This window comes from Liolophura sinensis, chromosome 10 (genome assembly GCF_032854445.1).
Source record: "Liolophura sinensis isolate JHLJ2023 chromosome 10, CUHK_Ljap_v2, whole genome shotgun sequence".
Lineage (NCBI taxonomy): Eukaryota > Metazoa > Mollusca > Polyplacophora > Chitonida > Chitonidae > Liolophura > Liolophura sinensis.
The window spans coordinates 32,216,162-32,277,109 of NC_088304.1; the positions used below are offsets into that span (position 1 = coordinate 32,216,162).

Consider the following 60,948-nt stretch of genomic DNA (forward strand, 5'->3'; position numbering starts at 1 on the left):
TTTAAAATCTTGCCATATCTGAGTATTCTTCTACACATGTAACATATTGTTGCTATACATATTGTCCCTATATTTACATTATTCATCTACACATATACGTTACAATGTTGCCTTATGTAATTATTCCTCTATACATGTACGTTATAATGTTGCTATACCTGATTGTTTGTCTACACATGCACGTTATAATGTTGCCATATCTGATTATTCCTCTCCACATGTGTGTTATAATGTTGCCATATATCTGATTGTTCCTATCCACATGTGTGTTATAATGTTGCCATATATCTGATTGTTCGTCTACACATGTACCTTATAATGTTGCCATATCTGATTGCTCATCTACATTTCCATCTGTCTAGTTTTCTGTCCATAAGAATGTGGCTAAAATAAATCAGACAGCTATGCCTAATAAGGCTGCAAATTCGGCTTAGTCGTCTGTACGCCTGAATGTTCCCATGCGTATCCAATAGTGGCCCAGGATCACAAAGCAATCTCAGACTTAAGTCAAAATTTCAATCAATAAAATTTGGGATGTTCCATTCCGTTTTTTTAGCTGAAATTTGTTTTACAATAACTTACCCAGAATTTACATTCTCAAGCAATATTTTGACCTTGTTACGTAAGAAATAGCAATTTTAAAATGATTTGAAATTTTGGCATAAGTCTAAAATCGCTTCGTGATACTGGAACCTGGTGTAAGGTAAGTGATTTTTTAACGAACTTAAAAAGCGAATATCTATGGCAGATGTAACATTATTGATTGACGAACCAGTGGAGGTAACAAAGTCTCGGGTGACCCCATAGTAACGCAATTGCGCGATCGCTAAATACAGACTCCATTTGTCGTTACACACTTCAACAGCCGAATGATGCTTAGCGCCGTGTTGGCCTCCACTCACCTTATCTATGTACATCATCAAGCGCTGCCATGGTCATGCATACCCAGCCTCATCAAAATCATACGACTTTCGGACCGAATTTCTAATGAGTGAGTAATTAGACAAACCATCTAAATTATTGCATATTTTTAATCGTCCGGCATAAATCTCGCGCTGTCTTCGTCATTATAGCTGATTTGCCTACTAAAGGCATCATTGGTATTGCTGCCAGTTTTTACCTCCCAGTCACACGACTAATGTGTTCTGTAGAAAGACAAGATTGGTCAGCTTATGAGGCGCTCTCCATCCACCAGTCTTATTGCCATTTTCCATTTACCAGTAATCTCTCTATTTAGATGGTAACGTTGATATTCCCGCCAGGCCACTCCGTCCCATGTTGTCCAGGTTAGCCCCGCTGTAAACCCAGGCGCCGTCTCTATATATGCATTTAATACTTCCCCGAGACAGCAGACTTTTTTAGCCGGAAACTGGCCACTAGGTTAATAGATGGGGTCAAAGGTCACATCAACGTTTCAGCTGGACTTCTGAAGTCCTAATGAACAATTCCGTGCATAGCACTGAGTTCGTGTAAGGTTATTTACTGTAGAATATACATTTTGCTGACCTGCTATATGGCCTTACACTATGTTTGTGGTTTCCTATAATTTACACAGTGTGTTGCTGGCCTGCTATATGGTCTCCTATAAGATCTTACACAATGTGTTGCTGGCCTGCTATATGGTCTTACACTATGTTTGTGGTTTCCTATAAAATCCTACACTGTGTGTTGCTGGCCTGCTGAATAGTTTCTTATAAGATGTCACACTGTGTTGCTGACCTGCTATATGGTCTCTCATTATGTTTGTGGTTTATTATAAGATCTTACACTGTGTGTTGCTGGCCTGCTATATGGTCTCCTATAAGATCTTACACTGTGTGTTACTCACCTGCTATATGGTCTCGCATTATGTTTGTGGTTTATTATACGATCTCACACTGTGTGTTGCAGACCTGCTATATAGTGTCACATTATGTTTGTGGCTTCTATAAGATCTTATACTGTGTGTTGCTGGCCTGCTATATGGTCTCACATTATGTTTGTGACTTCTATAAGAGCTCACACTGTGTGTTGCTGACCTGGTATATGGTCTCACATTATGTTTGTGGTTTATTATAAGATCTCACACTGTTTGTTGATGACCTGCTATATGGTCTCCTATAAGATCCTACACTGTGTGTTGCTGGCCTGCTATATGGCATCACATTATGTTTGTGGTTTATTATAAGATCTTACACTGTGCGTTGCTGGCCCGATATATGGTCTCCTGTAAGATCTTACACTGTGTGTTGGTGACGTGCTATATGGTCTCCTTTAAGATTTTACACTGTGTGTTGGTGACCTGCTATATGGTCTCCTATAAGATCTTACACTGTTTGTTCCTGGCCTGCTATATGGTCTCACATTATGTTTGTGGCTTCTATAAGGTCTAGCGCAGCTAGAGGAGTCTCTCAGCAATGCGGTCGCTGTGAGTTCCAGCTCATGCTGGCTTCCTCTCCGGTAATACGTGGGCAGGTCTCTCAGCAACCGGCGGATGGTCGTGGGTTTCCCCCGGGCTGTGCCCGGTTTTCACCCACCATAATGCTCTCCGCCGTTGTATAAGTGAAATATTCTTGAGTACGGCGTAAAACACCAATCAAATTAAAGTCAAATCAAATCTATAAGATCTCACACTGTGTGTTGCTGACCTGCTATATGGCCTCACATTATGTTTGTGGTTTATTATAAGATCTTACACTGTGTGTTGCTGACCTGCTATATGGTCCCACATTATATTTGTGGCTTCTATAAGATCTCACACTGTGTCTTGGTGACCTGCTATATGGTCTCACATTATCTTTGTGGTTTATTATAAGATCTAACACTGTGTGTTGCTGGCCTGCTATATGGTCTCCTATAAGATCCTACACTGTGTGTTGCTGACCTGTTATATAGCCTCACATTATGTTTGTGGTTTATTATAAGATCTTACACGGTGTGTTGCTGGCCTGCTATATGATCTCACATTATGTTTGTGGTTTCTATAAGATCTCACACTGTGTGTTGCTGACCTGGTATATGGTCTCACATTATGTTTGTGGTTTATTATAAGATCTTACACTGTGTGTTAGTGGCCTGATACATGGTCTCCTATAAGAACTTGCACCGTGTGTTGCTGACCAGCTATATGGTCTCCAAAAAGATCTTACATTGTGTGTTGCTGGCCTGCTATATGGTTTCCTATAAGATCTCATACTGTGTGTTGCTGACGTGCTATATGGCCTCACATTATGTTTGTGGTTTATTATAAGATCTTACACTGTGTGTTAGTGACCTGATATATGGTCTCCTATAAGATCTTGCACTGTGTGTTGCTGACCTGCTATATGGTCTCCTATAAGATCCTACACTGTGTGTTGCTGGCCTGCTATATGGTCTTACATTATGTTTGTGGCTTCTATAAGATTTTACACTGTGTGTTAGTGACCTGATATATGGTCTCCTATAAGAGCTTGCACTGTGTGTTGCTGACCTGCTATATGGCCTCACATTATGTTGGTGGTTTATTACAAGATCTTACACTGTGTGTTTGTGACGTGCTATATGGTCTCCTATAAGATTTTACACTGTGTGTTGCTGGCCTACTATATGGTCTCACATTATGTTTGTGGCTTTCTATAAGATCTACCGGTCCGGATAGCACAGTTGATAGGGTTAGATCCAGAATCAATCCTGGGTCGAGTCACATCTAAGACTTTAAAAGAAGAAGTTGTGACTCCCTAGCTTGGCGTTCAGCATGAAGATGGTGCAACGACTGGTTGACCCTTATTCAGTATAATGGCTCGGGCGGGGCGACTAACTTGCCTTCGGCAATTCGTCTCAGTGAAGCAGCACTAGAGAAAAGAGCGGTGGAAATCCGTCTTGCGACAAGGAGACACATTACATACACCCTAAGGATTCCTTCGTCGTCATATGACTGAAAAATTGTTGAGTACGATGTTAAACCCCACTCACTCACTCACTCACTCCTATAAGATCTTACACTGTGTGTTGCTGGCTTGCTATATGGTCTCCTATAAGATCTTACACTGTGTGTTGCTGGCCATCTAAATGTTAAGTAGTCCCTACTAGTGCATATGGATACAGGTCTCTGTAGCTATAGGCCCGCAGTGCACATGCAACCACGTACGCTTAAAGACCTTTTAACCTCGTGCTCCAGTTTTCTTTACTACGATCGAATAACATATAATCCCGTTCCACTATTAGTCATTTCTTGATAGTTATTTAAAAGTTCAACTACAAAGCTGATCTCGCTGCATGGCTAGTCCTTTGGTGCCTTATCAGTGACTCGAAGGGGAAAGGTTCAAATCCAGCTCTTGCTGGTTTGGTTGTGTTGTTTTCAGGGACAGGTTTGACATGGTTAGGCGTTTGTTATCTTGACGTGCATACTCTAAAAAAAAACAATCTGTAAATTTTAAGAGAAAGTCTGTTGTGTTGAGTGATGCTAGAATGCAGTCTGTTACACGTTATTTTGTTAACAATATCACACATACTCTATTAATTCAACCTAAAGATTCTATTAGACTAACAGGATATACTGTTGAATATGACAAAGCATATTATGTTGTAATAACAGAATACATTCTAGTATCACTCAGACAACAGACTTTCTGTTAAAATTAACAGGGTGTATATAGACTTTCTTTGCCTTACTCCCAATTAACTCTACCGACATCGCCGCAATATAAGTGAAAAATTCTTGAGAAATATAGGCTGGAAACTCAAATCAAATAACTGTAAATAAAATTGGTTGCTAAAATTATGCCTTTTCCGCCTTCAGGCAGCGAAAGTAGGCTACTATTCTAACCAGATATAGGGTCAAGAAAAAAAAATAACATATTCAGGCATGTTTTTGTGACTTTTAACTGTTGTTAATCAGTTGTAAACCCTTCAAATGTCAGATATTTGTCGTAACAGTTCACTGTGCAAAGTGTTCAAAACTACATGTATATATTTTATATGCCATCCATACATGTATATGTATATGGTTACTATACACACCCATGTAGGTCTCTTAGGCTTATATGGAGTAGCTGCTGTTACAAATAAAGGCCTAGTTCAGCAGTCGTATACGTATATACAGTGACTAAATAGCCGTTGATGTCGCAATTATATTTTACTGACGTCACAGAAACTTCAAACACGTGCGGTACGTGACATGAATACCTTTCGTCATTTTTACTAGTCTGATATTTCAATACACCCTGACGACAGAAGTGAAAGAAGAAAAAGAAATGGGCTAACCCGACCAACGGATTATTTTCCGGTTATTTTCTTATATATCGGGTAAGAATAGTTGTGCGAGTGATTATCTCAATTTCTACTGTAGATTTCATGGCATTAATAACGTCAACGATCGTTTAAGCCGTAGCTCTTTTCCGGGTTGTTGGTGTCACAACAACAACAACAACATGAGTGTTACGGGAGTTGACGTGTGTTATTGAGCACCACGACGACAAGCCACATCAGGTGATTAAACATTTCAAAATGACATATGAAGGGCTTACTATTTAGTAAATGAGTAAATCATCTCTAGCCATGTATAAGGAAATATATAAAACTGTGTTGAAGGCGGTGGCTATGATCGTATAAATTAGGCCTCTGAGAAAACAAAACAAAAAAAAAGGAAGACAGTTCTGTCATTGGAATGAGGGTGTGAATCATGAGATAGTGGATCACATGATAGCCTTTCCAAAACATGAAATATGATATGATCCAGCAAGCAGTCTTATAATTCGACAAGAAGTGACCAAATTTACTTGGTTTTGATTGTAACAGATTACACTGCGTACAATGGGATCATGTCAAAATGCCCTCTAGCAAGAACACTCTCTACTTAGACACCCTCTACCTAAATGCCAGGTGCCCAACGTGTGGGCAGTTGACAGTCTACAATAACAACATTGGTCAGTCACAGAGTGCCATGTACGTGTCCCTGTATTGCCCTGTAAGCCTAGGTATTTTTGGAAGTGTGTGACAAATATCAGTAGTCCTGTCTGTGTAACCTTTGTCAGAAATATCATGTCCACAACAGATCACCATGTTCATTTCTCTATACGACAACAGTCATATTCACAGGCAGTCAGTTTACCAACTTTAAAGTCCAGAAATTATTTATATTTTACAATAGTAAAATTAGCAACATTTATATGCCATGTATACATAGAACACATATTAAATCCATGCAATATGATCAAAGGCATACATCGAATCCCATGTGGCTAGCTTGAACATGCATTATCTGTAGAGGGCATTTAGGTAGAGGTGTTCTGACTAGAGGGTGCTCTAACTGTAATTCCATACAATCGTGCAGTGCCCAGCGCTGGTTATATATACTTCCGCGAGGATAATTTCACTGAAATAACGGCTCAAACCCTACCCTACATTTGGTATTTACTGATTCCCGAAGTGTACACGTATCACAGACAGTATCAGTAAACCATCTGTTAACAACAATCCAGCCATTTGAACTTTCGAATCAAGTTACACCAGCATTCACCATGTTTTGAATTCAAACTTCCACCTATCCCGGGGCATGACATCAGTTGGCCGTTCAAGAATTCTTTCCAACATGACTTTTCATTATGAATTTATTTGTTTTTATTATTATTATTATTATTATTTTGATTGCCTTCAGATGTAAGGGTACTGTAGACATTGGCATGGCGGAATATTTCCATTCAAAACATGGTGGAAGAACACGTCCAAAAAGAAAGATTGCCTTCATGAATGAATACATGTATGAATAATTTTATGAAACTGCTGTTTTTGATTCATTATGAAGGGCCTAAGTTCGGCCTCTTGACAAGCCCTACATACAGATGAAATCCTAAGGTATATGCTTAAGTACCACACTGGGAATGTCCATGGATGAGGAACCCACTTGAAGCCCTATCTATACAAAATTTATTTGTATCAAAGTTATCACACTGTAATATATTAAAAACTATAGCACTGAGTTTGGTACCAGGTACAATAACAGTCTATGTGTACGTGCATGTGTTAATGGATAGAAGGTTAAACAAAAACTTTTTGGTGTCCTTAAAATAAATAGTAAATACAGAAATGAATGATAAACTGTACATATATTTTCTCACTGCTCTGTTATTGTTTTTTCCAGGTCATCTTGTACATGATTGTCCAAAGGGCTTGATATACGTTAATGTAGAGCAAAAGACAAGAAACAAAGACAAGAAGACAGAGTGTACTGCCTGAGTGCATGTTAAGACTGTTATGTACCATCCACCTGGTAGCTACTATGGGTATGGGGCAGGCCCACCCCGACCATTGCCCTATGAGCCAGCACCCCCAAGCGAAACTCCAGCTAGTTCAGCTAGACAGTCGCTGCCCCCAACGGACGAGGTAGCAGCGACAGCTTTACTCAAGCATCTGGATAAGCAGGAGCTGCAGGGACTGCTAGATGATGAGTCCAAACTACAGGACCTTGTTGATGATCTCTCTCAGGTATGCATGTTGTGGAGAACAGGTGAAGCTGAAGGGAGTGAGTGTTTTTTCATCATTTGAATACCAGGCTGAAATGCTCCAAATAGCCTGCATGTAACATAACATGGTTATATGGATGACAACTCCACTTTATTCTGTGACTGATGTAAACTTGCACTACACTGGTATCAATACAAGAACATTGCTCACAGAATAAATAGTGGTTGTCATTCAATTCACATAACCTTGTTATATTATCCACTTTTCCAGGGTCCCCATTTTTGGTCAAATGGTTAGAGCATTCGCCTCGCAGTTGAGAGATCTGGGATCAACCCCTGGTGTGGTCATACCAAAGACTTTAAAAATGCTATTCGTTACTGCCTTGCTTGGCACTCAGCACTGAGAGGTTAGGCTAGGGAACAGGGCTGGTTGGCCCTGTGTCGTTATAATATGACTGGGGGGTGTCATGTATGGTGTCTTCAGCATGATACTTGAATGGTGGCAGCACTTTGGTGGCATGAACTAAGAAGCCTAATGGCTTGCCGACGTCATATGCCTGAAAATTGTTAATTAAGACGTAAACTAATACCTCAAGCTTACACACATTCATACATACTTTTTTTCCATCTTTCTGAAACAGAGGTAAGTGGCCTGCTTTTAGGTGCAGGATGACATAGCAGATAAGCAAAAATTTATTTGAAAGAATAATTCTTGAATTCTACATTACCAGTAAAGCCACTTACTTTGCCTGATTCTGAGGGCTTTCCTGTTCTGTGAGAGGTGTTTACTGATTCATTTTGCGCGTGCATGTATTTTCACAGCAAAAGCTGCCATAGCCATAAATATCATAGCAGGTTCCACAAGCCTGCCATGCTTTATGTAATCATGAAAAGACAACAATGTTTAAAAAGTTACAAGCTGTTCAGTTCAGCTTTCATGCTGTTGTTAGGTTTGAGAATTTTCCTTTTCAAAAGAAATTTTTAACTTTCAGTCTTTATAAGTAGTTGCGTTGGTCCGAATGTAAACCTGATCACATACAGTGTAGGTATATGGTATATAGACTGACGAATGACACAAACGCTAAGGTTAATTCATTCTAAATGGTATTCCAATTTTAGTATGATGAATTTTATGTTAATATAGGTAAGAAATATCCAAATGGAGAGGGAGACATTGCTGGCATTCAACAAAAGTGCAGCAGAGCACAACCTAACGTATCAGCCTCAGCTGGAGAAGCTGAAGGGAGAGGTGGCCTCGGGTCATGAGGAAGTCAGAAGGTTACAAGGGGTGTTAGAAGAGGACCGTGCCCAACTCTGTAAGTCCGCAAGATAGTTTTTAATTATGTGTTTGATTGATTGGTGTTTGGTGCCCATACTGAAGAATGTTTTACTTTTACCACAACGACCAACGTTATGGTGGGAGGAAGCCGGGCAGAACCAGGGATTAACCCACGACCATCCACGGGCTGCTGACAGACTTACGAGCCTGCTTATTAGCCAGCATGAACTGGACTTGGACTCTCAGCGACCGCGTGGATAAGAGGCTGTTGGGTGTGTGTTAGCACTGGCATGCTAACCACCTCAGCCACAAGATACTTATATGTCATCATAAAATACAGCCTCAGGGTTTTGACCCTGGTCAAAAATGGTAAGAGAGAGAGAGAAACTCCGGAGAAATCTTATTTGGATATGATGACTAGTTTAGTGGGGTACAAGATAAGTATTAGACTATTTCTGTTTTTTGGTTAAATCATGAACTACTTGACTCTGTAAGGGTTTCATTCTTTTTAAGGGCAATACCAATTTAAATTGTCGTTTTGTTGGCAAGCCAACACTAAAAAATCCAAAAGTGGAATAAAATAAAATGAAAAATTCATGTTTTTTTATTGTTTGATATTGATAATTTGAAATTCTTTTTTAAGTGGTTTTCTATCATGTAAAGAGGTCTTCAGTAACAAAAATTGCTGGCCCAGTCCACATTTCCCACAAATTTGGTGATTTTTAAGGTTTAGTTTTATGTTTAAACTCTCCTCCGACAGTAAAATATGATTCTGCTTGTAAAACAACAATTTAAATTAATGTGGCCTAAATTACTGAATTTATCTGTATTTCTGTTATCTTCATTTGTGAAACAAAATATTGTAGGAATATAAATTAATTGATATGTTTAAGGAGTTAAATGAAAAGTGAAATTTTCGTTAAAAAATATAAATAAACATGTATGTAGAAATACAAATACACAAACTATACTTCAGTGTTCTGAAGTTCAAATCCACCTTAATGAAACAAGTCAAACAGCATACTTTAAGTTCTTGCCGTGGATATGTTGATATATGACTGTGTCTGGGAGTGTTTTCTACATCACATAAACACTTGTGTGTAGAAACACATTCTTAGAGTGGAAATGACAGATGTCTATAAAACATTAATGCAACACTGTGTGCACAGCTAAATATTCATTCATTACTGAACTGGACTCCTAAAGGTTGCATACTAAATTGTTTTCCAAGCGCCCTTCATATCACTCCCATATTTGTGACCAGACTTTAAAGAGTGTACTACTGGTGCTTTCTGGACACAGAAAGTGGAGGATTTGTCTGGGTTTACATATGTCTGGGAAGTACAGTAGAGTGATCTTAAGCTTCTTAAAAAAGCTTATAAAAATAAATTGATTGTTGTTTACAGCATACTCAGAAATATTTGACTTATACGAACAAAACCCATGAGCGTCAGCATATTGCTGGAAATTGTTTTGATTGGTGTTTTACGGTGTAGTGAAGAATAGTTCACTTACACAACATCGGCCAGCATTATGATGGGAGGAAACCGGGCAGAGCCCGGTGAAAAACCACGACCATATGCAGGTTGCTGGCAGACCTTTCCACGTATAGCCAGTGATGGAGCCAGCATGAACTGGAATTGAACATACAGCAATCAGTGAGAGGCTGGAGAGGTCATTGTGCCAGCAACCTGTGGATGGTCGTGCGTTTCCCCTGGGCTTTGCCCAGTTTCCTCCCCCCATAATACTGAAACATTCTTGAGTACGGCATAAAACACCAATGAAATAATCAGTAAGTCATTGTGCTGCGCTGACACAAGGCCCCGGAGGACCCCCCCCCCCCCCCCCTTTTTTTGAAGCTTCTGTACAGTCCACATACTGCAGTTGAGCAAGCCATCTTTCAAGGACATCTAACGAAAAGTCAGCAGTAGCAACAATTACTTTGTACTAAAGGCTTTTGGACTGAAGTTTGGATGCTTACAGTGCTTACCTAGGCATATCATGAGCGAGATGAATGTCCTGAAGTCTTTTCAGTATTCCCCCATAAACATCAGCTGTCCTTGAGGTCTTGGTGGCAATAAGGGGTTGACAATTCTCTGTGGTGTTGCCTGGCATGAATTTCTGTGGAGGCCACTCTTGCAAAACCACTCTCTGGGGGCCACTCTCTGGAGGTCACTCATGCAAAACCACTCTTTGGAGGCCACTCTCTGGAGACCACCCTTCAAAGCCACACTCTGGAGGCCACACTCATGAGGCCACTCTCTGGGGCCACTTGTGCAAAACCACTCATTGGAGGCCACTCTCAGGAGACCACTCTTGCAAAACCACTCTCTGGAAGCCACTATTGAGAGACCACTCTCTGAAGACGATTCTTGCAAAACCACTTGTGCAAAACCAATCTCTGGACACCACTCATGCAAAACCGCTCTCTGGAGGCCACTCTTGAGAGACCACTCTCTGGAGGTCACTCTCTGAAGACCACTCTTGCAAAACCACTCTCTGGAGGCCACTCTCTGAAGACCACTTGTGCAAAACCAATCTGTGGAGGTCATTCTCGAGAGACCGCTCTCTGGAGGCCACTGTCTGAAGACCACCCTTGCAAAACCACTCTCTGAAGACTACTCGTGCAAAACCACTCTCTGGAGGCCACTCTCTGAAGACCACTCGTGCAAACCACTTGTGCAAACCACTCTCTGGAGGCCACTCTCTGAAAACTGCTCTAGCAAAACCACTCAGTGAAGACCACTCGTGCAAAACCACTGTCTGGAGGCCACTCTCTAAAGGCCACTCTTATGATGCCACTCTCTGAAGACCACTCGTGCTAAACCACTCTCTGGAGGCCATTCTCTAAAGACCACTTGTGCAAAACCACTGTGAGGCCACTCTGGAGAGACCACTCTCTGGAGGCCACTCTCTGAAGACCACTCTCTGGAGGCCATTCTCTGCAAAACCACTCTCTGGAGGCCACTCTCTAAAGACCACTCTTGTAAAACCACTCTCTGGAGGCCACTCTCTGAAGACCACTCGTGCGAAACCACTCTCTGGAGGCCACTGTCTGAAGGCTACTCTCTGGAGGCCACTCCTGCAAAACCACTCTCTGAAGACCACTCTCTGAAAACCACTCTCTGAAAACCACTTGTACAAAACAACTCTCTGGACGCTGCTCTCTGAAGGCTACTCTCTGGAGACCGCTCTCTGGAGGCCACTGTCTGAAGACCACCCTTGCAAAACCACTCTCTGAAGACCACTCCTGCAAAACCACTCTCTGGAGGCCACTCACTGGAGGCCGCTCTATGAAAACTACTCATACAAAACAACTCTCTGGAGGCCGCTCTCTGAAGGCTGCTCTCTGAGGGCCACTCTCTGGAGGCCACCAGATTCTGCTGCAATCAACATTGAACCTAGACGGGTCTAAAATCAGAGACGAACACTTCCGAACATACTTGCGTCACACCATTCAACTTTGGACGACTTCATTTCAAAGTAGGGGGATCCTCTTAGGTGTTCATCCTACCTCTCAATCAAATTCATTAGCATGTAACGATAAAGCTATAAAGTTACCCAAATAAATAAACAGGACAACATGGCCACATATACAGAGAGGTCTATGGGAAAACTAATAAGAAATCCGTGAACAAGTAAACAAAATTGATTTGCTGTAAACATGCTTCAACCCCCTGCAGGCAGACAAGCAAATGTAATGACAAAGGGGAAAGAGGTTGTTTAATTAATGCTTCACTTGTTCAGTTTTCCTGCTTGATAAATATGTAAAAGTTTAAAGTAGGCCTATAAGAGTAGAAATAACAATTCTTGATCTAGTCCTACTTGTAAAATTTCAACTCTTACACATTTACTGGTCTAAAATGAACAGAAATGAGTAGATAAAGAGTCAGTATTTCTTTACCAACTACTACTTGTGAGGAAGGTGAAAATTGATTGTGTTTTTTGTTGCAGTGTTACGCAGCAATGATCAGAGCCTGGACATGCTGTTAGCTTTACTACAGACAGAGTGTGCCAAGACAGAAGAAGAGTCCGAGGTAAGCATTTCCCTTATAAAAGTCCAGTCGTACTAATGTCAGACCTATCCAAGGCATTCCTATCTACCATAGATTTTAAAGTGGAGTCTGCTCCTTTGCAAGTGGTGCCCTGTGAGAAACGATGGTGGGTGGGACTTTGGAATAATGGAGATTTGTCCGTGATGCAGTTGTTGTGTCTTCTTGTGAAGATCCTTGTAGCTTACAAGTTTTGCAGGACACATATCTAACATGAGCATAGTATGTGGGTATTGCACACAGAAGCCAGTGTATCTGTTTATTTCCATATATTTAACTTTGACCAATGTTACTCTTTGTATAAGATGCATTTCTGTGTAATAAATGAAGTGTGACTCAACGAGAGGTTCTGAAACAGTGGGTAACCTGTGGGGTAACCTGTGTTCTATGGTTTGTGTAATGGCTGCTCACCGTTTGGTTTTGGAATGAATGAATGAGTGAGTGAATGATGATGGCTTAACACCACATCTGCATTGTTTCACCCATATCGTAGCCTTATCGTTCAACAATAAAGTAAAAACCTGAGGTGATGAATGGCTTTCAATATGGTAATGATCAAAAATGAAACAAAAATATTCCCATGAAACAAATGTTTCGTTTTGTTGTGATGTTTGCTTGATAATTGCCATCTCACCTGTTCATACCATTTGCTCTGTGTACAGCAACTGGCAGAGAATTTCTGTGATAAGAAGCTGGAGGTGGACAGGTTTGTGGAAGAGTTCATGCAGTCTCGGACGCTGGCCCACTTACGGCGGATCAAGTGTGACAAAATGGCCGAGCTCATGGTCAGCCAACCGCCCGTGCCTCCGCCACGGACTCAGCCAAGTAAAGGATGGTTTAACAACAACAGCAGCAGCAGTAGTAGCAACGTGCCGACATCATTGGGGGCTCCCTACCCTGCTAACAACCTGTACATGATGATGCCAGAGCCATTTACGCGTCCATAACTCAGCTCAGCCTAACACACCTGTACATATATGTACCTGAGAAGAAAACTCTCTTCTGTGTCACTGTGAGGTGGTGTGATTGTAGACACACCCTGTTTGTCTTTATCCCTTTCGTTTGTGCATTTGTGTTTATCCTGACAGAGTCTGAGAGCCGTGCTGAAGTTAGGGTTTTCAGGAGATCTGAAGTTGATCAGGTCAACGTAGTGATAGGTGGCATCAAAATACATCATGTGTGTGTACGTGTATTACTCTGAAGGGGCTACTTCCACCCCTTTTTGCAGGGAATGTGGGTGAAATTTATACAATGTCCAAGGCTAAACCAGGTTTTGCACAAAACCTCTGTTTTTTCTCACACCTTTTCTTGTCAATATTTTATGTTCTGTACATCCAAACATCATTGATGGATAAAGCTAACACAGAATTTAATGAACTGGGCTGTATTAAACATGATCCAAGATCATCAGATGCTAAGCGTAGTGGTCATAAATGTGTCATTATTAACATCAGTGGAATAGAAATAATTTTTGGTTATATTACAACTTCTTTGATGCAGCTGGCAAAATTTTGACAAATTCATGTAAGTCTGATTGTAGGTTGGATCAAAGAATGGTACAGTCAACTGCACCCTCTAGCATGGCCAATGTTGAGTTTATGTGAAGGAGGATATTGGGACATCCATATTTGCTCATTCATTCGGCATTGTCATGTCTTTAATTTGCCTGTTTTAATTGTTGGTCTGTGAATTAGAAGAAATCTACCTATATAGTTTTATGTTATAGACTTGACAAACTTTCTACTGAAAAAAAAAAATTGTAAATGGATGTGTATATGTGTTACTGGCTGGTTAATAAGGCTAGAGTTGTCTAACACCCCCCCCTCCCCCTCTCTCTTGTCTCAGTATACATATTTGGTACCCTTACAACAAGGCTGGTGATTCAGTCTGTCACCCTGACGTAGTCTGCATACATTGACAGCGACGACAGGTACATTACAAAGCTAATACATTCGCAGTGTGAGAAGCCGGGCAACAAAAATATGGCAACAAAGGGTTGTGGTCAACACTGACATCTGTGGCATTACAAGTTACATACTGGTAAAAATTGAACTGTAGAACTGAACCCCTGGGTTAGTTTGGTCCTGTGCGGTGGATTTATCCTGCGCTGGCCTCTTTGGCTGAAGTTTATTAACTGGGGTTGGTGGGGAACAAACCAGCCAGCATGCTACATGACACTAAGTGTATGGCATCCATGGCTAATCATGAACTGGCTACATTTGTTCCCTCGAAAATCACATCTTTTCAAGGGTAAAATTCAACGTCTGCACAATTACCTTTGCACAGAATGTCAGGGATGAAATTAGGCAGTAGAGAATAATACCCTGTTCAAAAGGCCACCATTTAATCTGAATTAAATCTAAAGCGGTTTAAATCATAGCCATTTATGCTACTACGGTCAAACCAGTTTTAAGCCAGTTCTGGGATTTATCCATTCACGCGGTCGTATATAAGCCAGTTCAGAAATAACCACAGCATGGATAAAGTTAAAGCCACATTGCTTGGTGGCATCAAGCTGGCTCAAAGCCACCTCTGCACTTAAACCTGCTTGGCTCAAAGCCACCTCTGCACTTAAACCTGCTTAACCTGTGTGAATAGTGTACAAGATATATTGGAGAGGGGCATAGTACTGTTGGTAGAGTGTCCGCTTTAGGGGCGGTAGATCCTGGGTCGAGTCACACCTAAAACCTTGACATAGAGAAAGGAATAGTGCAAGGACTGCTTGACCCGTATCTGTATAAATGCCTTCAAGTCTTCTCAGTGAAGCAACACTAGATAAAAGAGCGGTGGAAATCCTCCCTGCAACAAGGCGGCACAATAAAAACACTCTAAGGGCTCCTTTGTCGTCATATGACTGATAAATTGTTAATTACGACATAAAACCCCAAGCACTCACTCACTCACCTATACTAAATGTAAGAGCCTGTGCCAAAATTTAAGACTGAAGTGAACTGAAGTAAATGAGAGCTAGAAAATAACATTCTGTATGTATGAATTATATTTTAGGGTTAAGCGCTGTGTACTGATTTCATTACTTACATGTTTTATTAATAGTGAATTTCATGATCTTTAGTCAGCTCATACTAGTTTCCTCTTCGGTTGTACATGTACGTGGGAAGGTCTGTCACCAACCTGCAGATGGTTGTGGGTTTCCCATGGGCCCTGCCCGGTTTCCTACCACCATAATACTGATCTTGAGTGTAAATAAATATTAGTTTCTTATCTGTCTGGTTAATTTGATTATTGTTCTTGGTTGTCAGTTAATGAATGTTCTTCTATACAGTATTTTGGGATACAGGCTGTTAAATAACAGCTGTTAATTTGTCAATGATCAATGCAAAGAATGAATTTAGATAATGGTAAACACTGAATTTGATGTTTTCTAAACTAAATTTTTCCACGTGGAACTGTACTGAATTCTACCAAAAAATATGACTTCGCACAATTATCACAGTTATCTTCTTCATTAATTTTCTGTCATAGGTTGTGTATTTTACCCTCTCTCAAAGGGACATAACTTTGTAATAGTTCTGCGGTAAAGATGGTAAATGGCCTAACATTTCACCTGTGACACAGTTTTACTTTTTGCAGGATTCTGAGTTTAAAAATTTCTTTTGAGGTTTGTTTGCAGGCAGAATAATATCCTACTAGGAGAATGTCAATTCCAGTACCAAAAGGAATGTTTTAAGACATTTTTTACCTGATAAATTCTTTTTTTTACTGGTGAAAGTTAAGTCATTTACTATGTATAGTCCTAGAGAAAACCATTTCCTGGATATAATTTAACCAGGTTACATATCCATGTAGATACAGTTGTAACTTGATAAGTACTGTGCCCCAGAAAATGAAAAATGAATGTGCAGTAATGATAATACTTCGCTTGTTTATGTCTTATCTGGAAGACTTTCAAGAATTTTTTCCCCTCTTTTTGTTACATCTGTAAATTGTTTAAATATTACTAGAATATCATGTGACTGACCAAATTTCCTTATCAGAGGACAGATAATTCATGACTCAATATACGATAACGTGACTTGCGCAATGACTCACTTTATGACTTGTTATTTGATAATCTGTGACTCACACAATGACTCACTACATGATAGTACATCGCTCACAGTATGATCATATGTAATTCACTCTGTGATAAGGTGACTCACTGCATGATAATGTATGCCTCATTATATGTTAAAATGTAACTCAGAGAATTATTCACTACATGATACTATATGACTCACTGAATGACAGTATATGAACCAGTAGATGATTATATATGACTCACTACGTTATAATATGACTCACTGAATGACAATACATGAACCAGTAGATGATAATATATGACTCACTGAAAAACAGTACACAAACCAGTACATGATTATACATGACTCACTGAATCACTCACTACATGATAATATATGACTCCTTGAATGACAATACACGAACCAGTAGATGATTCATCACTCATTGGGTGTCCCAATAATTAGAAGAATTAGAGTATGTAAACTCAAATCAAATAGTTGCTCCATTTACCATGCACGTTTACTGACTTTTTACCATTAACAACATGAGATAAAACCTACATATATTCCCCGCTAGTTTGTCAGATGTATAGATAGCAACAAAAATTCATTCCGAGACTGCAAACCTCAGCAAGATTCCCTCCCTACAGCCTAAACTGTGAAAATATGCATGTGCAAGCCAGCGATTTATAGGGAGTGACTACCAGATTGAATGACCAACTTTATAACTCCTTACATGCCAGCTGATCTTTCATATGGATAGGTCGTGACCTTCATCTGTCGTGGTATCACTTATAGGCTCTAACTCTTTTAACACCGTCAAGAATTCGAGTCATCGAGAATGGCTTGAAACACCAACCAATAAGTAAACCTATACAGTATTTGATCTAATTATGTGGCCCCAAAATATAACTTCTGATTATAAAATATACATTTTCCAAGTAGGATATCCTCATATCACAAATTAAGCTCAGAACACCTTTCTTAGATCAACTGAACTCTCAGGTAAAATAAAAAAAAAACGTAGTCATGGATAAAAATCTAAGTCAAGTACAGTAAAATAAAACGGTGTGGAAACGAGTGGAGTTAAAATGAGGACTGTTAATCTCCAACCTTTTCAATCACTAAAGCTCTTTTATTAATGGAATTTATGCATACATTTCTTATGAAAATGACACTAAAAGCAATTTGTTTCTGTCACTTAAGATGCAAACTTCAGAGAACTGTGCAACATATTTCTCTACACCCCATGGTTGTCTCAAACTGACACTGAGGTGGTTGAAAAGGTTGAAGAATTAGCATACGACTAACTTGTGACAGACAGGCTTTTGATCTACAAAAGTGTGTTAAGGCTTATGCACTGTCTCTTTATTTTATGAAGATAGACTAATTGTGTACAATGCAAAAATGTAAAAGACATTTCTAAAACTCTACTAGTCTGCTTCGATTTAATACCTTTCTGAAATGCTACATGTTTTTCTATTTATATCAAGGGATGTTGAAAAAATGACAGGAATATTTTTTGCCAAACTGTATGTAGGCCCTGCTTGTTTTTTTTTTTCTTGCTGAAATTGATTTACAAACAAGATTTCTTCTGATGTCAAAATTACATGTACATTGCATAATTGGTGTTAATATCCCTAAAGAAATCTAGATACAATTAAGGTTTTAGTTTAGTAAACCTTAAGAGAAAACTGTTCATTAGATCAGCGATGTACAGTCTGATTACCTTCCATTATAAGGAAGCCATGGCATACTGCACTGGTATAAACAGTGTTGAACTTCTTACTTTACGTATGTATACCTGTGTCTCTGTAGAGTGTAAATATATTAATGAGTGAAACAGATAAATAAATGTACTCTTGTGCGCTACTGCAAGTTAATCGTGTTATTAGTTGTTTGTATCTGGGGCCGCCGTGGCTCAGTTGGTTAATGCACTAGTGCAGCATAATGACCCACAAGTCTCTCACCAATGCGATCACTGTGAGTTCAAGTCCAGCTCATGCTGGCTTCCTCTCCATTTGTAAGTGGGAAGGTCTTTCAGCAACCTGCGGATGGCTGTGGGTTTTCCCCGGGCTCTGCCCGGTTTCCTCCCGCCATAATACTGGCCGCCGTTGTGTGAGTGAAATATTCTTAAGTACGGCATAAAAAAACAATCAAATAAATCAGTAAATGTTTGTATCCCACTTTGATTGAAGCTGATCAAGTCAGCTTTGATTGAAGCTTATTATGATTGTCATCCTGTTTTAAGTGGCATTTATTCAAATAATTATGAAAATGACGATAAAATTTATTTGTTTGTGTCACTTAAGATGTAAGCTTCATTATTTCTCTACACCCGATCAGACAGTTTCAAAATATTGGTTGCAGAGGCGATTGAAAAGTTTGGAGGATTAGGGCATGTACGTGCATCAATTACCAAAATATCTTGAAAAGTAATTCATGAATCATCATAGAAGTTGTTTGACATATTCACCTCCAGTACAAATCAAAAAGGAACAATCAGGCTATGTTTTGTCAAACTGTGGCCTACGGTAATTCCTTGTGGTGAGAATTCACATTTGTCTTGACTGAAGTGGGAACATTAATTGCCTGCTTTTTCTCTACGCTTTCTTTGTTCTTTTCTCTAACACGTTTTCTGTTTTAAAGTGAAGCGGTAGTTCACAAGCTACATGCATATATCATATATCCAAAATCATTAATTTATCGAATGTTTGTGTTTAGGTTACACTATTATGAAGAGCTGCAGAGCTGAAGGTCTTCAGTGATCAATTTTATACATGAGAATGTGTGGACAAATGCTCTTTAATTAAATTAAATATTTAAGAGAGTAAAATTGCATGCCATACTGGTTGAAGATTCATCAACTGCACCATCAATCATGTCTTGCCCAAGAACAATGTGACTTAGGCAATGGAAAATTCCTAGTCCAAGACTGGGATTGCTTTATAAATTTATTCATTTGATTGGTGTTTTACGGCATACTCAAGAATATTTCACTTATATGATGGTGGCCAGCATTATGCAGGGAGGAAACCAAGCAGGGCCTGGGGGAAACACATGATCATCCACAGGTTGTTGACAGACCTTCCCATGTAAGGCCCAAGAAGAAGCCAGCATGAGCTGCATTGGTGAGAGGCTCCTGGGTCACTGCGCCGCGCTGGCAGACTAACCCATTTGGCCACGGAGGCTCCTGGGTCTCGGACATCTTCCAGACTTGGATTGAAAATGCACTTGGAGTGTCAGTCATTTGTTGTTCACCTCACCAATGAGCTACATCCTGTTCACCTTACAATCTGCATACCGTCATTTGAGGAATGGGGCTTTGATTGTCTTGAATGCTCAAATGTCACACTGATGGTTAGGTAGTTTGGCCAGATAAGCAGGAGACCCTGTGAACAACCATGTCAGCATCACTGCCCGGATATGGTTATCAGCGGCCATCAAGCAATGAAGCAGGGGGATGTAAAAATTCCTCGTCCAAAGCCACTTTTGAAACCACACCTTGTGGCAAAGTACTTGTGGACAGATAAGACTTCCTGTCTAAACAAGTCAAGTGCTTTGATGTGGCAATGGAAACATTTTCATTAACCCTGGCACAAGTAAAGACACAGAGAAGTCCTCAGTTTGCAATTCCACACTTTCATAAAACATTTGTATGCTATACAATTATCAACCTTCACACAATGGCCTAAACACACACTAAATGCTGTACACATTTCACATTTCTCTCTTTGTATCACAGTGTTTAAAAATTTACATTAAGCTCATGACACACCTATTTCTTCCCACACGTCTTTTTCAACCTCTCACTCTGAAGGCACTCTGCTCATCAGCCTTCCTTGTCCTTAAATTGTCTCTCTGTTATGCCTGTATTAAAGCACTAACACTTCGTGTGAATGTTCCTGTGCATGGAAAATGTTGTCTGTCTGTTACAACATATGTACCACACTATATCTTGTAACAATGTATGTACTGTAACAACTGGTCTTCTGTTATATATAATGTATGTTAACACATTGTGTGTCTGTTACACTGTAAATAGCAAACTGTAAATAAGCTACGATATATGTTGACACATTGTGTCTGTTACACTGTAAACAAGTTACAATGTCTGCATAAACACACCCCATGTCTAATACAATGTCAGCCAATCACTGTACTAAATGTCTGTTCAAATGATTCATGTTGTATGTCTAATACAATTCCTGTAACACACTGTATGTGTAAAAACCGTATGTGTAAAAAACCGCATGAGGTGGTTACCCAGTACATGTAACTATCATATTTCCAGTAACACTAAATTCATGACCTGAGAGAGAAAATGGCTTGAACAGAAGTATAAGTATAGAAACAACTGTTGGGCACAAGCCCATTCCAAATTCAAATACAGAAACATCTATTTTCCTGAGTATCACAGTGGCAATTCTAAATTTTTATCGTCTTGGCCCAGTTGTTAAAAAGTGCATTAGCCGTTAAAGCATGGTATTAACTTTAGTCTGGACCATGTAGTACAGCACTACACAAAGATGTGTTAGACTTTAAAACATTAACCCACCAACTTACCACATACATCTCTCAATTAAACAACTTTATCATTAAGTATATCAGATATATGAGGTAAAATATACACAGAGCAAACCTGTCAACTCACAGTTGTGAATGACCCTTAACCATGCTGAACTGTTCCGAAATGTCAAAAGCTAACAAAATACGCATAATCTTTATCACACAGGTACTAGTAGTGCATGTATTAGTACTGTTATGGCCATTGTAGCACACGAACATCAACCTGTAATACTCAGCAGGTGAAGACAGTATTTTGAGGAAGCTGCTTATTCATATGCAGATGTGTACTACATGGTATTTTGTCACAACTGTAGGTTACCATATTGTTTGTTCTACATGTGAGAACTTAACACAGTTGACATGTGACATAGTACCTTAACATGAACTAACAGGAAGAAATCTTCACCCAGATAATTCTGTTTCTTTTCATGGGGTTTAAATGATGGAATAACGTTATGGACCAACCATTTCCTGTGTACTGACATATATATTTACTGAGCTGTAAATATATGTATGGGCCATAAAGTGAAATGAAACCCACCTTGGATTTCAGATATTTGAATAGGTTTAATTCTGTTCATGAAAAGTTAAAAAAGATATCCAAGTATTCAGTGGTATAAAAGATTTGCAATGGCTGCCATCTTTGAGGTCAGTTTGACCACATTTCCCATTGTATACCATTACCAGCCAAGGGCCTCCGCCCAGATTATGGCACCACTAACAACAGACGCCCAGCGGGCGATACCCAAACTTGCCTCAAAGATGGCAACCATTGCAAACCATCTATACCTGATGACAATGAATTCAATGCTGGTATATGAAGGCCTCTTTTGACATATAGATTCAGTTCATAAACCATACTACCTTTTGAACTGAACTACTTTAGCTGGTTTGTGAGATTTGTAATGTTATGGACCAAAATTTTATGTGCAGCAAAATATACAAAATAAAATACGCCCTATATACCAAACATCACCTGTCACCTTTTGACCGTCTTTCACTGCTTGCAAATGGCCATAATGCCAGAATGAAACCTATTGAAATACCAAGGATTAGAAAACCCCTTGCTTTATCCCCTTCTGCACTGACTTTCTCAATATTTGCCCTGCGAAACATTTCCTTGTCATGCTCTTTTTGTTGCATACTTTCTTCATAATGGCGTCTGTAAAATTCATCAAAGTTATAAATGTTAGTTTTGCCCCTTGGGGGAGTTTTTGTGCGCTCTCGAAATCCATGAACATCTCTAAATGGAGCAGGTCCAGAGCTGTCATCTTTGTAATGCCCTTGGGTGCCAGAAGGGTTGAAAAAGCCTCGGTCATACAGCTTCCTCTTTTGAACATTACCAAGAGTTTCATACGCCTCGGAAATTGCAGCAAATCTGGTAGATGCCTCCCTTGACTTGTTCACATCTGGATGGTACATTTTTGAAAGTTCGTAATATGAAGCTTTGATCTGAGACTGTGTCGCTTTGGGTGTCAACGAAAGAGTGTCGTAGAAATTCTCCCTCTTTTTGGAGTCTCGGCGACTTGCGAGCCCTCTGGAAGGAAATGTAGCACTTCCCAACAGGTAAGTCGTTTTTGAATTTACTACACTTTGCCCATGCCTACAGAGGTGAGCAGCTTTCCTATGTATACTTTGCATCCTGTATAGAATCAGTGTGGATCAGTCGAACAGGGTTACCTAGTGGTAAAAGAAGGAAGAGGACAGTGAAGTCTCACTTGTAACATGTACAGCATGCAAAGGTAATGGTGTCTATCCCTGCCTCATTCCTGAGGCTACCATGTTGTTGTTGTCACCATGGCCAATCAAGCCCTGATCAGTGAGGTATCCCAACATTATATCTACTCTCCTCATGCAGAGGCCTGCAGCCTTCTGTCTGCTACCTCCCCTGAACAATTTATTTATTTATTTGATTGGTGTTTTATGCCATACTCAAGAATATTTTACTTATTCGACAGCAACCAGAATTATGGTGGGAGGAAACCGGGCTCCCCTGAAGGAGCATACAAATCTAATACAAATAGCTAATTAACATAATCAATAATAACCAATGGAAATGGTCATATCATCGTTTAGTTATTTATGTATCTGATTGGTGTTTTACTCAAACCATCTTAAGCCACAATATGATGTTGTTTTAGAGTTACTGTGACTGGACAATGCGGCAAGATGTTAGTTGATGGAAGACGGGTTTTCAGTATGGAGGCTATTTATGGTATTGCTGAACAGCTGAAGTGAGCCTTTTTTTTCTGTCGGAAATGCAAGACTGAGTAGTCGACATCCTGCCTCTCAGTAAGTTGTGTGAATATTAATGACGACACACCTCCACTTCGACCATCGACCATCTGTACTCATCTGTGTCAGAATGATGGTAAAGAACATTTACTGCATCTTAACACGTGCATTAAAATTTCCCTACCGTAAATCAATGTCCACCGAGTGGTCCCCACAATCAACTAACCTGTTTTGAGTCTCGCCAAACCAAAACAATCGATGACAACTGCACACATTCACATTTTCAGATACTAACCCTGTGAGACTGAGAATAGCCTAGCAGACTGTGTACACCACTCGGTTCACATCGACTTATGCTAGGAAAGTTTTAATGCACGTGTGAAGAAGACGTGCTAAATGTTCCGTACCGTCTTACACATCTGAGACTCCACAACTAACCATGGCATCAACATGAACTTTACAACTCCCCCTAGTCACAGCTTCGAGCCGCCACTGAGTCCAGATGGAATGCTTGGGACTGGGAGCTAGAAGTCCTAGCAGTGTTTTGGGGCAAAACTCGGAACAATATCCACGCTAGCTAATCTGCCGACGTTTCAGCTCTTACAATAATGCTAAATGTAGACAACCGTTCGTTCCACAACGCAACATTACGCAGTAGGCCTACGCTACACTCTATACCGTTACACTTTTACAAATTACAACTACAACAGCCATTTTATTTTATTAGCAGTTACATAAACTGGGTCTGAAATCTTACCAAAGCAACCAGTATCACCTAATGCTCATCGCCTGTTGCAGACAAGTCATTGTGTCGGACACTCAATGAAGCGGACATCTCATCAAAACCTGTTGTCGATTAGCGCATTGCTTGTGATTTACAAAGTCCCCAACAAGTGAAGGTCGAACCACCAGTACTATCCACCATTACTACTGGTACATTGCCAACGATAAATATACAAGAAGAACAAAGTACGAGTCTATAATCATGACAGTATTTACAGCCGAAGTTGCGTACTAATCCAGCATGGCATCAAGTCGACCAGAAAGGCAAGCTCCGCCAGAAATTGTACGTAATATCCGCCAGAAATGCGACAGCATGTCTTTAAAAAGCTGTTGTTCATTTATGCTAACTGTCAAGTAAGCCGTCATTACGATACATTGGGATATATTAGTCAATTTCCAAGTGAAGTCAGTGACGAAAACTGAGCTTTCATTAGTTCAGACACGTTACAATTGTAAACATATTCATGGTACCTACATGTAGTTCTGTTTCATGTGTTTTTGTTTTAATTACAGTATTACAATGAAGAAGAAGCCAAGAAATACACGTCAAAGTAAGTGCTTTAAGACGTATGTAGTGCTCTGTTGTGTTGAAAATGACAAGACTAATGTTTGTCTAAGTCAAACCACAGGTTGGAAGCTCTCATCTACTCACACCCCAATTAGGTCTCTCAACACTTACTAAATGCCATATAGTATGTGTTCAGAGACCTAATTAGAGTACACTTGGATGAGACGTCCTGTTAGTCAATGGGGAACTTAAAAAAATTCTTCCAGCTTGTAACAAGATGGTCCAAAGTTATAAACTCTTTTGTTCTTTCCTTTATTACGTCACAGTTATCTGTGTATGTGTGCTCATAAAGCACATATGTAGTACACAGGCACTGAAGTGTCTGAGAACAAGACGATACATTCTACACTCATTTGGACCTTCTGTGTAATTTGGCCGCATGTCTCCTATTATCTCAATTTTGCTGTAGGGGAGTAGTAAACTGGGGCTGCTGGGTAGATCATGTGGAAGAGAGTAAGGCATCATTCCATTGAAATGAAGAAACTAAAATTTTACAATGAACATGTAGGAAGTGGGTCTGCGGAAACAATGGACAACAGTCCATGTAGCCCATAAATCTAGAAGAACTTGGTGTGTTATTTTTAGACAAGTCAATCTAGCTGGACTAATCTTTGCTATAACACGTTCTGATGATGGGCCCAATGCCGGGCCTTGGGACAGGGAATTTGTGAATTCCCCAGCTCTCACTGCTCATTTGTGCATCACACATGATAAAATTTGCCAGTAACTTGCCAAACGTCAGAGGTTTTCAACGGGTACTCTGGTTTCCTCCACTCGTAAAATTTTGGCTTTGTCACTGTTCTATGCTTGCTTTTGACTTGACATCCCTTGTGGCACCACCTTACCACTCATTAGAGGTTTTTAAATTTTTATATAATATGATATACCAGCTCATATAATTGCTCATTGAAACTACTCTTAGCTTGATAACACTTCTTAACACTATACCCCTGTACACTATGACACTGTACCCCACATTACACCATCCGAACATAACACGGTACGGTACCTCACATAACACCGTACTCCATGTAACACCGTACCCCACATAACACCGTACTCCATATAACACCGTACCCCACATAACACCTTACACCACATAACACCATACCCCACATAACACTGTACTCCACATAACACCATACCCCACTAAACACGGTGCCCCACGTAACACTGTACTCCGCCTAACACTGTAAGCCTCATAACACCATACACCACATAACACCATACCCCACATAACACTGTACTCCACATAACACCATACCCCACTAAACACGGTGCCCCATGTAACACTGTACTCCGCCTAACACTGTAAGCCTCATAACACCATACCCCAAATAACACCGTACTCCACATAAAACCGTACTCCACATAACACTCTACTCCACATAACACTGTATTCTACATAACACCATACCCCACATAACACTGTACTCCGCCTAACACTGTACGCCTCATAACACTGTACCTCGCATAACACCATACCCCACATAACACTGTACCCAACAGGACACTGTACCCCACATAACACCGTATGCCACATAACACCGTACCCCACATAACACTGTACCCCACATAACACCATACCCCACATAACACCGTACCCAACAGGACACTGTACCTCACATAACACCATACCCTACATAACACCGTACCCAACAGGACACTGTACCCCACTTTACACTGTACCCCACATAACGAGGTACCCACATAACACCGTGCCGTGCATAACACTGTACCTAACATAACACCGTACCCCACATAATACCGTACCCCACATAAGACTGTACCCCACATAACACTGTACCTCACTTAACACTGTACTCCACATAACAACATACCCCTACATAACACTGTACCCTATATAACACAGTATCCCCACACAACAAGGTACCCCACATAACACCATGCCCTACATAACACTGTACCTCACATAACACCGTACACCACATAACACTGTTCCTCATGTAACACTGTACCCCCACCTAACACTGTACCCCACTTAACACTGTACTCCAAATAACACTGTACCCCACGTAACACCATACCCCACATAACACCATACCCCAAATAACACTGTACCATACATAACACCATACCCCATGTAACACCATACCTGACATAACACTGTACCTCACTTAACACTGTACTCCACATAACACCGTACCCCTACATAACACCGTACCTCACATAACACTGTACCCTACCTAATACTGTACCTCACATAACACTGTACCCCACTTAACACTTTTCTCCACATAACACCGTACCCCACATAACACCATACCCCAAATAACACCTAGGAGTGTACCCCACTTAACACTGTACTCCACATAACACCATACCCCACATAACACCGTACCCCACGTTACACCCTACCCCACATAACACTGTACTCCACATAACACCATACCCCACATAACACCGTACCCCAAATAACACCCTACCAAACGTTACACCCTACCCCACATAACACCATACCCCACATAACACCGTACCCCACGTTACACCCTACCCCACTTAACACTGTACTCCACATAACACCATACCCCACATAACACCGTACCCCAAATAACACCCTACCCCACGTTACACCCTACCCCACATAACACTGTACTCCACATAACACTGTACCTCACTTAACACTGTCCTCCACATAACACCATACCGCTACATAACACCATGCCCTACATAACACCGTACCCCCCATAACACCCTACCCCATGTTACACCCTACCCCATGTTACACCCTACCCCACATAACACTGTACTCCACATAACACTGTACCTCACTTAACACTGTACTCCACATAACACCATACCGCTACATAACACCGTGCCCTACATAACACCGTACCCCCCATAACACCGTACCCCATGTTACACCCTACCCCACATAACACTGTACTCCACATAACACTGTACCTCACATAACACTGTACCCCACCTAACCTCACATAACACCATACCCTACCTTAACACTGTACCCCACCTAACAATCTACCCCACTTAACAATGTATTCCACACAACACTACCTCACATAACACTGTACCCCACTTAACACTGTACCCCACCTAACAATCTACCCCACTTAACAATGTATTCCACATAACACTGTACCTCACATAACACCGTACCCCACTTAACACTGCACCCCACCTAACAATGTACCTCACATAACACCGTACTGTACATGACACTGTACCCCACCTAACAATGTACCCTACTTAACACCATACCTCACATAACACCGTACCCTACTTAACATTGTACCCCACCTAACAATGTACCCCACTTAACACTTTACTCCACATAACACCGTACCCCACATAAGACTGTACCTCTCATATGACCGTACCTCACTTAACACTGTACCCCACCTAACACTGTACTCCACATAACACTGTACCATACCTTATAATGTACCCCATTTAACACTGTACTCCACATAACACCATGCCCCACATAACACTGTACCTCACATAATACCGTACCCCACTTAACACTGTACCCCAACTAATAATGTACCCTACTTAACACTGTACTCCACATAACACCGTACCCTGCATAACACTGTACCCCATTTAACACTGTACCCCACATAACAACGTACACCCTGCATAACACTGTACCCCATTTAACACTGTACTCCACATAACACTGTACCCTACATAATACCGTACCCCACATAACAATATACCACTGAGGAACATATGTACTGTGTTAAGTGTAACTGGGCCTCTGTGGCCAGGTGGTTAATGTGCTAGGACAGCACAATGACTAAGAAGCCTCTCTTCAGTGCCTGGGCCCTCTGTGGCCAAGTGAGTTCACGCTGGCTTCCTCTCCGGTCATACGTGACCAGGCCTGTAGATGGTCAGGATTGTTGGAGTTCTAAAATGGCCCTGAATCGGCCAGATATTTGACACAGAAGCGGACAAAGCATGTTGTCCACATTCAGCACCCAAGTAACCATGGTAACTGAACTATGTATCACCTTTACCACAGAGATTTATTGCAAGGAATAATGAAGCCTTGAAATTGGAAAGTAAACGGAATGAAAACACCCTGCTTGTAAGCCATAAATGTCAGTTCCAGCAAGAAAACTTTGTGATATGAGTAATAATTTAATCAGAAGCAATTGTGTACCGATATATTAATTAGTACTGTTGAAACTTTAATGATTGTTATACATGTATGATCGCTGATTTATTTTGAGAAAAAAATAACTCATTGTGTTTAATTTTTTCAGTTCTCGTATGATAGAAATTCAGCAGCAGTTGTCAGAGAGAGCAGTAGAGTTACTGGCCTTGCCCGATGATGTGCCGTGTTTTATTCTGGATGTCGGGTAAGTGGGTTTGTTATTTTGTCAGTGGTCAAACACATACAGTACTGACCCTTGTAACTTTAATCATAATAATAGTGATGTCGAGGCGTCACCACATAAATACAAAAGCTTTCACAAGCTTTGGTGATGAATCAGCTTCATTATTATTATTATTTTTGCCCCGTATGACTATGTCTCTAAAGCATTACATAGTTTATTCATGTTACTTTGACTAACGTGTATGCCCACTGAAAGACTACCATTCAAAGTATCTTAAACTGACATCAAATATATTTTTTTCAACCCATTAAACGTTTAGTGAAACTTTGTGTTGACACAGCTTCAGCGTGTGTCCATTATTCACAGCAAGGTGACATCGCAATTACTCTAGCTCTTAAACATCAAAGGTGTTTTCTGTATAATAGTCAAAGCCGTAGCCTATATATTTCCTAGATATTTGTTTCACTATTTGAACTGTTGATACAGTAAGACTGCTATATCATTTACAGTTAAAGTGGCCTGCAGATGCATGGCCAAGGTATTCCTGGTTCAGGTCCTAGCCTCCGAAAGGGTTGTGCTGACGATTTTGACCCCCTGTTAAATGTTTACAAAATTACAAAAAGATTGTTGTACAGCTAGATTCATGCTCAGTTCTGAAACAAATGGTAATAAATCTAAGCACCACTGATCAAGGTGTTCAACTGTCGCAGAACTTTAAGCTTCAGTTTTGTGTTGGTGGCTTCAAAGATGAGAGCAGTGCTGACCTAGTTATCACAGATGTCAGAGAAAGCTCCTCAGCTTGAACACAGCGTTTCAATAATTTTACTGTATTTTATAAAAGAAAACAGGGAAAAAAGGTATCCCTTGAGTGCAAGAAAGACAAAGGGGCAAACTTTAAATTCTACAATTCTAATAAATTTAGAGGAAAAAATTAATTAATATTAAGCATTGTCCGGTGAGGTGCCGGCTTCTCATTCCCATTAACTTTCGACATCTGTAATGAATCTTTCACTGACTCACTGACATTTGTTATTTAGGGTCTGCTGACTAAAAGCTAAAATGAAGGACAAAAAATGTATTTGTATAATTTTAACAGTGTGTCTAAGTAGGCTGAAGGTCTATTGGGGAGATGAATGCGGTTTTGGCAGAAATGGTATGCTACCGTCTGAAATAATTTGTGATTCTGCCGTTGAATATTACACGGCATGTAAATCAACTAATTTTACATCTGTTGTGATACATAAATGACACAGACCTGTCCCACAACACTGTATGAAATGGCCCTTCAGCTACACGTAACTAAATCATTGTAAATGTTCTCAAAATGATTTCTCATGCGGTAGCTCTGTGTTACTTCTTATAGTGAATGATTAAAGGCTATGTCACTGCTTAGGTTGCACAATCAGATAGTAACCTGTTTGACTGGATAAAATTCTCAAGGTGTCTACCTTGATTCACACCAGCCATTTGTGCAGTATTGTCATTTTGTTCTTTATGTTATTCAGTGAAATCTCATTAAAATAATAAAGTATGATACTTTTAGAAAGCTTGAGAATCCCGCTTCCCGTTTCCCACTTCCGTGTGTCAGTCGAGTGCTGACTTGTCTTTTAAACATGTGACTAAATTCTTAAATACGAATCAGGAACCCCAGTGATAAAAAATAAAAATAAACTACGTCCACTGTAAATCTGCAACCTTTTCAACTGCTGGAGCACTTTTGGGTTGCAGAAAGGTTGGAAAGGTTGAAGAGTTTGGGTAGGCCTAAGGCAGCAACATGTTTCGGTACTTGACATAAGGTTCATAAATTCATTTTGCTGTGGTTTTTTCTTCTGTCCTGTAAGATGTGGATCAGGGTTAAGTGGAGAATGTCTTACTGAGCAAGGCCATACCTGGGTAGGAGTGGACATCAGTAGACCAATGTTAGGTGAGTCAGATATCAGTAGACCAATGTCAGGTGAGTCAGATACCAGGAGACCAATTTTAGGTGAGTCATATATCAGTAGACCAATGTTAGGTGAGTCAGATGTCTGTTGACCAATGTTAGGTGGATCAGATATTAGTAGACCAATGTCAGGTGAGTCAGATATCAGTAGGCCAATGTTAGGTGAGCCAGATATTAGTAGACCAATGTTAGGTAGTCCGATATCAGTAGGCCAATGTCAGGTGAGTCAGATACCAGGAGACCAATTTTAGGTGAGTCAGATATCAGTAGACCAATGTTAGGTGAGTCAGATGTCTGTTGACCAATGTTAGGTGGATCAGATATTAGTAGACCAATGTCAGGTGAGTCAGATATCAGTAGGCCAATGTTAGGTGAGCCAGATATTAGTAGACCAATGTTAGGTGAGTCCGATATCAGTAGACCAATGTTAGATGAGTCAGATATCAGTAGACCAATGTCTGGGGTGTCAGATATCAGTAGGCCAGTGTTAGATGAGTCAGACATCTGTTTACCAATGTTAGGTGAGTCAGATATTAGTCGACCAATGTTAGGTGAGTCGGATATCAGTAGGCCAATGTTGAGTGAGTCTGATATCAGTGGACCAATGTTAGATGAGTCAGATTTTAGCAGACCAATGTTAAGAGTGTCAGATATCAGTAGACCCATGTTAGGGGAGTCCAATATCAGTGGACCAGTGTTAAGTGACAGATATAAGTAGACCAGTGTTTGGGGTGTCAGATATCACTAGACCAATGTTAGGTGAATCAGATATCATTAGACTAATGTTAGGTATGTCAGATATCTGTACACCAATGTTAGTTGAGTCAGATATCGGTAGACCAATGTTAGGTGAGATGTTTTACCCTCTTGTAAACTTTTAAATTTTTCTTATCCCTTTTCTCAGGGACAAATAAAAACACCCAATTCTGCAGACAGGTACAGATCTTACTAATAAACTGTATCGAATTTCCTCCTTTCTTTCCTTGTGTGCTTTGCTTGTAAATCTGCCCACCAGTGTATAAGTTAGACCCCAATGAATCCATTCAAATAAAGAAGTAAATATTTTCTGACGGTTGGATTTTTGCTGTTGTGCAGATGTAGCGGTGGAGAGATCAGCAGAGGGTGACCTAATCCATGAGGATATGGGCTATGGTATACCCTTCAGACCCGGTACATTTGATGGAGTTATCAGGTACATATTGTGTACAAGTTTGCCAGCACATGGATGCACAAAGTGTCTTAAAATGTCGGAAAGCTACTTATGGTTCACTTGGGGGCAATTAGTGATGCCAGGTGTTGCTGAAGTAGATTTTATTACATTTGAAATGCAAGAGTTTATTATAGACACCCTGTCTGTGTATTGGTAGGGGCCTCTGTGGCCGAGATGGTTAGTGTGCCAGCACAGAACAGTGACTGAGTGACCCCTCACATGTAAAGGTCTGCCAGCATCCTGTAGCTGCCCTTGCACTCTGCCCCTGCCTTCTGCCCACTGTTTTCCCGCCAGAATGCTGGCTGCTGTTGTATAAGTGAAACATTCCTGAGGACAGCATAAAACACCAATCAGATAAATACATAAATCTGTGTATCGAGTAATGTGAATATCAGTGAAGACACACCTGCACTTCTACCAATGAAGACACACCTGCACTTCTACCAATGAAGACACACCTGCACTTCTACCAATGAATACACACCTCCACTTCCACCAATGAAGACATACCTGCACTTCTACCAATGAATACACACCTGCACTTCTACCAATGAAGACACACCTGCACTTTTACCAATGAAGACACACCTCCACTTCTACCAATGAAGACACACCTGCACTTCTACCAATGAATACACACCTCCACTTCTACCAATGAATACACACCTCCACTTCTACCAATGAAGACACACCTCCACTTTTACCAATGAAGACACACCTCCACTTCTACCAATGAAGACACACCTCCACTTCTACCAATGAAGACACACCTGCACTTCTACCAATGAAGACATACCTGCACTTCTACCAATGAAGACACACCTGCACTTCTACCAATGAAGACACACCTGCACTTCTACCAATGAATACACACCTCCACTTCTACCAATGAATACACACCTCCACTTCTACCAATGAAGACACACCTCCACTTTTACCAATGAAGACACACCTCCACTTCCACCAATGAAGACACACCTCCACTTCCACCAATGAAGACACACCAGCACTTCTACCAATGAATACACACCTGCACTTCTACCAATGAAGACACACCAGCACTTCTACCAATGAATACACACCTGCACTTCTACCAATGAATACACACCTCCACTTCTACCAATGAATACACACCTCCACTTCTACCAATGAATACACACCTCCACTTCTACCAATGAAGACACACCTCCACTTTTACCAATGAAGACACACCTCCACTTCCACCAATGAAGACACACCTCCACTTCCACCAATGAAGACACACCAGCACTTCTACCAATGAATACACACCTGCACTTCTACCAATGAAGACACACCAGCACTTCTACTCATGAAGACACACCTGCACTTCTACCAATGAAGACACACCTGCACTTCTACCAATGAAGACACACCTGCACTTCTACCAATGAAGACACACCTGCACTTCTACCAATGAAGACACACCAGCACTTCTACCAATGAATACACACCTCCACTTTTACCAATGAAGACACACCTCCACTTCCACCAATGAAGACACACCTCCACTTCCACCAATGAAGACATACCTGTACTTCTACCAATGAATACACACCTCCACTTCTACCAATGATGACACACCTCCACTTTTACCAATGAAGACATACCTGCACTTCTACCAATGAAGACACACCTGCACTTCGACCAATGAGGACACACTTTCACTTCGACCAGTGAAGACACACCCCCACTTTAAACAATGAATACACACCTCCACTTCCACCAATGAAGACACACCTCCACCTCGACCAGTGAAGACACACCTCCACTTCGACCAATGAACACACTCTTCTACTTCAACCAAAGAAGACACACCTCCACTTCTACCAATGAAGACACACCTCCACCTCGACCAATGAAGACACACTTCCACCTCGACCAATGAAAACACACCTGCACCTCGACCAATGAAGACACACCTCCACCTCGGCCAATGAAGACACACCTCCACTTCGACAAATGAAGACACACTTCCACTTCAAACAGGAAAGGCACACTTCCACTTTAAACAATGAAGACACACCTGCACTTCGACCAATTGGGACACATCCGGAACTTCGACCAATGAAGAGGAACCTCCACTTGGACCAATGAAAACACACTTTGGCTTCAACCAATGAAGACACATCTCCACTTTGACCAATGAAGACACACTTCCACCTCGACCAATGAAGACGCACCTCCACTTTGACCAATGAAGACACATTTCCACCTCAACCAATGAGGACACACCTCCACTTTGACCAATGAAAATTGGTACTTGTTTGCCAAGGCATTTTAGTCCAACTGGTAATGTTAAGTGGATGAAACAGATTACGTTGCTTTTCAATCATCAATATTTCAGTACAAAATCAGGATGTTTGACTTTTAATTTTAATCATTAAATTTGGTATGTTCCTTTCTGTTGTTTTAGCTGAAATGTGTTCCATAGTAACTTATGCAGTATTTACATTGTCAAGCAACATTTTCGACCTTCTTACATCAAAAACAACAATTCTAATGTGGTTTGAAATTTTGACTTCAGTCTAAGATCACTTTGTGATCCTGGGGTGTCTTGACATAGCCTAGAATGGATAGATTTGATTGATCTGTTGTGGAGAGAGTGATTTACATGGTCTTACATGAAGTTACATAGATTAAATTGTTACGTAGATTACATTGTTATATAGATTACATTGTTTTCCACCAGCGCCGAGGGCACAGTTGGTAGAGCTTCAGGAGCATTAGATCCTGGGTCGGATCACAATTAAGACTTTAAAAGAGGAAGTTGTAGCTTCCTTGCTCAGCGTTCAGCATTAAGTGCTATGGCTGGTTGACAGATATCGTTATAATGGCTCTGGCGGCGCGGCTTACTTGCCTTCGGTAAAGCGTCTCAGTGATGCTGCACTAGATAAAAGAACGGTGGAAATCCATCCTGCAACAAGAGGCACATTACATGCACACTATAAAGGACTCCTTTCATCGTCATATGACTGAAAAATTGTTAAGTACGACGTTAAACACCGAGCACTCACTCACTCGTACATGTAATGTTCAGTGGATAACACAGATTACATGACTTTTCACTCTTATCAGAAAATCAGATGCGTTGCCCCAGGATCACGAAGCAATCTTAGACTTAAGTCAAAATTTTAATCATTAAATTTGGTTTGTTGCTTTTCGTTGTTTAAGCTGAAATTTATTGCATAGTAACTTACCCAGAATTTGTGTTGTCACGCAATATTTGACTTTGTTACATTAATAATGACAATTTTAAAGTGATTTGAAATTTTGACCAAAGTCTAAGATCGCTTAGCGAGCATAGAATCAATAGATTTGAATGTCATGGAGAGAGTAATTGAGATGGTCTTACATGAAGTTTCTCATACATTGCTTGTTTCCCACCAGTATGTCTGGCATTTTGGCGTAGTGATATCTTCTTAAGTCTAAATTCTTAGCCACAGGAACCAATTTGTCCTGTTTAAGTCTAAATTCTTAGCCACAGGAACCAATTTGTCCTGTTTAAGTCTAAATTCTTAGCCACAGGAACGAATTTGTCCTGTTTAAGTCTAATACCTTGGCCACAGGAACCAATTTGTCCTGTTTAAGTCTAAATTCTTAGCCACAGGAACCAATTTGTCCTGTTTAAGTCTAAATTCTTAGCCACAGGAACGAATTTGTCCTGTTTAAGTCTAATACCTTGGCCACAGGAACCAATTTGTCCTGTTTAAGTCTAAATTCTTAGCCACAGGAACGAATTTGTCCTGTTTAAGTCTAAATTCTTAGCCACAGGAACGAATTTGTCCTGTTTAAGTCTAATACCTTGGCCACAGGAACGAATTTGTCCTGTTTAAGTCTAATACCTTGGCCACAGGAACCAGTTTGTGCTGCTCTCTTTCAGTATCTCAGCTCTGCAGTGGTTGTGCAATGCAGACAAGAAGTTCCACAATCCTCCTAAAAGGTTACACAAGTTTTTCAGCACATTATACGCTTCCATGGTAAGCCATTGTTTTCATCAAGATTACTTTTAAATATAAGTATAAGGTTTATTTAGATTTTTTAAAAAATCAGAAATCCCAGATAGAATTTCATCTGTAACAGATCCTGTTCTTTTTTATCTATTTGAAGTGCAGCAGATGTTTCCTTCTGTGATCAGTCATTTGTTTACTTTCTTTTGTTTTTACATCTAGTTTTCAATAAAATGATCTTCATATTACCTTTCTACAATCCAAGAAAAAGCAATTGTATTGCCATTTCTGACCATGGTCTTGCTTTTAAAGGGACATAAGCCTCCATGTGGCATCTTTCTTTCTTCCCACAAGATACATGTAATTACTTCCCAGGTGTCAAATCTCTTGTTCATTATGGTGAGAAGCATGTATACATTTAACTATTTGAATCACCTGGCTGAGATTTTCTGTGACATTTGACATATGCGCATATATAAAACTGTGTGTGTTTTGACCAATTTGTTTCCTATTTTGTGTCTTCTCTGAAAGGCGCGTGGATCTCGTGCAGTCTTTCAGCTTTACCCAGAGAACAGCAGACAGGTAAGTAATGTTAAAGTCTTCCCTGTAATGTGCATTTATCTAGATTGTTGTGTTTCCCAGTCCCAGGGCAAGGGAATATAATATAATATATTAATTGACTTACAGAGATTAAAACCAGAGCAGCAATAACATTGTGAAAAACTGGCATCTTGTCAATTTACCTCGGTTAGGGTGTTATTCTAATTTGTTCATTTAAATGCTTAGTTAGTTACATGCCTAATTACCTGCCCCCTAGCACCATTGCTTAAACAGATTTAGGTAATACAAAAATGCAGTGATGTAAATGGAAATATATTAGACCTTACTGGTTTATGCAAAGTTTTATAAACCTTAACAGAGAGAGAAGTAGATCAGGTCCCATGATCAGGAGACTTAAATCAGACTTAGTCGTAAATCAGACTTAGACTTAAGTTAGAATTAGCCTTAACTTGTAGTATTATTCCTGAACTTAGATTTAAACTTAAATTCTAATTTCAAATTTATCTTGAAAGAGTAACAGAGCTGTAAGTATTAAAGTCAAAAAAAAAAGGTATGTCACAATTTCCCTTTAGTGTATTGATACAAGTGTGGACTCCAAACCCAGAGATTGCTGGTTCAAATCCCCAGCTGCCTAAGTCCTGTCACATGCAGCAATCTATTTTAAGGCTAATACCAAGTTTGAACCTAAGGTAGCTCCGTGAACCTGGGCCCAGGGGTAGGTTGCACCACTTTATACTATGAGGTTCAGATTCAGCCTAGGCCCATGACTGAAAATATGTTCGGTCATTATATATGTGGTGTGGTTTCTTTGTTTGTTTGTTTATTTATTCACCAGTGTAATATACAAAACGTAAGATTCATGTAAACATACAGAAACATACTGGCGGGAATAAAGCTCCATGGAGCTTGCTCTGTCCCATTAACATACAATTTGTATATAATACAGGCATGTGAACTGTGGTGGTTATAAACATGGTGATAATCTGTTCCTGTGAAAAAAAGTAAATAAATAAATAATATATACAGGTGCTTATGGTAACGACTATCAAGTATATTATAGTGCGTTAGACTAAACGGAGAATAAGTGCTGCAGCATATACGATTTCAGTTTAGATTTGAATAAGGAAATTGACTGAATATTGTGCAAGTATGAAGGGAGTTTGTTCCATTCCCGAGGGCCAGCTACTTTAAGTTAACGATAGGACAGATTACTTTTAAAGGGTGTTCGATACAGGTCTGATGGCCGACGTGTTGTGCCATAGTGACGTATGTCAATGTTTTTGATAATGTAATTATTAAAACTAGGTGGTAATACTTTGGGGTGATGCAATAATTTATGCAATATCATATTAGTAGAAAAAATGTTCGATTCAGATAAGGGCAGAATTTGAAGAGAGTGTTCTAGGGACCTAGACATAGTCACAATTCGAATAGCGCGTTTTTGCAATATTTGCAGAGGTTGCAAGTGAGACTTTTACGTGGTTGCCCACAAAATATTCCCTTATGAAAAATAAGGGTAGATCAAAGAATAATAAAGGATAAAAAGTGTTTTTTTTATTCACCAAATCCTTAATGTTGTTTAATATACCTAGATTCCTCGAGACCTTTTTACGAATACAATTTATGTGTGACGTCCAATTTAGCTTTTCGTTGAACATAAAACCAAGAAATTTGAACTCCTTGACTTGTTTAACCTCTGTCCCAGAAACAGTCAAGGGAACAGTGATTTGTGGTCTATGTCTACTCGCGGGCGAGATTAACATATACTTTGTTTTGTTAACATTTAGTGATAGGCGGTTTGCACAGAACCAAGTGTTCAGCTTCGCTAGCTTGAAAAATGAAGTCATGAAAGCCTAATCGACATTTTCACAGGAATAAGCTGTGCTCGTATCATCCGCAAAGAATATGATATTTAGGACGTTTGTTACTTTCGATATGTCATTTATGTATAATAGGAATAGTATTGGTCCCATGTTCGACCCTTGAGGCACACAACAACAATATGTGACAGTATTAAACAGTCATTCGGGGGCCTATTGTTGTTTGTACAGTCTTAATACATTGATTATAAACCTCTTTGCTTCCACCTGTACTATATACAAGTCTGTGTGTGACAGTTCAGCAGTATTTTGCCAAAGGTCATTGGTTTATTCCAGGCACTCAGACGTCCTTCACCCGTGAAACTAACTGCCATCGTACAGTGAAAAATGTTTTAGTAATACGTTGAAAACAACAGTTAAGTAAGTTAAATAATTAATTTGTGAGTAGAGGCAACGAAAATTAGGTGCACAAAATCAAAATTGTGGTGTACATGATTGAATTCTGGACCGGAAGGAATTTCACTACTGGGTGACTATCTGTGTGCGTGTTTTGTCTGTTTCAGTTAGAACTGATCACCCAGCAGTCCATGAAGGCCGGCTTCACGGGGGGACTGGTGGTGGACTACCCCAATAGTACTAAGGCTAAAAAGTCAGTTATTATTCATGCATTTTATCACCGCAAATTGTTCAGCTCTATCAGAATAAGTTGTACAATTATGCTGATTAAGGCTATGTGCTTAGATTTCTTTTTTTGAATGATAGCGAATTTACATCGTGTTGAAGGAACTTCAGAAAGAGTTTCTTCCATTTCCACATTCATATGATATGGTGCCACAGCCACAAATGACACTGTTCTTACACTACTGACACCATTTGAGCCTTTACAGGTTATATCAGTTGGTCTTCCATTACTTGGGTTCTCTTCCTCTCTGGCTGTACGTTGGAAGGTGTGTCAGCAACCTGCGCATGGTCGTGGGTTTCCCTTACAATCTGCCCAGTTTCCGCCCACCGTAATGCTGGTCGCCATTGTATAAGTGAAATATTCTTGAGTACGGCTTAAAAAACACCAATCAAATAAATCAATCAAATCTATTTCCACATTCGTTTGATATGGTGTCACAGCCACAAATGACACTGTTTTTACACTGCTGACACCATTTGAGCCTTCACAGGTTATATCATTCATTGATCTTCCATTAATTGGGCTCTCTTCTTCTCTGGTCGTATATGGGAAGGTCTGTCAGCAACCTGTGGATGGTCGTGGGTTTCCCCCGGGCTTTGCCCGGTTTCCTCCCACCATGACGCTGGCCGCCATCATATAAGTGAAATATTCATGATTACAATGTAAAACACCAATTAAAAAAATAAATAAAAAAATTAATTGGGTTTTCCGTTCCTGTTTAAGCAGAATTTACCTATTTTATAAACTCCAGTCCAGTTTCACGCAGTCTAAACCAAGTGAACATGTCCGTTAACGTGCATACAGCTGTACATCTTGTATACAGGATATATCTCTGTTTATTTGCTGGATGTATCTGTGATTATTTGCTGGATGTATCTGTGTTTAATACAGGATATATCTGTGTTTATTTGCTGGATGTATCAGTGTTTATTACAGGATGTATCTGTGTTTATTTGCTGGATGTATCTGTGATTATTTGCTGAATCTATCTGTGTTTATTTGCTGGATGTATCTGTGATTATTTGCTGAATCTATCTGTGTTTATTTGCTGGATGTATCTGTGATTATTTGCTGAATCTATCTGTGTTTATTTGCTGGATGTATCTGTGATTATTTGCTGAATCTATCTGTGTTTATTTGCTGGATGTATCTGTGATTATTTGCTGAATCTATCTGTGTTTATTTGCTGGATGTATCTGTGATTATTTGCTGAATCTATCTGTGTTTATTTGCTGGATGTATCTGTGATTATTTGCTGGATGTGTCTGTTTATTTGCTGGATGTATCTCTGATAATTTGCTGAATGTGTCTGTGATTATTTTCTGGATGTATCTGTGTTTATTACAGGATGTATCTGTGCTTATTTAGAGGATGTATCTGTGCTTATTTGCTGGATGTATCTGTGTATATTTTCTGGATGTATCTGTTTTTATTTGCTGAATGTATCAGTGTTTATTTTCTGGATGTATCTGTGCATATTTGCTGAATGTATCGGTATTTATTTTCTGGATGTATCTGTGCATATTTGCTGGATATATCTGTTTGTATTTACAGGATGTATCTGTGTTTATTACAGGATGTAGCTGTGTTTATATAGAAGATGTATCTGTGCTTATTTGTTGGATGTTTCTGTGTTTATTACAGGATATATCTTCTCATTTTCTGGATATATCTGTGTTTATTTGCTGGATGCACCTGTGTTTATTTGCTGGATGCACCTGTGTTTATTACAGATGTATTTGTGTTTAAGTAGAGGATATATCTGTGTTTATTTGTTGGATGTATCTGTGCTTATTTAGAGGATGTATCTGTGTTTATTACAGGATATATCTGTGTTTATTTGTTGGATGTATCTGTGTTTATTTAAATGATGCATCTGTGTATTTACAGGACGTATCTGTGTTTTTTGCTGGCTGTATCTGTGTTTATTTGCTGGGTGTATCTGTGTTTATTTAAAGGATGTATCTGTGTATTTACGGGATGTATCTGTGTATCTACAGGATGTACCTGTGTTTGTTTACGGGGGGAGCACCTCAGCAGTTGCCACAGGCTCTTGGCACAGGGACAGAGAGAAACGAAAATCAGATTGCATTCAGTGATAAACGGTGAGTTTTTATCTAGCAGATAGCATTCAGTGATAAACGGTGAGTTTTTATCTAGCAGATAGCATTCAGTGATAAACGGTGAGTTTTTATCTAGCAGATAGCATTCAGTGATAAACGGTGAGTTTTTATCTAGCAGATAGCATTCAGTGATGAAAGGTGAGTTTTCATACATAGCAGATAACGTTCAGTGATAAACTGTGAGTTTCAGCTAGCATATAGCCATACAGCAGGCAGCATTCAGTGATTAGCATTGAGTTGTCGTACATTGCAGGCAGCAATCAGTGATAAACGATGAGGTATGATGAGGTATGTTATAGCAGGCATTTAGTGGTAAACTAGGTTTTATATAGTAGAAAGCATTAGGTGATAAACAATGAGGTATGGTATAGCTGGCATTCAGTGGTAAATTAGGTTATATATAGTAGAAGGTATTGGGCAATAAACGATGAGGTACGTTATAGCAGGCATTCAGTGGTAAACTAGGTTATATATAGTAGAAGGTATTGGTCAATAAACGATGAGGTACGTTATAGCAGGCATTCAGTGGTAAACTAGGTTATATATGGTAGAAGGTATTGGGCGATAAATGATGAGGTACATTATAGCAGGCATTCAGTGGTAAACTAGGTTATATATAGTAGAAGGTATTGGGCGATAAACTGTGAGGTATGTTATATAGGCATTCAGTGGTAAACTAGGTTATATATAGTAGAAGGTATTGGGCGATGAACGATGAGGTATGTTAAAGCAGGCATTCAGTGGTAAACTAGATTTTATATAGTAGAAGGCATTGGGCGATAAACGATGAGGTACATTATAGCAGGCATTCAGTGGTAAATCAGGTTTTATATAGTAGAAGGTATTGGGCGATAAACGATGAGGTACGTCATAGCAGGCATTCAGTGGTAAACTAGGTTTTATATAGTAGAAGGTATTGGGCGATGAACGATGAGGTATGTTATAGCAGGCATTCAGTGGTAAACTAGGTTATATATAGTAGAAGGTATTGGGCGATGAACGATGAGGTATGTTATAGCAGGCATTCAGTGGTAAACTAGATTTTATATAGTAGAAGGTATTGGATGATAAACGATGAGGTACGTTATAGCAGGCATTCAGTGGTAAACTAGGTTTTATATAGTAGAAGGTATTGGGTGATAAATGATGAGGTATGGTATAGCAGGCATTCAGTGGTAAACTAGGTTTTATATAGTAGAAGGTATTGGGCGATGAACGATGAGGTATGTTATAGCAGGCATTCAGTGGTAAACTAGGTTTTATATAGTAGAAGGTATTGGATGATAAACGATGAGGTATGTTATAGCAGGCATTCAGTGGTAAACTAGGTTTTATATAGTAGAAGGTATTAGGCGATAAACAATGAGGTACGGTATAGCAGGCATTCAGTGGTAAACTAGGTTATATATAGTAGAAGGTATTGGGTGATAAACGATGAGGTATGTTATAGCAGGCATTCAGTGGTAAACTAGGTTTTATATAGTAAAAGGTATTGGGCGATAAACAATGAGGTACGTCATAGCAGGCATTCAGTGGTAAACTAGGTTTTATATAGTAGAAGGTATTGGGCGATAAACGATGAGGTACGTCATAGCAGGCATTCAGTGGTAAACTAGGTTTTATATAGTAGAAGGTATTGGGCGATAAACGATGAGGTACGTTATAGCAGGCATTCAGTGGTAAACTAGGTTATATATAGTAGAAGGTATTGGGCGATAAATGATGAGGTATGTTATGGCAGGCATTCAGTGGTAAACTAGATTTTATATAGTAGAAGGTATTGGGTGATAAACGATGAGGTACAGTATAGCTGGCAATTAGTGGTAAACTAGGTTTTATATAGTAGAAGGCATTAGGCGATAAACAATGAGGTACGTCCTAGCAGGCATTCAGTGGTAAACTAGGTTTTATATAGTAGGATAAACGATGAGGTACGGTATAGCTGGCATTTAGTGGTAAACTAGGTTTTATATAGTAGAAGGCATTGGGTGATAAAAGATGAGGTTTTTTGTAGCAAGTGACATTCAGTGATATGATGAGATAACTTGTGAGTTATTAGGTGTTACAATGTTTATAACCCCTCTTGAGCAAGATAGTTTGGTCATTGAGACCATCAGTGCAGTTACAGTCTTAAATACTTGACACATGGATTTAATTGTTCTTCTCCTTTGTGCACAGTTACGTGGGAAGGGCTCTGCCCAATTTCCTCTCTCTATAGTGCAAGCTGCGATGGTATAAGTGAAATATTCTTGAGTACTGTAAAACACCAATCAAGTGAAAAAATGTAAAAAAATCATATGCGCATAGCATTTTGAAAATCATAGTATACGCAAGTACATGCTTCATAGTTAGGCAAGTTTTGAAGAATTTGTACTTCCATTGATATGTATGTGGTGTCCATATAAAAATATTTAGAGCAATTATTTGTCATCACTTTAATTGGTGTTTATAGGCTCGTAGTATTTATCAGATGACCTTATGACATGTATATGGTTGAACTATCCTTGGTTCTAATGTAGGGAGAGGTTGCGTAATGCCAGAGGCAAATCACTCAAGAGGAGTCGAGACTGGATCATAGAAAAGAAAGAGAGGAGACGACGACAGGGAAAGTAAGTCATTGTCATTGTGACATTAAAACCAAAGTTTTACGACATGTTCAGACCATTATAAATGAGTGGCATGTCCAAATCACTGTGACCAAGTGGTTAAATGTGTTCAGACAGGAGACTATAGAAAATGATCTCCATCACAGAAGAGGAAAATTCTCTAGTGTGGTATTAACTAACAAAATAAACTAATGGTGAGAGCGTCTACCTAGAAGTCGGGAGGTCAAACTAAAGACTTAAAAAAATGGTACTCGCTGGTGCCTCACTTGACGCTCAGCACTGAGAGATTAGAGCAAGGAATCGTGACTGGTTGGCTGGATGTCAGTATAATGTGACTGGGCGGGATGTCATGCCCGGTGTCTTTGACATGATACTTCAGTGGAGGTGGCGCTTTGGTGGCATGGACTTGCCCTGCCACAAGAAGACACAGTATATGTACACGCGCATAATGACTCCTTGTTGTCATGACTGAAAAATTAAGTACGACATTAAACCCCAAGCATACATACATATTTATATATACATGCATGCCAACAAATAATCATTGTGGGGCAGGAAATCTAAGTAACTGTGCTCTGGGATATTGGTGGCAATAAGTTCAGTGTTGTAGTGTCATCTTGCATGGAGTTTGGACATCTTCCACTTCGCTCAAGTGTGAACACTATGACAAAGATTATCAGTTAATTTGCGAATTTACTTTGTTTTCAGGCAAGTGAGAGCAGATACAAAGTACACCGGAAGAAAAAGAGGGCCCAAATTTTAACAAAGGAAAAATAAATTAAATTTGAGAAAAATCAGTGTGCGAGTCTTATATCTTTGGCACCAGAGAGGATACAATCTTATATTTTTGGTACTACAGGGGCTGAAGTCTTATAGTTTTGACATCACAGTGGGTAGCCTTATATTTCAATAAATATTTTGTCCATATGATCTTCAAGAACCACTACAGTGTGAAGACTTTGAATGTCTTAAAAGCAAGGTTAAATGATAATGATCGAGATCGTATGAATTTCTTTCCTAAATTGAACAAAAACTGCAATGTATTAAACCACGGTCATTAGTTTCTGAGGATGACACGAACACAAAAGCTTTTTGTCGTTTGCAATTTTGCCTTGTGTGATGTCATACTAGAACACTTGGCATCACCCATGGCTGACAAATAGCAACAAATGATGTACTCGCGAACTGATCATCACTGAATAGGATACCTGCAGAAGTCCAAAGTGGGACGCATTCCATCAGTTCAGGGACACTGGACATTCCACTGCAGCCTCAACTTCGCAACATCAGAGCAAGTGAAGCCGCAGAACGCAACGTTTTGTGTCGCACAACTAAAGACTTGTGCCGTGAAGTCCTAATTCACAGTAGCGCCACCTTTGGTTAAAGGCAAATCTGCATTTTTCACATTAGTTGAAGTCTGTGCAGCTACCATCGCACCAAGCAAGCACTGCCATCATGGAGGTTGGTGTACCAATGTTATGACCAGGTAATAACTCCCCACTAATGTGCCTAATATCTTGAATGAATACAAGAAAACTAAATTCTTCAGGGACAGGGAAAGTTACCCTGTGTCAGTAAGTGTCTTGTGTGGTCGTGCATGAACTTCGCTACAAACCAATATATAAAAAGCATGCTTTGGTTTCACTTCTCACAAATTTACTTTGAGTCTTAATGAATCAGTTTAATCTACTGAACAGCGTGTGCTTTTCCTCACTGGTAAGTGGACTCAAGTTCAATGGTGGAGAAAACCCTGTACATCCTTCCAGTCTCCAGGCTGAAGGTCACACCCAAATCAGATCTGGAATCAACCAGTGATTCATTCACCAGTTTCCCCACCACTCCTAGAATTTATGCTCATTTGATTTTATTTACTTGGTGTTTTACGACATACTCAAGAATATTTCATTTATACAATGGCAGCTGGCTTTTAAGTGAAAAGAGGGAAAAGCCAGGGCCAAACCCACAACCATCCACAATGCTGTGCTCATTTGAATCTTTAATGATATATCAATGAAGTCAACAGGCTGTGCAGGAAAAAAAAAAAAAAAAAAAAGCAAAACACACAACCTTTGGCAAACAGTTTGACCCAAAAAAATTTTAATATAGTTGACAATAGTTACATTTGCAATGTTAATCACAAGTATAGATAGTAAACGATACACCCACAAGTAACTGAACTGTCCAGCTGTTTATAAATATCCAGATCATACCACTAGGCTGTGCTTCCAAGCGAGAGAGAAAAAAAATCAAGGGAATGGAGTGATAAAGATTCCTGCGGGAAAATATTCCTTCTGAGAATTGACTGTCAATATCCTCTGGCCTTCTTTGCAAGTGTAACCAGTCCGCATTCTCCTGAATGTGGTTGTGCCACTGAGGTGAAAGAACTGAATAACTTAGTCAATGGGGATGCACGGTCCATGAAACTGTCATTAAAAACTACAGCAGAGAGCCACAGAAACTTAAGAGAAGGCAGCACAACAGTGAACAGTGTCACATCTACGTCGTTCCACAGGAAAATGATCTTGTGAGTGATCGTCTGTTACAGCAATATAAGCCAGTGGTGTTTCCAGCAGTTTTCGCATCAGCCATGCTGGGGACAATTAGAGTATATACCACACTAGACCACAAGAATACCGATGACAAGTTCTTCGAACCCAGAATCTTCTCAAAGCTCTGCTGTTGCGTACAAAATTAATTTATAAAAATTGTGTACAGTCTCTGGTAGAGCAAATTTACAGGCTATTCTTCTTACAAATCGTCATCTGCGTCTTCATCTGGAAGAGCCACGTCCTGTGCTTTCTGTTAACCAAATACAATAGTCAAGAATTAAAAATACAGCAAAACTGTAGTGAAAAAGACGCAATCAAGATCATGGACTTTACTGATGCACCTCTTGCACGAAATACCTTTTGTAAAACAGGCAGGTTTTACACAGCCATTTCTGACTAAATTTGAAGCACAATCTGAAAACTTCTTTGGGGGTTTTAGAAACTGAAATTTTGTCCGCATCAATTCAAGTCATTCAGGACAAAATGTCTCAAAACTCCAACATCCAGTTCCAAAAACTAAGCATCATACAAAAGTTTTTAAAATCAGGAATGGTTTTATGGCATCGGCTCCTGTTTTTATCGAGAATTCTGGATGTACATTAAAACATACCTTTCCAGAATTTTCATTTTTTAACATTATGAAACTGTATCAAAACAAAATCCCCCAATCACAATCACAAATTCACAACAGCTTTGATTTTTTTGTCACAAATCAAATGTCACACCTGCCACACCAGCATGTATGTACCTTTAATTCTTCTTCATATTCCTTGGCGAGATCTGGGTCCATATGTACTTCAGGAGGCAACATGGCTGGGCTAGCAACAAACTCCAGGTTGGGGTCTCCGATCAACTTACGGGCCAACCACAGAAACGGCTTCTCGAAGTTGTAGTTACTTTTAGCACTGATATCGTAGTACTGCAATACAGATTGATGGTCTCAGAGCAAAAGCTGATAACGTCAACTTTTATATCCTCTAATAATAACATGTCACTATTACAGACCATAAAGCACCACCGGGAATACATAAGGTATGCTAATAAAATAAAAGTCTGGCAAAATCAATGGCCAAGTAAGCCTCAGAGAGGACATTCTGCTAGTAAGTGATAAATGGGAGACTGATTAGATACAACTTTCTGAAAACTATACGAGTGAGTCTCTGGCATAAAGCCTACATAAAGCCTACATAAGTTTAATCCCTTGAAAAAGTACCCTGTCTCTTACCTGCAAATTTTTCTTTCGGTGGAAGGTGATGGCTTTGGCTTTGACTTTCCTATCCTTGATGTCCACTTTGTTTCCACATAAAACAATGGGTATGCTTTCACAGACTCTTACCAAATCTCGATGCCAGCTGGGAACACTTTTGTACGTTACTCTTGAGGTTACATCAAACATGATGATGGCACACTGACCTGCAAAAACAACAAAATAGAACATGCAAGTCCTCACTTTTTTGCAGTTCAATTTAAACAAGCAAACTGAGAAGGAAAGCATTTCAGCCTCAGATTAGAGGGACACGTGTTTCGTCAGACATCAGCATCCGTGCAATCATCCCTGGCAAATCATGCAATATTCATAAAAAGCCCACTATCAGAAATTATGTCTGGCTTGGGTCACGTAATACATCCAGCATATCATCACCGTAACTCCAATTCCTAGAGAAGACCAGCCCCCAATCCCACATGTATATTTTGTGCTGCTTCACTGCAATGACATGTCGAAGTGCCCAGAGAACAGCCAAAACTGCCTATTTTAATGAGGACTGAATGCTCCCATTTAGAGTAACCACTGCCTACATATACTGATCCACTGATAGAAGAGGCAGCATTACCACTTAGGACATAGTCTGTTAAAGATCAAGAACTTACCCTGAATGTAATATCCATCTCTCAAGCCCCCAAATTTCTCCTGTCCAGCCGTATCCCACACGTTATACCTGATAGGGCCTCTGTTAGTGTAGAAGAGCAGGGGATGTACCTCCACTCCCAGTGTGGCTGAACAACAGAAAATGTTAACATTAACAACATAAGAGATAATTCCAATAAACAAATCTCATTCATTGATCTAAACATTTCCTACCAACTTTTCTATGTAGTGAAGATGTAGCAAGATATTTTGGCACAAAGAGCCATACTCAAATTACGTTCTCGGAAGTTCCCCAAGTCACATACTGTCAAGGATTTAGCCAGCCATACGTCTCCCCGTCCGTGCAACAGGCAAACCAGGCGTGCGATAATGAGACGGGCAGAGCGGATTTGAGACGGGAGCCAAATTATTTTCCAGCTAAATAGGTATATGTTGAGATGGTCTACAAATCAGTAAAACATGAGATGTCCACACCTTGTTATTCTGTCTTTATTCCCTGTCAGGCGAAATTTTAAAATCAATTAGCTGAACACTACCACAGTTTAAGAAAGCCTACCGAGCCGAAATGTTTTAAAATCCACCCTTCGATCAACGTGACCTAGTTATCCAACCAGAGCTGGTATTAGCCGGACAAGGAGTTGTCTCCCTTCGCTAAAGTACAAAGTGCGGCGAAATTGTCTTAAATCTCATTCCCTGGATAAAAGATTATTTCCGTAAACTTTTGGCATATTAAAATATATTTTAAATCTACCAAAAGATTTAATACTTTTGGAATTTCTCATCATTAGTACATTCAAGACCCGATCCACGCATGCAGTACGTATAGGAAACATCGAACCACTTGGAGTCGGCCTAATTATATAAGCGCTGAAATTGGAAGATGTCAAAACGTGGCTCTGAAAAATCTAGCAAGATAATGTCTTTCTTCAACAAAGCTTCAACTCCTGCTAGTGTACACTCAGACAACGAAGAGGATTCTGATCTGGAGCTTGATGTTGAACTCCAGGCACACGCTGGTGCTGACATTGACAGCGATGACTTCATCGGACGTGTTGGAAGTGGACCGCCGAGTCAATGTAGGTAACGGCCCAAAGTGACGAAAAAAAAAAGGTGTACCGAAACAAAAACGTTTTCTGCAGGTTGAACGAAAACATTTGCGTGGCTAAGTTACTGTCAGGCTTACAACATACTGAAATTGAAAGTATGCAGTCAGAGTGGACGAGTGGTTTGAGGGCACGAGAAATTTCAGGTCTGGTTTACTTTCAGTTTTGTTGATGTCGGGCCCCCTGTATAAATTCCACGTAAGTATGATTGGCAGTGGCCAGTGCAACCAAAAATCACGTCCAACTTAAAGTCACCGTATTTGTTTAGTGTAATTCCTTTTTATTTAAACCATCAATCTATCAGGCTCCATGATCATGCTAAAAAGTACATGTACTAAGCCACTGATGCAGAGGCCAAGAAGGCTTTAATGACATTCGCCTGTTGTGCAAAGACAACTTTCATACTACATATATCTGTAATAAAAGAACCCTAGTCACATGAACATGTAAAATCTTCAGAGGAAATAACAAAAATGATGACAACATGAAGAACAGTGGTTTGACTAAATTTTGTCCACTAAAGACCTCTGAACGCCTCTAGATTGCATCTCCGGCCCCTCTACCCCATCCTATTGGTCCTGGGTCACTCAAGTGAGACACCCTCACCTAACACCCTGGCTAAACCCCTGCATACTGTGGAATACAAATGTTGCTAGTGTGATAAAATCTTTTCAGCATCGTCAGCCATGGATATATTTATATTACCTTTACATAGATTTATGGTTCATTAGTACTTACCAATGTATTTCTTTTCGAATTCTCCAGTCATGTGACGTTTTACAAATGTTGTTTTGCCAACACCCCCATCTCCTACCAGCACCATCTGCAATTAATGAAAACAGATGAACGTAACCAAACACAAAGAACCAGTGAACAGATCTACATTCATACACCATTATTTCAGGCATGTGTTATTAACCAACCTAGAGAGTGTTTCTAGAGTCAAGATATGTGAAAGTGTGATAGCTGCCTCAAATCCAGTGGCCTGAGGTGTGCCAAACATTGAACTTTCATAATACTAACATCACAACATGAATTTCAGATCCATGTTGTATCACAGTCATTGCTAATATGTCAACCTATCAATCTGGTACCCAGTATGAGTATAGAAGCTATCTGCACTTGACCCTGGCTAGTACATGCACATTGTAAATTACTTTGCACTCAAAATTTTTGACAGGTACTAGATCACGAAATTTATGAAATTTTATATATAGGGCTTCACTGATCACAAACATAGTATGCTAAAAATATACATAATTTTACCCATTCAGCAACCTGAGGAAGTTTCGTGACCTGTGTGGAACCACTGATCAGCTGCAGCATAATGGTTGTGGAAGTATTCTATCACTTTACTATGCTCATGTTCTAGGCTAAAAACAGCACTCCATGTACCTAACAGTATTATTGCTACAGAAGCTGTAGGTTATACAAGCACCAGTAAATGTTAATTTGGTGACAATCTTATGTTCAGGTTGGTTCATTAAAATGTTTGCATAACTCACTCTATTTAAGAAGTTCTTCCTTACACACAGTAAGGTCTCCCGAACAAGTTAAGTAACAATGAATTTATTGAAATTTGGGACTTCAATGAAGAGAAAAGTTAATAGGTAAATTCTTTGGAAACTAAGTCAAGGTAAAAGTCAAGACTTGTTGCATTATTTCTCCACAAAGATTGGAACTTAAATCCTATTTTTCAATTATCAATTTATGTTATGCAAGTCTACAATATCTCTAATTATCAAAATAGAACTGTCCACGGTAAACCACGATTTAAGCTCAATAAACCAGTTTGAAAGCTAAAATGATATCTGACTAAAGTCCAAGACAGCTTTGAAATCCTACATATAGATCATTTTATCAAAAATTCTACGCAAGAAACCTAAACGACAAATTCAACACCTGCCTGAAAAACTTGAAAATTTTAATTGGCGTGGTCATCAAATTTCTAGATTAGCAACAGTTACAGTGCAAGGCCGGGTTTACTTCTGGAAATTCTATATAAATATGCTTACCTTAAATGTTGGTGCTTGTTCCTTGTCTGTTTGGGATGTAACGTTTGACATTTTGATTGATTCAACAATACTGTGGAGAGAGTAAGACGACATACCATTTATTATCAACAAGCATCCTGATAGTATTGCAAAAATAATACATGTAATCTACAGGGCTACCAACAGAATAAAAGATATGTACAAATCCACAACAGAACAAAATCATCATTTTACTGAAAACTGACAAAACAACCAGACACTCAAACATGGCCTTTAATGCCTTCTGGTATAAAGCTATGTATAAAGTTTCAATTCAATACAACCCTTTCAAAAAACAAAAGGAAAAAGTCTGACCATTCTGAGAAAAGTTTGGACAACTAATGTGAGTTAAACTGACACAAACTGGCCAGGTCATAAGCTCGGCATACACGAGAGCATAATACCAAACTCAACTGCTGCTGTTGGTCTAAGTGGTCGTGTATGTCAAATAACGACGAGACTCAAGTGGAATTGTCACAATGTCATTACATGTATCCCGGTTCAATCCAAAGCAAATTTTGTACTACCCGTATTTTTTTTTTTTTTAATCTCTCCACTGAATTTTATCTGTATAATACCAGCCTTCATTGTTTGTACACAAGTAAATTTAATGTATAAATCAGAACTGAATTGGTGCTATTTGATACAACAATCTTTATATTTTATTACATTAGAATCTCTCGTTTCTATGTAACACAAACTGGGCCCTCAACAATTAAACACTTGAAGACGGACTTTGTTGAGTTGGAAGTAAACATTCGTGAGCAATATTATGATAATTTCTTGCAAAACAGTGATAGAATAAATGAATGAATGATTATGGCTTACATCCGAAGTATTTCAGCCATATCGTGGCAAGAACATATTTAAGACAGTGATAGAATGGTTTAGTAGGCATAACTGCAAAATATCTAAATCCTCCTCTTTGTGCCCAGATTTAGTTCCTACCGTTTCTTCCCTTGTTGGAACATGTAGTGTGGCCTGTGTATGGCCCATGAACTCAAAAGTTTATGCAATAAACACCAAAGAATCACTATACACACACGGACTTCCAAAGCTGTTGAACTATGGAACCCTTCCCTTAGGAAGTAAACTGTCAAAATGTAGTGTAAAGATTTATTTATTTATTTCATTGGTGTTTTACGCCGTACTCAAGAATATTTCACTTATACGACGGCTGCCAGCATTATGGTGGGTGGAAACCGGGCACAGCCCAGGGGAAACCCACGACCATCCGCAGGTTGCTGAAAGACCTTCCCACGTACGACCGGAGAGGAAGCCAGCTTGAGCTGGACTTGAAACTCACAGCGACCACATTGGTTAACAGACTCCTGGGTCATTACGCTGCGCTAGTGCGCTAACCAACTGAGCCACGGAGGCCCCTAGTGTAAAGAGACACCTATTTCCTGATTTGTGCAGAAAACAAAGGGGCATAATCGAAATAAAAAAATCAATTGAGGAACCATGCATAATTCACCAAAAATACAATAATCTCCCTTACACTTATAGCTGTAAAATAAAGACCAACAGGGGTAAGAATATATGATCCCTAGAATAGCTTGCCATCTTTGATTCTGGCATACTCTCATCAATTTTTCTAAACAAAGAGGCAGAGAAGACAAAATGGGGTAAGACAGTTCTTATAATGTCAAATTTCATTCTATTTTCACATATCCTTATTGCTGCAAAAAATGTACATAAAAATGTTTCACATGAAATTCCGTATCTTTATGCATAGGTAAAGGCTCTCAACTTTCCATCTGAGACTTAAGATTTAAGTATCATAAGCATTCATTCTGACATTCAACGATGTGTAGTAAGGATCTTTAATGCCTACCACTGGTTGTAATAACCAAAGGAACTTTTCCAGCCTTTGCTGTGTCTACTTCGGTGCAAAAAAACAATATGTAAGCTTTATATGTTTTTAGTACGCACAACAATGAGAAAATCAGAAAATACAGTTTTCAGTATAATTTGCATTGAGCTTTTCTGAAAAAAAACTCTTCAGTTGTTCAAAAGTGTATTAAATTTATGCCAGACTTATATTTGTGCCAGCTGTGGTCTAGACTAAAGTTGAAAGACTAAGTTTTATACAGTTTTGAACAACTGGGCCTATTTGTTTTAAGAGCGGCCTTCGTTGACGTCCTCTGTGTTTTGAAATGACGCTCAGAACTGTTTCTACAGGATATTTACAACACCTACTGAACCGAAATTAAGATCGCAATTTGTACCAACAACAACAACACAGGAGCTACGGCACAACTAACAACCTTTGTATAAGTACCGATCAGATCAAGTGATTGCATCTTCGGAGGAAAAAAAACCGGAGATCGAACATGACAAAATTTTAAAATATAAATTCTGGCCGATCTCATGTGACGTGAACTTCATTCATTGACGTCATTTCATTCACTTGACTCAGATGGAAAATTCCACTGAGGGGTTATCCCACAACGCCGGTATGAAACGGCAATCAACACCAAGGCAGCACACCAAAACTGGACGAATAATATTTAACTGAATAACCATTTTTCGTAAACATTTATCATTCATATCAGCTGAGCTGTTTTAATGATTTCATTATTGTTAGTGTACATTCTTTAAAACGGATGTACGTGTATGTATGTGTACGCATTGCCCGGGAAGTCATGGTGTACTCTTTGTTGACTACGATATCCACACACGCACACACTACATCGATTTACATAAATGAGACTCATCAAAATAATGAAATCCACAAAGATTAAATAAACCGTAATCTTAAAATAACGTGATATCAAGACATAAATTAGTGATTGTAACGATAGATGGTGGATTACATGAACGATACTCACCACGGATGTTGACTACTCTGTCGAATGGCGCAGTACAACGCGAGACTGCAATTTTCCCGGGAACCGGTTCAAACCAGAATTGGCGGGATTTGTTCTCAGTCGCAGAAGCGACGTCATCGTTACAAATTTAGAACCTGTAGCACTGTGCGGAGAGGCAGACAAGATATTTATTCGTACATGACAATTCAAAACGTAAAAAAAGATCTCGCCACAAAACATAATGAACCCAAAAGTGTACATCAGTAAATTAAATACGCACAACTATCTCGAACTAGTCAAATTTTTCCCAGTGTAGTCTCGCGTACCAGACTGTTTGTCGGAGGTAAGCCAACTTCTCAAGGGCCGCAACGATGCAGTGTTAAAATGTCATAGGCTAATGAAGCTGGAATAAATGACGCATGGTGTAGCATTCACCTCAGCTTGTTCACATATTAACAAAACCTGAAGGTGATTCAACCTGGAAAACGAGTTAATAATTATAATTTGGATCCTGCTATTGAAATTGAAAAGCGTTAAGGACTCGCTCTATCGTGGATTAATGAATGTCTGCGGGCCGATAGGCCTATATCTATATATATTATAATAGAAATAATTTTACAGGCCTATTTGGCTTTTTTATTAATGATTTATAATGTTGGACATCGCTTCTGCCATATCCCACCCTAAGAGAATCACTGTCCAGTTTCGCTTGGGTTACCGAAGAGCAATCATTAGAATCATTTTAACATCACTTATAGCACCTGAGCTATCCTTGGAGAGGACATTTCATGTGACTAGCGAATGGGTATTTTTGGCCAACATAGCCTCTTTAAGGGCAAAATTGCCATTTATGAGCACAAAATTTTTATGGATGCGAAACCACATATTTTGTAAGCAAAGTTAAGACAACTTCTTTAAATTTTGTATGGTGTCGATTTGGATCATGGACAGGATAGGCCTGCATTTTTTTTTTAAACTGCCCATTCTGCAGAGTATTCTCCCTTGGTCTGTGTAGGACCTAACATGTAGGAACTTGTAAGCCAATGCGTTAATTAAGTTAACTGTTGCGGAGGCATACGCCTAGATATCTAGGAGTTAAAAATACATGTTGTCATCATGGTATGGCAATAAAATCAACATTTACAGGATATACCACAGCCCGGGCAATAACATTTGTCGTATATACATGTATGTCGGTATTAGACTGGTGTTACTCAACTATATTTCACCTATACGACAGCGTAACATGTAATTCGGGCGGGAAATGCATGTCGTTTATTGTATGCCCTATAATTTGCTATACCATCAGAAAGCTTAATTATTAATTAACACGATGGCGGAAGTTTTGGTGAAATGAGTTAATTTTCACGGAAGCAGGAAACCGATAAAGGCGGGTGATGTCGGTGAAGTGGCAGTCCCGACCTTCCTAGGATTTTCCAAACCGATATAAACTTACATATGTAGAAAATAACATTTTTCTGTGTTTGTGGCACGAAAACAGAATTTTTTAACATGACAAAAGCCATGATTTGTCCTTACCCAACAAGGATAATCTATGAACAGTCTACGCACCCTTTTTCTACACACTCACATATGCAAGATTATATATGATAATCACATTACACTGGAACGATTTTTGCAATTGTTTATTTTCTCTCTGCTTTTTGCCAAATTGTTTCATTTTTCCATTGTTGTTTCTTATCACCTTACAGGACATTCCAGATGAAGATGAGAAAAGACGTTCCATGACAGTGAAATATGCTCCTCCCCAAATAAGGTTAGTCTAGACAAATGGAAAATTGATCTGTGTATTTGTTGTATGTGTTTGCATAATGTGCAACGAACCATCATACTTGTGGTTCTTTTGGAATATTATATATTCGATCTGGAATAGTTCATAAAATTTATAACTTTAAACTTTCAATTATAGATCAAATAAAAGTCTGATATTTTCTGAAAGACAGTAATTTCAACTATTCTTGGTGAATATGGGGAAAAAAAACAGTTTGCCATTCTGGTGTAGCCACTTTGAATTTATTAGCTTCAATTGCTAAAGAATGCTGCACTTTTTTGTACTTACCTGACATGTTAAGCTTTAGTGCCCTCTCTCTAGTCCTCTACAGGTATGTTGATTAAGTCATCAAAGATTTAAGTATATTAAGAACTGTCGATGGGATGGCTGTGATTGCACGTGCAAAGGTGTTTGGAAATACTCTTATACTGATTTAGCCTGAGTAGAAATTGAATAAATATGTTCAGATTTCTGTCATTTGTAATTATGCTGCTTTATCGTTTTTGAAATTCTGTTGCTTTTTTAGATCTATTTCATACAGACATGAAAATATTTGAACTACTGATACTGATTTTACTATTTAGAATCATTGACTAAATTTTTTCTTTTCATTGGATATGAACAGAAAAACAAAAAAGAAAACACTCTGCAAAGTGTTTGAATCCGTGACTGGCTGGAAAAAAGAAAAATTTACTCAAATTCATTGTTATATACAAATTTCCCACCTGTTGGATGCTTATACTCACAGCTGGCTTACTGAGTTATAGGTAGTAAATGGTTCGTTTTGATTTTGTTCCTAGAATCTGACATTTGTCACAACAGTGAGAAAGTTAGCCGCTTTCTTCACAAAGGCGAGTGGTTTACTCCAGGCACTTCAGATTTCGATACCTATGAAAATGACCACGAGCGTGTAAGTGAAAAGGGCTTCAGTTTGGTGTTCCAACAACAGTCAGGTACATAAATAGTCTGGCTGTTATTCGGTGAAGAGTGTTGAACGGCTTGTCCTACTTTGTATCAACCTTTGTTTTAGCAACATTTGTTTGGCATTGAAGAGCTGAATCTCATGAATGCGTATTTTGTCAACGGACTCTTGATTTGATTCATTAACATATCTGAGCATGTACATGACATGAAGTATGTTATAAACATCATGTTTAGATTATACCAAAATAAAGACTTTCCATGTGTATTAAATGTGTTATACAATAAGCAGATGGAAGTGTTTAAGATAAAAACACTTCAGGATGTTTAATTATACTAAATACTATGGTTAAATTTAAGCGTTATGTTAATCAACTAAAGATCTCCATAAGTTCACACGCAAAAAAGCTTTGGGTTTAAAGGAATAAACACCATGTCAGTAAAGTAAACGCAAAAAACTTTGGGTTTAAAGGAATAAACACCATGTCAATAAAGTAAACACATAACTAAACATACCGAAAATTAAAATCTGTTATAGTTATGTGTTTAGTGATACGTTCATTCCCTAAGCGCTTGGTTTTACAGTGCAGTCCTGTTTCAGTGCTCTAACTTATCAGTGCTGAGCGCCAAGCGAGGCAGAAATAAGTGCCATTTTTAAAGTCTTTGCATGGTATGACAAGACCCGGGATCAACCCGGATCTCCCGACTTCGTATATGAATGATACATATATATCATGACGTATATATATATCCAAGCCATGATTCCATTTTCTGCAGTTGGTGCTTGCTCATAGGAGCTATAGAAACAGGTGAACGGAATTGGGAGGAATTTAAGCCTTCTAAATAGTCCTTTAGCGCATAGAAGAGCGCATATTTATACAATAGTCTAAAGTACGCCTTCTCAACTTCGACACAAATACGAATTTTAAACTTGCAAAAAAGTGACAAACCTGGTCGCATTATAAACTTGGAAATTATAAACTATGAATTATAAACTCGCATTATAAACTATGGAAATATTTTCCATAGGCATATGCATGCAAACGATAACCAAAAGGGAACTTTGACAACACATGCTTCATAATCGCAGCAAAAATATTTTTCTTGCTAACGGCGATCTTCATATGGTAAATTGGAAACATGTAGTGCCTTAATGCAACCACTAATTAGCATTTTTGATAGAGAATGCCTTTTTGGCGTGTTATGACTGAACACCTTTTAATTGACCAAGGTTTACACTTGTGATTCAGGAATATACAGAATTGTGCTGGGGTTTTGCAATTTGCACTTTCCATTTTTCCCGTTCCCCAAAACTGCCAAAATGTTGGATTCATTTTTATTTTAAAAAGTTTTGAAAAATAACATTTCAGTTTTAAGACAGCACCTAGTCCCCTCCCACCCCCATATGTAACCACCTCATCATTGAGAGAGAGTTGCATAATTGCATACGTTTCATCGAACAAGTCTTCGCCAATGTTATAACAAAAGAATTTTTAGAATTCGCTAGTGGAAACACCTCACGTTGTATTTGGGGTTGTATCTTTATTGAATTGTTTCGTGTTAAACCTCACTTTAAAAGCCTTATACTGGCTATATAAACTCTTGTTGCATTTAACTCTGTAAAGATCACGAGGAGTGACTGCACTTATAATAGTCATCTGACCACTTTTATACAGTATTAATGTTTTAATATACTCTTCAAACTCCATTAAAGGTTGGTTAATAAGCACCTTAAACCAGCACTTGAAACAAATCTAGAGATAAAGAAAAGTTGACACTTTTAATGCAGTTGGAATATGAACACCATTGAAGAGTGTTGAAACATTCAACACTTTATAAAACCCCTCAGATATACACAGGTAAACTCTTATGTGCAGTCACTCCTTGTGATCTTTACAGCGTTAAATGTAACAATTTTTCAAAGTGTTCATTTACCTTTTTGCTCGACCCACGGGCTTTTTCAACGCTCTAAGCGGCCTGGTAATCTTTAATTCGATTGCTTTACAACTTAGTACTGTTTAGCGTGAAATTTTGACTTCCCATTAACAGATGTAGAGGTCCTATCACGTATAATAGGCTGTATACACCTATCCTCGGCCAGTTGCAATACCAAGCCTATATACATCTAGTTACAGAATACACTTAAATAAAGACACAAAACAAAAACAATACGCCAAGATAAACAAACCATGTTTGGTTCTAACATTGCCAGATTTTTTTTTACCATAAAAGTGAGTGAATGAGTACTCGGGGTTGAACGTCGTACGTAACAATTTATCAGTCATATGACGACGAGGAGTCCTGAGAGAGCATGTAATGTGCCTCTTTGTTGCAGAACGAATTCCCAACGCTTTCTTATCTAGTGCTGCTTCACTGAGACGATTAACAGAAGGCAAGCTGATACGGGTCAACCAGTCGTTGCACTATCCCCTCAATGCTGAACGCCAAAGAAGGAAGCTATAACTTATATCTTTTAAGGTCTTAGGTGTGACCCGACCTAGGCTTGAACCTGGATCTACCGCCCTCGAATTGGACGCTCTACGAACTGAGTCATCGGGACCGATTATCATTAAAGACTGAATGAATGAATGAATGAATGAATGAATGATTATAGCTTAACGCCACATCGTCATAAAAGAAAGACTACTTCTTAATTGTCACGTTTGACGATATACATTGAACATTGGGTGCTTGCAGTGTTTGGGAAGCACTTGATGAGGTTTTCTGAATAAATTAAAGATTGCCATAACCGGTGATTACTTGATGAATTGGTTGACATTTATCTGTTTATTTATCTATTTATTTATTTATTTGGTTGGCAAGTTACTGGCGAAATTTCCCACATGTGACGTACCGGTATGTACAAATATGAACATCACATTGGTGGAAGACAATGACACGAAAGACAGCGAAAACGGCGACGCAACCATTGTCAATCACTTCCTGCTACAAAGGTCTCTCAGTCAGTTAGAGCGGAGTAATGGTGAGATGGTTTTAAAAAACGGCTCTCAATGATATGACTTAAATATCACCTGGGATCAAACTGATCATACCAAAGGCTAAAATGATGCTTGTTGCTACCCTGTTTGACGCTCAGATCTGAGAGGTTAGAGCGAGTGAGTGAGTGCTTGGGGTTTAACGTCGTACTCAACAATTTTTCTGTCATATGATGACGAAGGAATCCTAAGGGTGCATGTACGTGTAATGTGCCTCCTTGTTGCAGGACGGATTTCCACCGCGCTTTTATTTAGTGCTGCTTCACTGAGACGACTTACCGAAGGCAAGTAAGCCGCCCCGCCCGAGCCATTATACTGATACGGGTCAACCAGTCGTTGCACTAACCTCTTCATGCTGAACGCCAATCGAGGAAGTTACAACTTCCTCTTTTAAAGTCTTAGGTGTGACCCGATCAAGGATTGATCCTGGATCTACTGGTCCCGAAGCGGACGCTCTACCAGAGAGGTTAGAGAAAGGAGACAGGACTCACTGACCCGGTGTCATTATAATGTGAATGGTGGGGAGTCATATCTGGTGTCTGTGGCATATGTGGCGGCAGCACTTCGGCGGCATGGACTCGCCCTGCCACAATAAGATACAGTATATGTATCCCATAATGACTCCTCGTTGTCATTATGACTGAAAAATTGTGTGACGTAAGATGCCTTAAAAGTAAGCTTGATAATTCTTCAAAACACTTTCCCAAAACT

General features: G+C 39.4%; 4 protein-coding genes and 1 long non-coding RNA gene across 5 annotated transcripts; 3 read left to right on the plus strand and 2 right to left on the minus strand.

Moving 5' to 3' along the window:
• Positions 1-5,179: 5,179 nt before the first annotated feature.
• Positions 5,180-14,570, plus strand: LOC135476753 (vacuolar protein sorting-associated protein 37B-like). Its single transcript, XM_064756880.1, has 5 exons — positions 5,180-5,265; positions 7,126-7,443; positions 8,566-8,737; positions 12,655-12,737; positions 13,415-14,570. The coding sequence occupies exons 2-5, from the start codon at positions 7,213-7,215 to the stop codon at positions 13,697-13,699; spliced, it is 771 nt and encodes a 256-aa protein (XP_064612950.1). The 5' UTR covers positions 5,180-5,265; positions 7,126-7,212; the 3' UTR covers positions 13,700-14,570.
• A 7,742-nt stretch (positions 14,571-22,312) lies between these two features.
• Positions 22,313-22,762, minus strand: LOC135477116 (dnaJ homolog subfamily C member 30, mitochondrial-like). The gene has a single exon (XM_064757271.1). The coding sequence runs from the start codon at positions 22,760-22,762 to the stop codon at positions 22,313-22,315; it is 450 nt and encodes a 149-aa protein (XP_064613341.1).
• Positions 22,763-22,770: 8 nt separating this feature from the next.
• LOC135476118 (uncharacterized) lies at positions 22,771-24,513 on the plus strand. Its single transcript, XR_010445097.1, has 3 exons — positions 22,771-22,906; positions 23,482-23,632; positions 24,374-24,513. It is a non-coding gene; the product is annotated as an uncharacterized LOC135476118 (long non-coding RNA).
• A 37-nt stretch (positions 24,514-24,550) lies between these two features.
• LOC135476119 (probable 18S rRNA (guanine-N(7))-methyltransferase) lies at positions 24,551-45,007 on the plus strand. The gene is made up of 11 exons (XM_064756023.1): positions 24,551-24,641; positions 24,872-24,909; positions 29,177-29,272; positions 31,093-31,175; positions 32,289-32,385; positions 36,305-36,401; positions 36,903-36,953; positions 39,316-39,401; positions 41,435-41,539; positions 44,077-44,166; positions 44,872-45,007. The coding sequence occupies exons 1-11, from the start codon at positions 24,600-24,602 to the stop codon at positions 44,924-44,926; spliced, it is 840 nt and encodes a 279-aa protein (XP_064612093.1). The 5' UTR covers positions 24,551-24,599; the 3' UTR covers positions 44,927-45,007.
• Positions 45,008-46,238: 1,231 nt separating this feature from the next.
• On the minus strand, positions 46,239-54,626 carry LOC135476123 (GTP-binding nuclear protein Ran-like). The gene is made up of 7 exons (XM_064756030.1): positions 54,550-54,626; positions 51,698-51,767; positions 50,421-50,505; positions 48,582-48,707; positions 47,938-48,125; positions 47,461-47,631; positions 46,239-46,962 (listed from the first exon to the last, which is right to left on the minus strand). Exons 2-7 carry the CDS (start codon positions 51,746-51,748, stop codon positions 46,912-46,914), a joined length of 672 nt encoding a protein of 223 aa, XP_064612100.1. The 5' UTR covers positions 51,749-51,767; positions 54,550-54,626; the 3' UTR covers positions 46,239-46,911.
• Positions 54,627-60,948: the final 6,322 nt, after the last annotated feature.

What these genes read in the sequence shown, in the direction of transcription:
- LOC135476753 (XM_064756880.1), top strand. Translation starts at nt 7,213, where the DNA reads ATGTACCATCCACCTGGTAGCTACTATGGGTATGGGGCAGGCCCACCC. An exon ending in TTGTTGATGATCTCTCTCAG is followed by an intron (nt 7,444 to 8,565) that starts GTATGCATGTTG and finishes ATGTTAATATAG; the next exon opens with GTAAGAAATATCCAAATGGA. An exon ending in AGAGGACCGTGCCCAACTCT is followed by an intron (nt 8,738 to 12,654) that starts GTAAGTCCGCAA and finishes TTTTTGTTGCAG; the next exon opens with TGTTACGCAGCAATGATCAG.
- LOC135477116 (XM_064757271.1), bottom strand. Translation starts at nt 22,762, where the DNA reads ATGTACCATCCAGATGTGAACAAGTCAAGGGAGGCATCTACCAGATTT.
- LOC135476119 (XM_064756023.1), top strand. Translation starts at nt 24,600, where the DNA reads ATGGCATCAAGTCGACCAGAAAGGCAAGCTCCGCCAGAAATT. An exon ending in AATAGTACTAAGGCTAAAAA is followed by an intron (nt 39,402 to 41,434) that starts GTCAGTTATTAT and finishes GTGTATCTACAG; the next exon opens with GATGTACCTGTGTTTGTTTA. An exon ending in ATTGCATTCAGTGATAAACG is followed by an intron (nt 41,540 to 44,076) that starts GTGAGTTTTTAT and finishes GTTCTAATGTAG; the next exon opens with GGAGAGGTTGCGTAATGCCA.
- LOC135476123 (XM_064756030.1), bottom strand. Translation starts at nt 51,748, where the DNA reads ATGTCAAACGTTACATCCCAAACAGACAAGGAACAAGCACCAACATTT. An exon ending in AACAAGCACCAACATTTAAG is followed by an intron (nt 50,506 to 51,697) that starts GTAAGCATATTT and finishes CATTAATTGCAG; the next exon opens with ATGGTGCTGGTAGGAGATGG. An exon ending in ATTCGAAAAGAAATACATTG is followed by an intron (nt 48,708 to 50,420) that starts GTAAGTACTAAT and finishes TCTGTTGTTCAG; the next exon opens with CCACACTGGGAGTGGAGGTA.